Below are 68,576 nucleotides of genomic sequence, written 5' to 3'. Positions count from 1 at the left end.
TTATAATGGAGATAATAATAGTTACACCTCAGGTTTGTTTTGTGATTGAATTAAATGAGGCACATGTGCCTGGTTCTCAGTTCTGTTATTGGTGAGAAATGTTAACAAGTGAAGATGGCTACTGAGCCCTAATGGTAACATCTGGTGGTCCAGTACCATAGCATTGAAGGGTGTAGTTTGAACTCTGAGAACAAACAATTGGTCTCCCCATTTCTCTGCTAGGTATCTGACCTTATCTCCTTAGGACTGAATAACTTTGAATGGCTTGCGTTTGCATAATGACTTTTCTCTTGTTCTGAAACAACTGCTTTGGAGCAAGTTTGGAGGCATCTTTGCTTGGGCTTAGCTAGAGCCCTGTGAGTAAAGGTAGAACTGCCCTCATCTGGTGTTTAAATTCCATCTGGTATTTAAATTAGGACTGTGTGACGCCTCATGTGGAATACTCAAGCATGGCCCTGATCGGTGTGATAGTGGTGTACATCAGGTGACATCAAAAGATGTGCTGAGCTCCTGCACTAACAAGCATCAGAAAACTCTTCTCTTGCCCCCTTTTTTACGTGGGTTGCTTTGGTGATAGGAAGGGCAGATTTTGAGGTGACTGGATGAGATCTGAACCTTGTAGAATCATTGTGAGAGTTCCTTTCTCTGATTCGGGCATGGATATAGACATTGCCTGACTTTCCTGGTGTCCATGATACTATAGAAAAACCTATTGAAATCTGCCCTGAAACTCAGACACCTAAGGGACCATGACTACTGAAGAATTGGGTCCTGATGGCCAGTGGTTTATTATCATCACTGTATTTTCTTAGTTTTAAGATACAATCAATTGTAAAATGCAGTATTGATGTAATCATAGCTTTTCAGGGGAAAAGCTCCATGTCTCATTAATGATACATATTAAATTTTAGACATACCTTGAAATGTGAAAAAAAAAGCACATCCTACAATTGAGGAAATAGAGTGTTGCTTATAATCAAGAATTATGTATTTTAAAACTTTGTTACCTTCCTAGAAAGTTAAAAATAGGAAATTTGGTGAGTCTGTTCTTGTATTCAGTTACTACTAATTTGAAGGACTTAATTTCTTCTTTCTTTTCTCAGAGAATAAACTAATAGGATGTAAAAATGTCTCTGGGAGGTAAGTGTGATGGGAGATGAGGTCATTTGTTCTAATTAGAAATCTGCATATCTGAACATTAAGATACCTACTCAAAACAACAATAGAAGAAAATCCCTGAAATTTGACAGATAGAACTTTCTAAGCTTTTTAAAGAGGCATTTTGTAAAAATTATTTTATTGAGGTCATATTGGTTTATAACATTGTGTAATTTCAGGTATACATTATTATATATCAGTTTCTGTATGGACTGCATTGTGCTCAGCACCAATAGTCTAGTTTTTATCCATCATCATACATATGTGCCCCTTTTACACCTTTTGCCCACTCCTCAACCTGCTTCCCCTCTGGTAACCACTGACCTGTTCTCTTTATCCATGTGTTTGTTTATCTTCCACATATGAGTGAAATCATAAGGTCTTTCTCTATCTGGCTTAACATAATACCCTCAAGGTCCATCCATGTTGTTGCAAATGGGACGATTCTGTCTTTTTTTATAGCTGAGTAGTATTCTAGTGTATATACATACACACCACATCTTCTTTATCCATTCATCAATTGATGGGCACATGGGTTGCTTACACGTCTTGGCTATTGTGAATAATGCTGCAGAGAACATAAGGGTGCACAGATCGTATGGTAGTTCTATTTTTAATTTTTTGAGAAATCTCCATACTGTTTTCTGTAGTAGCTGCACCAGTTTGCATTCCCATCAGCAGTGTATGAGGGTTCCATTTTCTCCACATCCTCTCCAACACTTTATTTCTCGTCTTGTTAATTATAGCCATTCTGACGGATGTGAGGTGCTATTTCAGTGTAGTTTTGATTTGCATTTTCCTGATGATGAGCGATGTTGAACATCTTTCATAAGTCTGTTGGCCATCTGTTTATCTGCTTTGGAAAAACGTCTGTTTTATCCTCTGCCCATTTTTTGATTGGGTTGTTTTTTTGTTGTTGTTGAGATATATGAGTTCTTTATATATTTTGGAAATTAACCTCTTGTGGGATATATTATTTGCAAATATTTTCTCCCAGTTAGTGAGTCGTCTTTTCATTTTGTTCCTGGTTTACTTTGCCTTGAAGAAACTCTTTAGTCTGATGTAGTCCCACTTGTTTATTTTTTCTTTTGTTTACCTTGCCTGAGTAGACATGGTATTTGAAAAAATGCTTCTGAGACCAGTGTCAAAGAGTGCACTACCTATTATTTTCTTGTAGGAGTTTCATGGTTTCAGGTCTTACATTCAAGTCTTTAATCCATTTTGAGTTGATTTTTGTGTATGGTGTAAGATACTGGCCTACTTTCATTCTTTTTCATGTGGCTGCCCAGTTTCCCCAACACCATTTACTGAAGAGACTTTTCCTTTCTCCATTATATCTTCTTGGCCCCTCTGTCAAAGATTAGCTGTCTATAGATGTGTGGTTTTATTTCTGGGCTTTCAATTCAGTTCCATTGATCTGTGTGTCTGTTTTTGCACCAGCACCATGCTGTTTTGATAACTATAGCTTTGTAGTATATTTTGAAGCCAGGAATTGTGATGCCTCCAGCTTTGTTCTTTTTTCCTCAGGATTGCTTTGGCTATTTTGGGTCTTTTGTTGTTCCATATAAATTTTAGGATTCTTTGTTCTATTTCTGTGAAGAATGTCATTGGGATTATGATTGAGGTTGTATTGAATCTATAGATTACTTTAGGTAATATGGACATTTTAACTATGTTTATTCTTCCAATCCATTTCATAATTTCCATTATCTTTCCGTTTCTTTATTTTATTTTTGTGAGGAAGACTGACCCTGAGCTAACATCTGTGCCTATCTTCCTCTACTTTGTATATGGGATGCTGCCACAGTGTGGCTTGATGAGCGGTGTGCCCCTACCCAACTGGGATCTGAACCTGCAAACCCTGGGCTGCCGAAGCACATTGTGTGAACTTAACCACTATGCTACTGGGCCAGCCCCCTATTTTTCCATTTCTTTATGTCTTCTTCTATTTCTTTCAATAATGTTGTATAGTTTTCAGTGTATAGGTCTTTCACCTCCTTGGTTAAATTTATTCCTATATATTTTATTCTGTTTGTTGCAATTGAAAATGGGATTGTATTCTTGACTTCTCTTTCTGTTAGTTCGTTATTAGGGTAAAGAAGTGCAACTGATTTTTGTAAGTTGATTTTGTACCCTGCAATTTTGCTCTAGTTGTTAATTATTTCTAATAGTTTTCCAGTGGATTCTTTTTTTTTTTTTTTCTGCTTTTTCTCCCCCAAATCCCCCCAGTACATAGTTGTGTATTTTTTAGTTGTGGGTCCTTCTAGTTGTGGCACGTGGGACGCCGTCTCACTGTGGCCTGATGAGCAGTGCCATGTCCGCGCCCAATATCTGAACTGGCAAAACCCTGGGCTGCCAAAGTGCAGTGCTCGAACTTAACCACTTGGCCACAGGGCTGGCCCCTCCAGTGGATTCCTTAGGGTTTTCTTTTTTTTAGATTTGCACCTGAGCTAACGTCTGTTGCCAATGTGCCTTTTTTTTTTCTTCTTCTTCTTCTCCTCCCCAAAGCCCCCCCCACCCCCCAGTACATTGTTTTTTCTTTTTGTAGGTCCCTCTAGTTCTGCTATGTGGGATGCCGCCTCAGCATGGCTTGATGAGTGGTGCCATGTCCTCTCCCGGGATCTGAACCAGCGAAACCCTGGGCCGCCAAAGTGGAGCATGTGAACTTAACCACTCGGCCACCGGGCCAGCCCCTTTAGGATTTTCTATATAAAGAATCATGTCATTCACAAACAACGAGAGTTTCACTTCTTCCTTCCTTTTTTTGATACTTTTTATTTCTTTTTCTTGCCTAATTGCTCTGGCCAAAAACTCCAGTACTATGTTGAATAGGAGTGGCAAGAGCGGGCACCCTTGTCTTGTTCCTGTTCTCAGAGGGATGACATTCAGTTTTTCACTGTTGAGTATGATGTTGGCTGTGAGTTTGTCATATATGGTCTTTATTATGTTGAGGTACTTTCCTTCTATACTCATTTCATTGAGAGTTTTTATTGTCAATGGATGTTGGATCTTGTCAAATGCTTTCTCTGCATCTATTGAGATGATCCTGTAATTTTTATTCCTCATTTTGTTAATGTGGTGTGTCACATTGATCGATCTGTGGATGTTGAACCATCCCTGCATCCATAGAATAAATCGCACTTGATCATAGTGTATGAGCCTTTTAATGTATTGCTTTATTTGATTTGCCAATATTTTGTTGAGGATTTTTGCATCTATGTTCATCAGCAATATTGGCTTGTGTTTTCCTTCTTTGTGTTGTCCTTGTCTGGTTTTGGTATTGGGGTAATGTTGGCCTCATAGAATGAGTTAGGAAGTGTTCTGTCTTCTTCAGTTTTTTAGAATAGTTAGAGAAGGATAGGTATGAAATCTTTCAATCTTTGGTAGAATTCTCCAGAGTAGCCATTTGATCCTGGATTTTTGTTTTTTGGGAGGTTTTTGATTACTGTTTCAATCTCTTAACTTGTGGTTGGTCTATTCAGATTCTCTCTATCTTCTTGGTTCAGTTTTGGGATGTTGTATGAGTCCAAGAATTTGTGCATTTTTTATAGGTTGTCCAATTTGTTGTCATATGGTTTTTCATAGCATTCTCTTATAATCCTTTGTATTTCTGTGGTAGCTGTTGTAATATCTCTTCTTTCATTCGTAATTTTATTTATTTGAGCCTTCTCTCTTTTTTTTAGTTTGGCTAAGGGTTTGTCAGTTTTGTTTATTTTCTCAAAGAACCTCAGCTCTTATTTTCATTGATCCTTTCTATTTTTTTAGTCTCTATTTCATTTATTTCTGTTCTAATTTTTATTTTCCTCTTTCTGCTGACTTTGGGCTTTGTTCTTCTTTTTCTAGTTCTGTTAGGTGTAGTTTAAGATTACTTACTTGAGCTTTTTCTTGTTTGTTGAGGTAGGCCTGTATTACTATGAATTTCCCTCTTAGCACCGCTTTTGCTGCATCTCATAAGAGTTGGTATATTGTGTTTTCATTTTCATTTATCTCTGGGTAGTTTTTGATTTCTCCTTTGATTTCTTCATTGATCCAGTGGTGGTTCAGTAGCATGTTGTTTAGTCTCCACATATTTGTGACTTTCCCAGCCTTTTTCTTGTAGTTGATTTCTAGTGTCTTAGCATTGTGATTGGAAGAGATGCTTGATATGATTTCAATCTTCTTAAATTTATTGAGGCTTGCCTTGTTTCCCAAAATATGGTCTGTCTTTGAGAATGTCCCATGTGCACTTGAGAAGAATGTATATTCTGCTTTTTTGGGATGGAATGTTTTATATATATCAAGCCCATCTGGTCTAGTATTTCATTTAAGGCCACTGTTTCCTTGTTGACTTTCTGTCTGAATGATCAATCCATTGATGTAAGTGGGATGTTGAGGTCCCTGACTATTATTGTGTTGCTATCAATTTCTTCCTTTAGGTCTGTTAATAGTTGCTTTATATACCTTGGTGCTTCTGTGTTAGGTGCATATATATTTATAAGTGCTACATCCTCTTGGTGGAATGTCCCTTTTGTCATTATTTACCGCCCTTCTTTGTCCCACATTGTCTTTTGTATTTTGAAGTCCGCGTTGTCTGCTATAAGTATGGCAACACCTTCTTTTCTTTGTTTGCCATTTGCTTGGAGTATCATCTTCCATCTCTTCACGCTGAGCCTATTTTTGTCTTTAGAGCTGAGATGTGTTTTCTGGAGGCAGCAAATTGTTGGGTCTTGTTTTTTATCCATCCAGCCACTCTGTGTCTTTTGATTGGAGAATTCAATCTATTTGCATTTAGAGAGATTATTGATATATGGGGGCTTAATACTCCCATTTTATCTCTTGTTTTCCAGTTGTTCTATATTTCCATTGTTTCTTTTCCCTTGTATTTCTGACTGCCATTTCAGTTTGGTGGTTTTCTCTGATGGTTTTCTCATTATTTATGATTTGTGTCTCTGCTCTTTTTGTTTAGTGGTTACCATGTGGTTTGTATAAAAGATCTCATAGATGTGATAGTCCATTTTCTGATAGCCTCTTATCTCCATTAGCCTAAGGAGGTTCCATCCCTTTCCTCCTCCTCTTCTGAGATATTGTTGTCACAAATTGTTCTTTCCTGTGTTGTGAGTTTGTGACTAAATTGAAGTATTCATAGTTATTTTTGATGCTTTCTGTCCCTTTGTCTTTTATGTTATAATTGTGTTTACTAACCTATTCTGATATAGAGCTGCAATTTTCTGACTCTATTTATCCCCTTGCTCAGGGTAAACCTTTGCTCTTTTGTTTCAGATGGGAGAGCTCCTTTCAACATTTTTTGTAAGGCAGACCTAGTGGTGATGAACTCCCTCAGCTTTTGCTTATCTGGGAAAGCTTTTATTTCTGTGTCGTATCTGAAGGATAGTTTCACTGGATAGAGTATTCTTGGCTGAAAGTTTTTGTCTTTCAATATTTTGAATATATCATCCCATTCTGTCCTAGCTGTAAGGTTTCTGCTGAGAAATCCATTGAAAGCCTCATAGGAGTTCCTTTGTAGGTTATTTTCTTCTGCCTGGCTTCCCTTAATATTTTCTCTTTGTTATTGATTTTTGCCAGTTTTACTATTATATGCCTCGGAGAAGGTCTTTTTGCATTGATGTAATTAGGAGTTTTTTTGGCTTCACATAATTGTAACTCCAGTTCTTTCCCAGTTTTGGGAATTTCTCAGCTACAATTTCTTTGAACAAGCTCTCTTCTCCTTTCACCCTCACTTCTCCCTCTGGAATACCTATAATCCTTATGTTGCTTTTCCTAATTGATTTGGATATTTCTCAAAAAATTTCTTCATTTTTCAAAAACCTTAGTTCTTTCTCCTCTTCCACCTGAAGCATTTCTATATTTCTATCCTCTAAATCACTGCTTCTGTCCTCCATAATGTCAGCTCTATTTTTTATGGATTCTAGATTATGTTTTATCTCATTAATTGTGTTCTTAATATCCAGAATTTTTGTTTGGTGGTTTTTTTTTTTTTTATTTTTAGAGTTTCAGTCTCTTTGGTGAAGTATTATTTCTGCTCATTAGTTTTATTCCTGAGCTCATTGAACTGTCTTTCTGAGTTTTCTTGTAACTTGTTGAGTTTCTTTATGACAAGTATTTTGAATTCTCTGTCATTTAGATTGTAAATTTCTGTGAGTTCAGGATTTATTTCTGGAGACTTGTCATTTTCCTTCTGCTCTAAAGTGTTAGTGTATTTCTTCATGGTGTTAAATGAATTGATCCTTTGCCAGTGCTGCATTTGTGGTATTATCAGGTCACAGATTCCACCGGCCACTGCTTGTGGGGATAGGATCTGCCCTTTCTGATCCCATCCTGTCTGCTGGAAGTTGTGCTGGTAGGGCTTCTCTGCGTTTGCTCATGGTCCACAGCTGCTTGGCAGGTGATGTGTGCATGTGCAGGCAGGGCAGGTCACTCTGGTGTGGGACTGTTGTACTTGGCAGGGGACTGGCCAAACTGGTGCATTAGGTGGGAGAGGAGGGGCACTTTCTTCCACACACCGACTGGCTCTGTGTTTGTGGGTGTCAGCTCAGCTGTGGCGCTTGGTGGAGGCTTCTTTGCAGGCACTGAGCCATGCCACTTGGTCGGGAGCAGTCCCACAGGAGGAGCCCCTGGTGCATGGTGAGTGTTCCTGTGGGCCAGGCTACCACTCTGCAAGTGTTCATGCGCAGGCCGGGCTACCCTGCCTCCTCTTACAGTTGCACTGGCATCTGTGTAAGGACCTGCAACCCAGATCACTGCGACTGGACAGGGGGAGGGGTCCATTCACCTAGTTCCACTGTTTCCTGGGGATCCAGTCCTCCTACCTTCAGATGTATGGCTGTGTGGATCCTATTGTGCTGTGTAGGGAATCCTCTGTTGGTTAGTGAATGTCCGTTTAGTTGTGACTCAGGGGAGAGACAAAGGGAACAACTCACTCCACTATGATGCTGATGTCACTCCTAGATCCAAAGGGACATCTTTCTTAAATAATTACAGCTAAATTTCATTCTGCTGCTTGCTTATATTACAAAATTTAATGAACTACAAAGTCATTCTGAGGTCCTGAATGATCAGATTTCAGGTTTATTCATAAATTTTGTCTGATATTTAGACTAATTTGTTTCTCCAGTATGCCTTAATCTTTTCATCCTATTCTTTTCTTTCTGTTTGGAATATTTCCTTCCATAGTCTTATGGAGCCTTCAGGCCTTGGCCTAAGTCCCCTTCTCTTCTGGGAATTCTTGCAGTGAGTCCCTGATACCAACCAATACCCTTCCCTCTGAAACCCTTGGCATTCTGCACCAGATTTGAGGCACTTTTCATGTATTATTCTGTGATTATATTCACAGATTCTATTTCCCCATAAGATTTCAATTTTTTAATGTCAGCACCCATTTTATACACTATTATGTGTCTCATGCATTGTAGGTACTTAATAAAAATTTGATGAAAGCATGGAATTTTCTAGATGTTTCACGTGTTGGGTGCATTACTTTGCTAGGGCTGCCGTAACAAAATATCTTAGACTGAGTGGCTTATACAACAATGATTTATTTTCTCTCAGTTCTGGAGGCTGGAAGTCCAAGATAAAGTGTTGGCAGGTTTGATTCTTCCTAACCTCTGTCCATAGCTTGCAGATGGCTGCCTTCTCACCATATCTTCACATGGTCTTTCTTCTGTGCGTGTGCATCACTGGTGTCTCTTTGTGTCCAAATTTCCTTCTTATAAGGATACCAGTCAGACTGGATTAGGGCCCATCCTAATGGCCTCATTTTACCTCAGTCTCCTTTTTAAAGGCTCTATTTCCAAATATAGTCCTATTCTGAGGTACTGGGGGTTAGGGCTTCAATATATAGATTTTTGGGGACATAATTCAGACCATAACAGAAGGCATGCCTAAGATATGGAAAGGATTTGCTCTGTTCTCTTTCTTATAGGTACTGAAAAAAGGAAGATGGACCTAAACAATATTGGAAGGAATTTAGAGTCAATAGGAGGACTATCCTAACATTGAGGGTTTAAATGTTGGGATGTGCTGTGTAAACAAGATTGGCAGCCTGATCTGGGAGTCTTTACACTTACAACAATTCAGCTTTCAAGGTTATTTTAAGGAAAACACTTAAGTTGATGTCTGGCCCCTTCGAAGCAATCTATAAAATACTAGACATCTGGAAGAAGTCTGACTAATTTTTAAACATAAAATCACAGCCTACAGAAGGTCCTGGTCTGATGCCACTTCCTTCGTGATGTCCTTGTTGGTGTCTCCAGTAGAGCAGTATATCTCTTGCCAGTGAAATAAAAATTGTGCGTGTTTGTGTCTTTTCATTTATACTTCTAAGGTACTTAAATCATGCCCTGTAATAGAACGACTTTTTGTACTTGTTTCCCCTGTACAGATTAGAAGCTTGTTGACGTCAGGGGCCTGTGGACATTATTATGTGTGTTTACTGGCTCCTCGAGCTGTGCCCTGCACACGGTGACAACCAACAGCAGCACGTATGACCTCATTCCTCCTCCCACAACCCTGGGAAGCAGGTGGCCAGGTGGGCACGTTTCTTCACCCTCTGAGTAGTAGCTGCTCATAAGTACAGACTGAGTGAAGGGAAGTGCCATTTAATATACCACTTTATGTCTCAAAACCCTAACTGCTACGTGAGTAAGAAGCTAATATGCTTAGAGCTGCCTACGTAAGGAAAGCTTGCTCAAAATGCAAAGGAAAATCTAATTTCATTTATTTGATTTGATTTTAATTTGAACATTAGGACATGGGTTAAATTACTTGAGGTTCAGCTAAGAAGGTCATTGCAATAATGTGAAGATAAGATCTCTACTATTTGATTTCAGGTGATTTAGTATAAATGTTAACTCAGCAAGACTGAGGGAAAAAAGCAGCAAAAGTGAGCAAGCAGCTCTTAAAGCTCTGAGAGATGAGTTTTATCCCTGGACATTATCTGGACAGTCACAAGATTCTTACATTGTTTAGTTGCTTAACACCCCTGCAGACTAGAAGTGTAACATCCAGTGTTCTCTTAGAAACTAAGCCTGAATAGATGGCCCAGTTTCTTTATCTGCAAATGTGGAGGTGAGGAGTGGGAGGAAACTAGAGATAGTCTAAACATTCTCCATGTTTAAGGAGGACAAAGGAAACTAAGGGCCCTGCCTATTAACTTTACAAATAATACATGAGCCAGGTAAATCAAAGAAAATGAAGAGCAACTCTAATCCTACCACCCAGAGGTAACCACTCACAACTTCTGTGTATGTTCTTACAGATAGAGTCTTGTCTAAATAGCTATACAGACAGATACACCTTAAAATTTCCCCCACAAAAAATGGAATTATAGATTCATACTATTTTGTAATCCTCTTTTTTTATAAACATACTGTGAACATCACTTTATATGTACAACAATAATAATATTCTTCAGTATGGATGTACCATATTTTAAAAAAAATCAGTCTCCTATGGTTGGACATCTAAGTTGTTTGCATTTTTTCCCTATTGTAAATGACCCTATGATGAACATGCTAAATCTTTTATTTCCTTAGGATAAATTCCTATACATACAAATACTGGTTCTATAGCTCTTATTAGAACTTCTTCCTCCTGACAGGAGTCGCATGAGTTGGTCTCTGAATTTCTTTCCCAGAACAGCAACTGAAGTGGTTGTGGGAGATAAAACACTGAATTGATACAATTTCGTTGCACTCTGCCAGGATGGAACATCTCCCAAATGCATTTCATACTTAAAACTCCCCTTTGAGTAGTGATGATGGATTGTTAAATTGAACACTGTTGAATCGTTGCTTCAGCAGCATCATTCCTGCCCTCCCCACTGTGCCTGCTATGGGATTTGGGAGAGGGATGACTGACATCCTCTCTAGCTCTCCGGGTAGAACTTTTTATTGGGCATAATTCTATCCCCTTTATCTGTGATTGATTTCAGCTACACTTGTGATGTTGGTCTAATCACAACAAGGCTCAGGACTTGTCCTGTGATCACTGAAGAACCATTCGTTGTCCCTCTGAATGAGGAAGTATGTAGCTCCAGTTGCTGTTGTCAGTCTTCCAGTAACCACATGGGAAGACAGCCTTATGAGGCACACCATGAGCAGGGTTCCTGGTGACACCAAGTTGCTGGATCTAGCGTGCCCTGAAGTTGGCGTTACTGCTGGACTTGTAACATACATGAGCCAGTAGAGTCATGCATTGCTTAATGATGGGGATACATTCTGAGAAACGTGCAGTAAGGCGATTTCATTGTTGCACGAACATCATAGAGTGTACTTACACAAACCTATATGGTATAGCCGACTACACACCTAGGCTATATGGTACTAATCTTATGGGACCACTGTTGTATATGTGGTCCATCGTTATGTGGCACATAACTGTACATTCTAGTTATTACTTGTGCTGCTTTGAGTTGGGGTTTTTTTGTTGCCTAATGAATGCAAACGTAGTAGGGCAGAGAAGTTCTAACACCAACCATCTACATTTATTTCTCTTTCCAGCAAATTCAATTTGCTTATTTTGTATGTTTCACCTATTTTATGACTTCAAAATAGATCTTTCAAAATAACAGCCTTTCACATGGCCTAGATTAGTCACATCCCACACACTACATCTTCCATCCCTGGACACAGGGATTCCCACCTTTGCTCAGGCCCTGACCTTTCCCCTTCAAACCTACCTTTCCAGCTGCCTGTTTGCCATCACAGATAGATTTGCACACCACCCCTCCACCTGAAGGTAGTCCTCACTGAACTCCTTTGCTCTGATCTACTTTCCCTCCCTTCCCCCTCATACTTCCTTCATACCCCGACCCCTAATCCAACAATAACCAGTTCTGTATCCCCTGAGTCTGTGCACCCAAATATCCCAACCCTTGCTTTCATTCCTCTAATCTAATAAACAATCAGCTCTTGTTATTCTCCTTCAGAAATGTCTCTGGAATTGCCCGCCCCAGCCCAACTAGTCTTCCTGGCATCTTTACATCTCCAGTTCTTCCTTTTTAACCCCTCATCACCCTGTCACAGGAATTAAGGTCCTGAATAACCAATGAACCAGCGTGAGGCTGTCAAAAACATCCCCCGCCCCACTCCCAATCTCTGTTGGCAGCTGCCTGGCCTTTCAAAATCCAACCCCATACCATACCATGTGGAAAGAAGGCCTCAGTATGAACTTGCCTAAGGGGTATAGTGATCAAAGAAACAGCCTCGCTACCAAAAAGTTATTTCAAAAAAACTAGTTCTTCCATTTTTCTTTTTCAAGCATTAGAGAGAGGGTGCACAGAGCATGGAAATTCTTTTTAAAGTCTATTTTCTCTTTCGTTTCCCTCCCCATGCCCCTCTCATTTTCCCTACATTTATATCTCCTGCTCTTGCCTCCTTGAAAAGCACTGATGCCTGATCTCTGGGCATTCCCCTTTTCTCTTGATTCTGTGCCCTAGAAGCACAAGTAAACCAATTTGACTAAGCAGTGTTTTTCTTAGAGAATGGGGAAGGCAAAGAAATGGAGTGAGTAAAGCTAAAATCTCCTTTATGGGGCAGTGGGAGAAAGCAAAGGCCGGTAACGCTGTGTGTTAATAACCTCTTGTCCTATGGCTGCTTTTGATCATTTCCACTAACAATCCCTGCCCCCCACTCCCACCAACACACACGAGGTGCCACGGCCACATAAAAGTATTTGCTGTTTCCTGGCCACATCTGGAACCTATGCTGTTTCCTGTGCTGTAATACCTTCTGGGAAATTCATACGTTTCTGTGAAGGCTTCATAATGTGCATGTCCTGTAGCACTGTGTGTGTATACCTCTATTAACAGTCCTTTTCATGTGTTGTATGAGGGTTCATATTCAGGATAAGTTTCAGGAAAATGGGCATTCAATTTCCAGATGAATGTTAGGTGTATACAAGTTGGACTCCCACCATCCAGATTATCCATTATTGCCAGCCCAGAACAAAAACACCTGAAAATGCATTTCATGAATAACAAAGGCAAGTCCATTCTCACTTCAGAAATGCTGCCTTCGGAAGAATTTGGAGGACATGTTACATTGTCTGCAGCAAAGGCACGGGAAAAACCCCATCTCTGAGAGAGAGCAGGGTAAGCATGAAAGTCTAGAGTTAAGAACAGTGCCTGGCACAAAATAGTGCCTGGAATATTTGTTGCTGGATGAATGAGTCTACCTCTGTCAGCTACTTCCCAGGGGCGAGGTCCAGATGGTAGAAGGTCCAGAAGTCCAGAAGAAGATAGGGACTGTTGAAAGTGGAAGATCACGCCGCCTCTTTCGCCTTTGAACAAGTAGAAGTGTAAGGCAGATGGCTTTCTACCATAGATTTTAAGTTCAAGCATCACAGGATGATACTGGCACATTCTCTTAACCCAGGTCATAACTTGTGGGAACCTTCGAGCATATTGACACATTTAAATGTGTCCTGTTTAAAGAAGCATCAGACGGGTTCTGATTTACATGTCCGCCAGGCTGACCAGTGAGCCTTTTAGGGCAGAACCCATGCTCCGTGCATATGTGTAGTCCCAGATTCTTTCACACACTAGGTGCTCAAAGAGGTATGGGATAGATGTTGGGTGAGCCCACAGTCCTCATTTGTTATGGTGGGGCTACTACTACCAATAAGTTGTGAGGCTTAAATGGGATAAATAATCGATATATTTGCCTGTGTCAGAGGTTTTAGCGCAGGGCCCTCCCACCTTGGCTGCAAATTGGAATCCCCTACAGTTTTAATAAATACTGGGTCCCATTCCGTATTAATTCTCTTTTACTTGGTCTGGGGTGCTGTCCAGGCAGGAGGTTTAAACAATTCTCTCCAGGTGATTCTACTGAGCAACCAGGACTGAGAACTACCGGTTTAGAGGCTGTCAAACGGGGCTCCCGCTGATCAGGACCTCCAGTTGGCATTCTTTTCCGTCTCCCCTTCGTCTCTGAGGCCTCACCCCTAGACCTATGACTGTCCATTCACCCATATCAGAGAATTTCCGGGAAAACGGAAAAGCACTGTGGGCACGCACACACACCTGTATACACGCCTTTCCTGCAGACTGGCGAGCGGTCTTAGAGACGTGGACCTGCCCTCGCCCACCCTCCTCCAGCCCGCGTGCCAGCCCCCGCATCCGGGTCCAACCCGCAAGACTCCGCATCCCAGACCCCACATCCAGATCCAGCCCGCGCGCCCCTTCGCGCAGCCTCCTTCCTCTCGCGAGGAAGTGCGGGCGCCGGAAGTGCCCGGAGCGCGCGGCGGCGGCGGCGGCGGTGAGGCTGCGCAGACCGTAGGTGCGCGGCCGGCAGAGGGAGGGAGCGAGGCTTCCCTGGCTGCGTCGGCTGTCGCGGGGCGTCCCGCAGGTACCGCTGCGGTGGGGGCTCTCCGGAGAGGGCTGGGGGCGAGGGCGGGCCGGTGGCCTCTGTCGGCCTCCGACTGGGGTGTCGTTGCAGGGCCGCCCCCATGTTGCGCTTTCCGACCTGTTTCCCGTCCTTCCGGGTGGTGGGAGAGAAGCAGCTGCCGCAGGAGATCATTTTCCTGGTCTGGTCACCCAAGAGGGATCTCATTGCCTTGGCCAACACTGCGGGCGAGGTGAGTGAGCCGGCGTGGAGCCTGAGGGCAGCCAGCGCGTCACAGACTGCCCTGGCCTCAGTTTCCCCTTCTGTGGACTTGCCGGGCCAGCTGTCTACCCCGCCCCTCCCTTCCAGGCCATCTATAAACTATAAGTGAAAGTATAGAGGACCACATACGGGAAAAATAACTTATATGCCCATTTGCCTTATTGTATGGCGAAAACAACAGTTTTCACATAGCTTAACGTGATCATACAATCCTGCATCCCCAAGTCTTTTTAGTCACTTATTTGTTAAATGGGCTTTTTAAAAGCCCACGGTGTGTCACTCATGAGCTAGACATAGTAGTAGGTCCACAGACACTGTCCCAAGTTTGCCTACAGTTTAGTGGCAGGAGAAAGATGAGTTATTGTCAAACTTTAGCTGCAAATGTGCACGCATGTAGCTGCCACAGAGGGTATGTTTAAGAATCTTTATTCTGTTGTCCATATTTTATACTGTGTGTTGGATAGCCACATCCCATTAAAAATCCCTTTAAATTAAACAGGGAGTGAAGCTTTCCTGAATTGCTGATGGGATGTGCATGAGTGTTGTCAGCATTTCTAGTTCAGGCTGTATCACACTTCATCAAGTATAACCCGGTTGTGCCCAACTTTCTGCTTAGAGTTATTTGTTCCTGACAGCAGTTTTGTAAGGAAACCTTCACCTGTGCATCTTTCCTCCTTTGGCCTTTTGGTGGGTTGCCTGATTGTTAACTGGCCAGGTGAGACTTGTGTTGGGTGCAGCCAAACTTGGAAACGAGGTGATTAGGAAAACTGGGCAACCAGAGAAACTTAGCCGCTTGCAAAGCTGCATCGCCGTGTTCCCTGCCATGACCCCGTCCCCAGGTTATTGATGTCCACTTTCTCAGGCCCTCCATCAGATCATCTAATCTCCCTCCTCTGCCAGGGTGCTTTGGAGTCTGTCATGGCTCTAGAGAGGGGTGCAGATAGTACAGCCACAGCAACAGGAGGGAAGGGAGAGAATAGGGGCATCACTGTGATCCGTTAGATGTGATAGTGGGCACTTGTTAGTTCCATTTTCTCAGTGAAGAAGGAGCACTTCGTAGGAGTGAGGATGGAGAAGAAAATATTGGAAGTTTGAGGAGAAAGGAGAGGTATGAGAAAGCTGACGAGGCAGGTGGACTGGGGAAACCTAGTAAGATTGCTGGTTAGTGTTAAGAGCCACCCAAGTTTAGTGTGTTGTAGTTTGAGGGAAACCAGTGAGCGTGACTGTATGTGTCTTTGCTATTCTGTTCAGCTCTGTGGGTGCAGGCATGGTTGGGTTTAAGCAGGGTTGTTTTGGAAGTATGATAAAGCAAGAGAGATACAAGAGAGTTAAGTTATATGGAACAGGAGTTATTGCAATGATGAACCCTGGAGTCTAACCTTATTAAGGAGGCAAATGAGGGCACGGGTGGGGTGAAAAACAACGAATAGATGGTAGAATCAATAGGTTGTAAGGCTTGGTGAGGTTGAAGAATTGGAGTTGAGTATTAGTAGGGATGAGCTGGAAAGATCGAGGTGGTGGATGGAAAGCAGGAGGTTTGAAACGGGTTATGGTAGCGTTGTAGTTGATGAAAATCGCAAGGTCAAGGGCGTGACCCTGGGAGTGACTGAAGTCAGGTAGAAGATGTGATCATTGGAGGAGAGCTATTTTAGAACTAAAAAGCCAGGATTTTGTAGTTGTTGAAATCACAAAGAATGATGATGAATAGTATGGGAAACAATGAGTGAGCCAGGAGTTCAAATCTTCAAGGAATGAGGGGAATGGCCTAGGGGTCTGTAGATGACTCCAGTTAAAAGGAATAGCGGGTGGTATGGTCTGGTTGCATGTGATTCAAATTTAGAGGATTTTAGAGAAGAAAAATCATCCAGCAATGGCATGGAGCATCGAGGAGGAAACCTACTTCATCTCAGCCCAGCGCTAGTACAGGGGATGTGGGCTGCACAACAGCCACCGCCTGAGACTGCCGCAGGGAAGCAGTGTCCTTGGTGAGAAGCACAGTTCAGAGAAGAGAATGAAGGTGTAGGGGATCCTGACGATACCTGACTGAATTCTGGAGCACAGAGGAAGGGCTTCAGGCGTAAGGAGTGGCAGAGGTGGGCTCAGGAAAGAGCACTGAGTCTCAGGGATGAGCGATTCCTTGGGCATCCCGGCTTCCCTATGGTGATTGATGTAACCAGGAGTGAAGGACGCTGTGCGGGCAGAGAGTGGTGGTAAAGCTGTGAGTGTGGGGAACTAGGGTGTGGCGGGATCTTCAGGAGCACGTGCAATTTTGAGTCCTTTTCTCCCTTATTTTCAGTGGTGATAATAGAGGACGGAGTAGGAGCAGTCTTAGTTTTGAAGGACAAAGGGCTTCATCTTAACTTTGCAAGGTGGGAATTTACCTGTGTAGAAATGGGGATTTAGATCGGCTAAGTGACTTGTCCAAGATCCACGGCCAGTAAGTGACACAGCTGAAGCTAGATGCCAAGTTGTCTGATTCCAAGTTTAGTGTTATTTGACTATATTACAGCTACCTTTCTAGTGCTGTGTTCTTTCTTTTTGTCATCTTCTTGGACAGACTTCTCAATAGGTAAGTTTCCTGTTGACATAAAAGATAGGAAAATGTGTAGGGTACAGGGTTAAATTAGACCTTCTTGTTTCACCATTTCTTTGAAAATATCTTAAGTTCATGCAGACACAGAATGAATTCTTCTAATTTCTTCTGATAGCTAAGTATTATACTCAAGAGATGATAGTTTAAAAATCTGTAGTGGAGATACAGGTTTATTTTATTTTCGGGAATGGATTTTTATTTTCTGCCATTATATCTGTTTTGTCTTAGGTTTTACTTCATCGACTTGCAAGTTTTCATCGAGTTTGGAGTTTTCCACCGAATGAAAATACAGGAAAGGAAGTGACGTGTCTGGCTTGGAGACCAGATGGCAAACGTAATGATAGTATTATAAAAAATACTGTTTTGTTTTTCACAAAAATATTCTGTAAGGAAAGCTTATTTCCAGAATTTATTACTCCTGTTATATACTGGAATTCTAAGTACCAGTTTGGGGAGCTTTGCTTTTTAGAATGCTTTGAAGTGTTTTCGTAGAACTCATATTAATTCTAGCATCTTGTTTCTAGGTATAGATATCTCTAAAATGAAATCTGACTTCTTGGCAAAGACAACTCTAAAATGAAATCTAAGGGAAATGCAAAATACTTTGGTTTTGTTCTTTCAGCTGTCTTGTCCTGCACCATTAGTCCCAGGCTTCACCTGCCACTCCCCAGTCAGTTCAATGCCGTCATGGCCTTTTTCTCACGAAAATGTAATTTAGCATTAAATGTGTAGTTCATAAATATTCTCTTTGCATGTATGTTTGCCTCACCGGAAGGACTGTCAGCTCTGGCCCTGTTCCTTCCATTTCTTTATGATCTTTCTCCTGCTGGTGCCCTTTATGTTGTAGCTTGTTACCTTGTAACTTGTTAGGGGTCTGGTGTCTGAACTCTCCTCTTCCATGTGTTGTTTACGATGACAGTTGTTATTTGAGCTGTTGTACACATATGGTCAGTACATTAAAATACTGTAAATCGTACAGCTTCAAGTTCATCTGTATCATTGGTGTTTTAAGAAAAAAAGCGGAATTGTTTTTGTAAAATGGTTTGTACTCCTCATTGCTTAATTTTTTCCTAGATAAATATGACTAAGTATGTAAAAATGCCCTGAAAGTTTATCACTTACAGATAGCTATTCCTGTCTGTACTCATTTTGTTCTGCTCCTGTTTTATCTTTTATTTTTTGACAAGAGTATGTGTAAAATTAGAGGACTTTTGTAAGTAAACATTTTGAGATCTTGAACTATTCATCCCCAAACAGCAGGATGTCACAAAGAAGTCAGGAAAGTCAGTGTGTGTTAAAATGTATTTAAGTAGATGATACTTTTATCGTTAAAAAATACGTCTCCTGTTTTTGGACAGTAAAATAAGGTTTCATTAGGTAATTATTTCCAGATTGCTTTAAGTTGTTGTGGAGAGGAGGGGGCCAGGGCTGCCTCACAGCTAGCAAAGTTGCATGTCTTGGTGTACAGTGAAACTCACAGACCTCTATTTAGAAATTCTTAAATTTGATATGTTAGGAGATGTTAATAACTTATGTAGAGAAACGGTACGCGATAATTCAGCCACAGTCAAAGAAGACGATTCATCAGTGTTTGATGGCCTTGTTTCTCACTAAGGGTTGGAAACAAACAAGGGGGAAAAAAACCTTTCCAGAACAAGGCAGATGGAATCACTTCTTACCTTTTAGGCATGTTTACGGGACCAGTATCTCTCGGTGATACGATATTGATGTCTGTCTGTTGAGACCTGTTCTGTTTTCTGCTTGGCAGTGGGGTTCCAGTCTAGAGGCTGTGAAATGTAGGGTGTTAAGTACTGTACACGAGAGAGCAGGTCACTTGTGAGAGTCTGAGCGCTTCAAAATAAGCGTAGATGATAGCGTAACTATGTGCAAGGAATCTTTTTAGTTTTTAAAACATTACTTGAAGGATTTTTAGTTCAAATAGTTCCTATGATTTCAGTGTATTTAAAATAAAAAAACTGAGCAAGGCGTGAAATACCCATTTACTGCTTTCAGATGTTTCTCTAATTTATTCTGATTATTTCTTCTTACCTTCTTTTAGTTTTGGCCTTTGCTCTTGCTGATACCAAAAAAATTGTTTTGTGTGATGTGGAAAAACCTGAAAGCTTGCACTCCTTTTCTGTGGAGGCTCCAGTTTCTTGTATGCATTGGATGGAAGTGACTGTGGAAAGCAGGTAGAGTAATAAAGAAGAACTCCTGTAGTCACAATGGGACATTCGTGAAATTATCATTTTTCATAATGGAAACTTAGGAGTATCTGAATGTTGAGTATGTGAGCATTGCATTTACCTTTTTGTTTTAAGTTTATCAAGGTGAAATTTTTTAATGCTTTGTTATAGTTTTTTTTCGCTCTGAAAAAATGTGTTTTCTTATTGAAATAATAATGCCTGAATGGCAAAGATTTTTCTTTTCTCTTTAGTTACTTTTAGTAGTTTATGTTAATGACTTATACTTTCAAATAATTAATTAAGATTACTGATTAGGAAATTGAAGTTCTGTTTTCCTTTTTGCTATATATTTCATCTGGAGCTTTGTTTTTTTGTGTCTTAGTAAGTATTCTTAGAGGATGAAAAATGCTAAATTGAGTATTCTGTTTTGATGCTGACCGGATTCTTTCTGTGTCCACGGTCTCAGTGGGTTTCTTGTTACATGAAAATAATTTTACCTTTGTCTACATAGTCAAGTAATAGACCAGGTTTGTAGTAAAGATGGCCTAAGGGATCCATGGGTTTAGCTAATACTGAAAAAAAAATTGTTTCTTTTTTGAGGAAATGTGATAATTTTCTCGCCATTAGCTTTTTCTTTCTAATGAAATTTTAAGTTAATAGCAAATGAGTTTGTAAATGCTGAATATTATTTGACAGCTTTCCGTAGGGGGGCCTGGAAAGAACTGGATAGCAAGGATCTAGCCTGGGGTTTGGAATTCACTGTAGACTAAACAGTGATTAACCCTTCATGGAGTAATCACAGATTGCAGACAATCACGTGAATTTATAGGTCGGCAAGCAGAGTGTACCGTGTGATTTCCGTGCCAGTCCAGTTACCTGCTAAGTGTATTCCTGACACTCTTTCTCCTGACAGTTTAGACACGTTAGGTGGAGATTCCAGAGTCTCTCAGGACAGCTGCTATGTGTTAAAGTGGGAAAAAATGCTTGTTGAGTCACTACCTTTTCACTTGCTCATTCATTTATTTCCAACCTTATTTGGAGGTAGAATTAAGAAAGAAAAAGGGATAAATAAGACTTTTTCGACACGCATGATGTAGTCTTGTATACTTGCCGGGTTGTCAAATCTCCATATGTGTGTAAGTCATAGAACCCATAATTAAATGATATAATAATTGCAGTGTTCTTTACAAGTACTCTTGATACTCATATGTTTAGTGTTGGTTTTTAGATGAGAGTTAAGAAATCATAAATTCTCAGTATCTAAATAATTCATATGCTGAGGAAATTATTTCTTAATATTTGTTCCTCTAAAAGTAAAGTGGGTAGGCTGATTTTTTTGCAGAAATAAAGCCCTTTATAAAGGAAGAATTTACTACTTTTCTGTTTCTCATTTGTGATTGTTACAGTGACTGTTTTACACTGGTAAAATATGTGTGGCATTTGTTTACTTGGTAATGCATAATATATAAAACTCGGCAGAAAAAATTAGCATTTTTTTTTTTTACTGGAAAGAGAAGTAAAGTTGGTGTTTTTATAATGCTTGTTTTTTTTCTTTTTAGTGTTCTAACATCCTTTTATAATGCCGAGGATGAATCAAATCTTCTCTTACCTAAATTACCTACATTGCCAAAAAAGTAAGTATCAGAATTTAATTTCACTGGGATTTATCTTGTGGATTTCTCTTTCCTTTATTTTTAACACTGTGACAATTTTCTTGTGCATTTTAAAAAATGTGTTTCTATTAAGAGTATTTTTTTACCCTAATCTCCGTTTTTCTAGTTATAGCAACACCTCAAAAATATTTAGGTAAGTTATGCTTTTTTTGTTTTCAAGTAAGACAATCTTTTGTTATTTAAAAGAGTTGAAAGATAACTCGATTTATTTTTACATTTCAGTGAAGAAAATTCTGATGAAATTATTAAGCTTTTGGGAGACGTCAGGTAAATCTTGCAGATATCTTAAATAACAAGTCTAATTTCTTAAAATTAATATTTGAGGCAATTTGCAGAGTTTTAAGGTCAGTTCCTTTATTTGTCATATTATTTCCTTGCTGACAAATTAATATCTGGTATTAACATGTTTTTATTTTGTGGTCTTTGATTTTGTCAAGTTTTAATAATATTATAATGTACCTTTGTTTACTTTAATAAGTAAAGGAGGATAGAAGTACTAATTTCAGAAATTTAAATTTAAGTATTCAAGTTCTTTAAACCCGTTTAATACATTTAGTATCTGAGCCATGATAAAACTGATGGCGCTTGGTATTAGCTGTGAAAAGAATTGTTTTGTTATTGAGAGTATATAAATACAGTCATTGTTAAAATAGTATAGTTTTATTTTACTGTGAACTGCTTTTATTTTAGGCTAGAGAAAATTTATGTTGTTCCTTTGGGGAAAAAAAAAGTAAGCCCAATGTGATTGGCTGTTGCGCTTTGGGGAGTTTGTTTGGTGTTTCAGCTCCTCACGGGGAAGCCGTAGCACGCAGATGATGTGAGAGCAGAGCAGCTTCTCTCTTGGTTTGAGAACTCCTCTTCTCTGTTGTCCTCAAGTTGTTGAATTACTTTTAATTAGGCTTAATATTCTCGTCCTTGGAGGAGGCTCTGGATTTATTGAGCTTTATGCTTATGGAATGTTCAAAATTGCTCGAGTCACAGGGGTAAGTCTTTTCTTGAAAATTTTTTGTATCATTTCCCTTAGAATATAGCAGCTAACTGATTTATGGAAAAAGAATAAAACACTGGTTTTTTTCCTCAGGTTCAGTTATTGGAATTATTTGTTCTTAAGTGTTGAGGATAATTTTGTTAGTAAGATAAAATAATCCATGAAGATTAGTGGAATTAAAGTTTTTTTCTCCTTCACCAAAAGATTGCAATGATACTCTTGATTATGATTTAATGTTTGTCTAGCCTGTGGTAGATGGGAGCTCTGGTTTGTCAGTGAAATGTGATTAAAGTTATCAGACGCAGTCTTATGCTCAGTACTGAGTCTACGGTGCTTGTTCAGTCAGTCTTCTTCATAGCTTTTTCATCTTCTTCTTACCATTCCCTAAACGGGTAAAAAATACCGTAGACTGTGTGGAATATGTTGGTTCTCCAATGCTTGGTTTGGGACCCATGATGGGGGTGAGGGGTGTGTGTGTGTGTTTTTCTGTCCTTGTGACGAGGTGGATGCCTACCTTCATCTGCTACGTGGTGTATGTAGCTAGGTGTGTGTGTTTCTACTTCTCAGAGCTCTGATTTCTGCTTCGTGTATTATCCTAGGCATATGCCACCTAGCAATAATACTAAACAGACTGGGGGGATTTGCCTGTTTTACAGATTGTTGGTACTTGTCTTGCATTGTGTTTATCAAGTGATTTGAAATCATTATCAGTGGTCACAGAGGTTTCTGCCACTGGTGCTTCAGAAGTTTCATACTTTCAGGTGAGTACTGAAGCCTATAGCAGTAGAGAGTAAATATATTTTTTAAAGGTTTTATAGCTTTTTATTATATATATCACTGGATTCTAGTGGTCCTGGAAACAAAACAAAGCCAAAAAATTGACTTGGAGCTTTTAATTCTTATATACAGAATCTTAGTATAGTCAATACCTTGTTATTGTTCCCATGGCCCAGTATAGTTTTTCATAAAAACAGTAGATAGTCTATTAATGACCACATTAATTGAGAATAAAAGCTAATATTTATTACTCCTTTAATATGTGCCAAATACTGAGCGATTCCATGTAATTAATTCATTTGAATCCTCACAGCAACCTAATAGGTCAGTACAGTTATCATCCCCATTTTATAGATCAGTAAATGGGCACACAGAGAAACTGTGGAACTTGCTCAGTGTCACAGAAGTGGAAAGTGATGCTGGGCAGTCTGGCTCCAGAGTCGGTTCTCTTAACCAGTGCATTGCTTCTTGTGTAAGATGGTCACTTAATGTTGGGAAAAACCTTTTTTATTGTGTTGTTTGTATAGTAGATTGTGGAAACTCTTTGGCCTCCTATATTTAGATTGTAGCCTTGCCTTCAAGAAAATCTTCCCCAAATTTTCATCTCAAATAACCCAGCCACTTAGCCTAAGTATGCGTGAACTCTCAAACAAAAGTAGAACAAAAAAGATGCAAGATGCAATGTGTTATAGTGCTTTCCAGTGTTCATTGTTGCATTCAGAGCATCAGAGAACTCTTGACTTCCTGATTCTCTGGAACGCTTGTTCATCTTTGCTTTTCATCTTAAGGTTCTGTGAAAATGTGATTTCCAGGATTGCATTTGGTGCTGTAATAAAATGACTCATTATTTCTTTGAAGTGTATAATAGGTATTTTTTAACAGCAGCTTTGTTGAGATGTAATTCACATACGATTGTAATAGATATTTAATTTGTATTTATCAATAGCCTGTAATTCCTTTAAAAATTTTTACATGTTTGTGATCATTTTTTAAATTCCTCATAATAGTGTTAGGAAATAGATTCTTATGTTTATTCCAGCTATGTAGAGGGGATTTGCCAACCTAGAGAGAGTGATCTGTGAGCAGTTAAACACAGCAGATTAGAAAATGCTGAGGTTATGTTCTGTTCATCTCCAGGCTGTTAACACTCAAAGGGAGCGGAACTCTTGATAGTCTTGCTGATATGTAGCTAGAGCTTGACTCTTCTCAATTACAGGGTTTTTTTTTTTGAGTGGGAGGGACTGATTTATCTTTAAAAGAAGTAAGTGCATCTGATTATGACTAACTTTATTATTTTGTTTTTACAGCTTGAAACCAATCTATTGTACTCTTTCCTACCTGAAGTAACTCGAATGGCCAGAAAGTTTACTCACATTTCGGCTCTTTTACAGGTATTTATTTGTAGCTTGTTTAATGTGAATATTTACTATAGATTTCTAACGCTCTGTAAATAAAAAAAATGAAAATTTTATTTTATAAAACTATCTATCTGTGGTAGAGGTGTCTAGTCTGATAATCTTATGTATCCATTAAAGCAAGAAAAATAAATTTAATTGAAAATCTACTCCCACCCATCTCTATTTCTTTGAAAGAAAAAAGTGGTTTAAATTTTTAAAAATATTCTCACAAACAAGATAACATTTTGGAATTTTAAAAGTTTTATTGCAAGTAAAGTATTATGGAAAACAGTCATCGTATCAGTTAGCTTTTGTGCATAATAAACTCGCCCCAAATTAGCTCATGATTCAGTAGGGGCTGTGTTTTAGTCTACAATTCAGGCTGGGCTCAGCTGTAAGGTTCTGTTGATCTGGGCCAGGTTCAGCTAATATTGGCTGGGCTTGGCCATACGTTGGTGGTCAGCAGCTGATCTAAATGTCCCTTAGCTCTCATGGCTTTCTCTAGGCTTTACGTTCCTCATCTCCCAGCAGGCTAGCCCAGGCTTGTTCAGGAAGTGGTGGCAGCGGCAGGGGTGTTGAGTGGAAGTGTGCAAAAAAGCCTTTTGAGGCCTTGTACTGACAGTGTCACTTCTGCTGCGTTGTGTTGGTCATAGCAAGACACGAGGCCCGCCCAGATTCAAGGACTGGAGAAATCAACTCTCTGTCTGGATAGAGGAGCTGCAAAGAATCATGGCCTTTATTTTCAGTCACTGATTTACTTGATGTCAAAGATTTCTGGAAATCAGTGTCTTATTTAAGGATCCTGTTTGAAAATCAAATAGCTGACCAAACCAGCATTTTAACACTTAGTATACATAAAACATATCTTACAAGTAAAAAGCTAGAGGATATCTGTTTTGCCAGATAAAAACTTAAGAATGTTTGATAGTTAAGGGATTATCAGGTGTTAGCTATGGTCTTCTCTCTCTTAGGCTTAACTGAGTTAAAAGTGAATTCTGGATTTCTTTTGAGACAATTGACAGTAAGAAGTACATATTATTTAGTTAGCATATTGATTTAAATCTTTTTTACTATTTTAATATTTTCTTCTTGTTAATAGTATATAAATTTATCACTGACATGTATGTGTGAAGCATGGGAAGAAATACTAATGCAGATGGATTCTCGTCTCACCAAGTTTGTGCAGGTAATGTAACTGGCGTTTCCCATGGAAGGAGTTAAAGAAGGCATATCCTTATTTATATTATGAGGTATTTGAGAACAATCGATCTGATTCATAAAAGGCTAAGATCATGATTTCTTTCAAATGTGTTGGTCTAACCTCAAACCGCTTGCTCAGAGGGAAAGGAGTCTCTTCCCACTGGTGCAGCTTAGGTGGAGACAGGGCTGTGAAGTGGAACAGGTGGGGCTTGGGGAGTACGGGCAGGTGTTAGAAGAGCTGACTGGCTGTTTTCCAGTAACTGATATTCAGATAATCAGTTTACATATGGATGTGAAGGAAGGGTAAGGAAAAGAAAAGGAGTTGTGCTCCTGTAATTTTGAATAAATATGCTTGTGATTTAAAAAATACATATCATGATTTTATCATTTTGTCTAGGAAAAGAACACAACTACATCAGTGCAAGATGAGTTCATGCACTTGCTGTTGTGGGGCAAAGCAAGGTGGTAAACTCCTCTTAAGTACTCTTGCTTTTCATTATTTTTTTAAAGTAGTTTTTTTATTTCAGAAGTAATTCCTATTGTAAAAAAAAAAAGGAAAATTCTGGTGCACAAGAACAAAAAAAAATAGTATATATCTTTCCAGGCTTTTCTTTGCACGTACTTTTTTATGTAAATGTGATTATTTTGTGTGAGTATACTATATATAGTGTATGTATTTTTTAAATGTATAAAAATTTTAAAAATTGTACATAGCCAAATCAGTCTTTTTTATAGTATTTTCCTTAGCATTACTCTTAAAATGACCTTTCCCATCTTAAGAGTATTTAAAGATTGATCTGTATTTTCTTCTAGAGTTTTTTTTATGGTTTGTTTTATTCCATTTACATGTTCCAGATGTGCTTTATTTGATTATATGCTGTGGAAAACTAACTTCTTTTTTCCTAAATGTTTAGATAATTGAGTGTAACTTATCGAGTATTACACTTTCTCCTTACTGATAGGAAATGCCATTTTAGCATATAGTACATTCTCATCTATACTTCAGTCTGTTTCTGGACTTTGTTTCCTTTTCTGTCTGTTCCTTTGTGAGTACAACAGAGTCTTAATTTTTGTTGGGCTATTTCTTTTTGTTTATTTTTCTTTAAAAATCTTGTTTATACTTTGACATTTAAAAGTTTTAAGTGATGCATTCAGATTTGAATACAAAAGACTAAAAATACTTCTTTTTCATTGTAGTGCTGAGCTTCAGACCCTCTTAATGAACCAGTTAACAGTGAAGGTGCAGTTAAAGTATCTTTGTATTTAAATGGCTGTGAACACATTCTTAATTTTTTTTTAGAATTGTGTATAGTATCTTATTTGTATGCTAAATGTATTGTCTTCTCTTATTTAGGGCTTAAAAAAACTTGGCCAGTCTATAGAGTCATCGTATTCCAGTATACAAAAACTGGTTATAAGTCACTTACAGAGGTAAGAAGGTGATGCAGAATTTTTTGGTATTGCATCTACACGTACTTGGCATCGGTCTGTTTTCTGCAACCTTCTCTTCATCATCTGGCATTCTCTTTTTGAGCCTTTTCTAGCTAAAATTGTTGCTTTGGCATCTGAGGGAAATCTTGGAGTGCCCATGGTTTAGAGTCAGTAATGATATAATTCTGCCTTCTGAACAAATTTCCCAACATCTTTTCTCCAGGCTAGGCCCTGTCTGGGCTTTTTTCTCAACCAGAAAACCATGAGGTATATTTTAAATAGGGCATATACCCTTTTTTGAGCAGTGAAATTAAGTATATTTTTATATTCTATCGTTTACAAAGCACATTATGTATTTTTGCATTTACCACCTCAGCAAGATGTTGGTTATGATTATCCTCATTTTACACAAGAAGAAACTGAAGTTCAGAATGGTCATGTGGCTGGCCCAGAGTTACTAAGTGTCAGAACCAAGACTTTGTCCCAATCTTCATCTCATGCTGTTTCTAGCCACAGCTGCCTCGGTGAAGCAGTTTGCAGGCGGATGCTCAGTGTGTGACTTAAATTTTGATAAGTCCCTGTATGCTGAGTCCCTGAAGCAAGCTGCATCACCGCTCCCTCGGATTGCTGCCATACCCTCTGGCCTGGTCTCCTCCAGTCCGCACTGTGCCCCCCGGATGTCTTCTCCACAGGCCATCTGATCATGTTGCTCTTGCTTGAGAACTTGCAGTGCCTTCCCATTGCTCTTAGCACCAAGACCTTTGCATAGCCTTTAGCACACCTGCCTTTCTGCTTCACGCACCCTGGTGGCCTTCCCAAATGTGACAGTTTTTCTCCTACCCAGGGCGTTTGTACATCCCTTTTGCCTTCTGGAACACTCCCACCCTGCTCTTCACTTAGACTCTTCAGCTCAGATATCACTTGTTCAGAGACGCCTTCCCTAATCCCCATTAGATTAGATGAGATTCTTCTGTTATAGCTGCACTCTGCATTTCCTTCAAGGCATTTGTGATGGTTGAAATGATACGCTGTCTCATTGTGTGGTTATGACTATCCCCGCATTAGCTTCGGTGCCACGAGGACCCTTGCGTTTAGTTCACCATGTGTGCCCAGTATCTAGCACAGGGCCTGACCTAAAGTTGGAGCTTAATAAATATTTCTTGAATGTTGAATATTGAATATATAGCTGTTGGGTGAACAGGATGATCATATGACTGTCTTAAAAGGGCCAAGACTAACTGTGGAACGTAATTTGATCTTACAGAATTTAATCTTGTGGTCATGTACTCATCTCAGTAGTTGTGACAACCAAATGATCTACAGTTTTTAGAGATAATTTTGAGAAGTAATTATTTGTCATACAAAGAAAAAATTACTTTCAGTTTTTATTTCTGAAAATTTAGAAATGTTCAGGCAGAGTAGTAGCTGCCTGCCACCTTGATGATGGCCACCATACTAATTTATTTCTGCTCGGTTTTGCTAGTGGCTCAGAGTCTTTATTATACCATTTGAGTGAACTGAAAGGAATGGCTTCATGGAAGCAAAAATATGAACCTCTTGGACTAGATGCTGCAGGAATTGAAGGTAGTAATTTAATTTCTTAATAGAATACCTTAAACACACTTTACTTATTTAACAAATGATATTTAATTATTTCCCTTTAGATGCCATTACGGCTGTGGGTTCTTTCATACTCAAGGCAAATGAACTTCTTCAGTAAGTACTGGGGATGCCTGGAATCATTAACCTGAGATTATTTTACTTTTTAAACTTTATTCATGTATTTATTTATTTAGTGAGGACGATTGTTGCTGAACTAACATCTGTGCCAATCTTCCTCCATTTTATGTGGCTTTTACTTATAAATAAGAACCTAGCAAATTGTCATGATTTTCTTAAAATGAGTTTTTGTTTTTATGAAAATTATACCTTTACTTGATTAAAACAAGCCGGTAGCAGAGCAATTTGATAAAGCATATTTTCCTGTCCCATCTATCCTCACTCTTAAGTCCTCTCTCCAGAGGGAATCCTTTTAACTCTTGTAACTGTTTCTGTTTTCAGTTCTTCTATAAATCACCTGCATATTTTCTAAATTGTATGATTATACTGCATTTCTTTCATTTACCAAGTTTTAGAAATTATTCTTTGTTTGAGTTTGTTTTGTTTTCCTAGACTTTATCTGCTTTCTTTTTTCTTGCATTGTCTGTCGTTTTTAGCACATCCTTAGGTTCTTTCCCTGTCTTGAGGGTAGTAGCATATCCTTGGGTTCCCTCTGTTCCTGATGCCTGCTTCGTTAGTCTTCCATCCCTCTGCCTCAGTCTGGATGTTGGGTTTCAGCTCTCCCGCCAGCTGCCACACAGGCATTTTCTTCATAGCTTTCATGAATTAGATTCAGACTTCCAGCGTCTCCTCTGTTTTTGGTTCATTTACTCTTTCTGATGGAAAATACCCTCCGGTAACTTCCTGAGAAAGCAGATATGTAAAGATAAACTTTCTGCATCCTTTTGTATCTTTTCTCCAACCTTCACTTTTAATTGATGGTTTTGAGGGAGTATAGGATTCTGAAAAGGAAATCGTTTTCTCATAGAGCTTTGAAAGGATCACTCCATTGTATTCTGGCCTTTGAGATTTAGGAATGAGAAGTGCAGGTATTATTTGCTTAGAGTAATTATCTTATAGATGTGAGCTTAAAGAGACTTTTAAGAATGATACCCATTTCTGTATTCAGAAACAGTTTCATCAAAATGAAGATGACTTCCACTTATACATTTGTGTAAAGCTCAAGGAAGTTCAATTTTTGAGATCTCAGTTATTGTAAGGATAAAAAGTCAACTACTGGGGCCGGCCTGGTGGTGTGGTGGTGTAGTGGTTACGTTTGCACGCTCCACTTCAGCGGCCCTGGGTTTGTAGGTTTGGGTACCGGGCACCGACCTGGCACTGCTCATCAAGCTACCCTGTGGTGGCATCCTGCATAAATTAGAGGAAGATGGGCACAGATATTAGCTCAGGGACAATCTTCCTGAAAAAAAAATCGATTACCAAAGATAATGTCCATTGAGATCAGCGGTAGTGACATAGTACAAATTTATATTATTGATTTTCTGTTAGGATTGATTTTTTTCCTTCTTACTGACCAGTATTCTTTTTTTTTAAAGATTGGCACCTGAGCTAACAACTGTTGCCAATCATTTGTTTTTTTTCCTTCTCCCCAAAGCCCCCAGTACATAGTTGTATATCGTAGTTGTGAGTGCCTCTGGTTGTGCTATGTGGGATGCCTCCTCAACATGGCTTAACAAGTGGTGCCATGTCCTTGCCCAGCATCCGAACCAGGGAAACCCCGGGCCGCCGCAGCGGAGTTAAACACGGGGCCGGCCCCTAACCAGTATTTTTTTTAAAAACTGAGAATAATGGGGGCTGGCTCCGTGGCCGAGTGGTTAAGTTCACGTGCTCCGCTGCAGGCGGCCCAGTGTTTCGTTGGTTCGAATCCTGGGCGCGGACATGGCACTGCTCATCAGACCACGCTGAGGCAGCGTCCCACATGCCACAACTAGAAGAACCCACAACGAAGAATGCACAACTATGTACCGGGGGGCTTTGGGGAGAAAAAAGGAAAAAAATAAAAATCTTAAAAACAAAAACAAAACAAAACAAAAAACTGAGAATAATGCTGAAAACTGTATTTTTCTGATTTCTTTGCAAAGTTGGAGAAAGATTTCATACTTTACTGAATGCTAGGAAAGACCGTTACACAGTTTGTGGCAAGGCTATTAGAACCGGTTAGAATCTGAGTTATTTGCTTTATTTTTGAAAAGAATCAGGATTTGCTCTTCTGAAATTTTATTTTTAGGTATGTGTTTGATTTGTAAAATCTGCTGTTTTAAAGGTTTAAATGTCTTCCAGAAAAGGGTAAAATAGAACAATAAGTATTATTATATGCCATGACAATTGAACAATGATATATGAACCCCGTGTAATAATTTCATTTGTGATTTCTTTTATTTTTATCTTTTTAGAGTTATAGATAGTAGTATGAAAAATTTCAAAGCATTTTTTCGGTGGCTCTATGTGGGTAAGTTAAATTGAATGAAGCATTCTTGTTATTTTTAACACTTTTTAAAAAATTGTGGGAGTATCAATTTAGAATATTTCACTTACTCTAGTAAAATTTCAAATACCTGTAAGAGTAGAGAGAATAGTGTAAATGATGAACCCCCTTCTACCTTTCACCCGGTTTCAGCAGTTTTCAACACGTGGCCAATCTTATTTCTTCTAATACCCACCCATCCCCACCTGCCCACAGATGTAATTTGCAGCATGGGTTGTCTCTATCGCTCACTGGTAATTAACCCTTTCTTACCTTGTCTCTTTAGATTGCAATAACATTTTTAAATCCCTGCTGTGTGTTAGGCACTGTTAGATGTGAGATTAAAAAAAATAAAGAGAAAAATAAGACACAGCCTCTGTCCTTGAGTAGCATATCTCCTATTTTATACTTTGGTCTTCTGTGTCTGCATCTCTGCTGTCCATTATGGTAGACACTAGCCACATGTGGCTGTTTAAAGCAGTTGAAGTTATATATTTAGTTCCTTAGTCATGTTAGCCACAGTTGAAATGCTCCATAGCCATACGTAGATAGTGGCTACCATGTGGGACAGCAGAGAAGTAGAAAATCTCCATTATCATTTCTATTGGACAGTGATGCCCTAGCTAAACAGAATTTAGACCACTTGTGGCCTTCCTTTGTATCTCCACAGTATCTTTGCATTTTAGGTAATTAATTAACCAATATTTATTAACTTGATATTAAATGTTTTAATGCTCACTCTTTAGTGTATGCATATTTTGTTTAGGTCCGTTTATACTGCTATTTTTGTCATCTCTCTTAATATCTTTGAAATAATACAGTGTACATTTCTCTCCAACGTATGCAAAATTTAGTTGTAAATGGAATTTATCCTATATTGAAATTCTAAACAGTAAAATAGAAGGTAAATTGCCTGTAATGTGCTAACATCCGTTAAACAAATGCCCAAATCCTAACTTGATTTCTTAAAAACAGACTTCGTATTTGTCGATCTAATGTAATTGCTTTTGATTGAAAAAGTGAATCTGATCTGCAGATGTTGACATTTAAAATTGTTAGATTTTTCTTGAAACCATATCAATACTAGCCAGAATGGGGAGCCAGAGTGTTTATTAGGCCAGCCTGTTTAATATCAGAGTTGTTAATTAGAATAAATTATAATATTAGAACTGAATGAGACCTTAGAAATAATTTTCTTTTACAGAAGTTTGGTCTCACTTATAATAAGTTATTGAAGTAGTTTAGGCAGTTTATATTTTTATTTAATGTCCTAACTGTAATAGGAAGCCAGATCAGAAGAAAAATGAAGTACTGTTCAGTCCTCATCACCAGAGCAGGACGTTGTAGAAAGCACCCTGCGTTGGAGAACTGGAGCCCTAGATGTAGTCCTGGCTCTGCCACTAGTTAGCTGAGTAACCTTAGTTTGCCCTTTTGTAAAATGTAATCTCCGGGAAGGCAGGGACCTCTTATCCTGCTGTATCCCTAGTACCTGTAGTGCGCTCAAGAAGTAATTTTTTGATGGATAAATGAATGAATGATGGAACTAGGTTATGATTGGTTTTTCAGATAATTTAGAAGTTTGCATTAATTAAAAATTTCTAAAATCATCTGTATTTGCAAAAGCACATTCACCATGCTTTTTCCTGACCAAGAAGTATGTTCAAACACTATGCAAAAGCACATGCAGCATACTTCTTGACTTAGATGGACATAATACAAAAAACACAGTACTGATGAAGACAACTCTATGAAAGGACAGAAAGAGTCAACCACAGATATTAGATTATAAAGAAACTATAAATGTATGCAGTCACACATCGCTTAACGGTGGGGATACGTTCTGAGAAATGCGTAATTAGGCGATTTTGTTGTTGTGTGAACATTGTAGAGTGTGATTACACAAACCTAGATGATATAGCCTACTACACACCTAGGCTAATCTTATGGGACCACTGTTGTCTCTGTGGTCTGTCATTGACGGAAATGTCATTTTGCAGTGCATGACTATATATGTGTAAGTGTGTGTATACATACATAAATCTTAGAACAAATGTCTTCATGCAGCAGAAAAGCCCAAGGGAAAGAAACACATTTGTTTGATATTCTAAGGCTTTTGGAGGAAAGGATTGCTTGCAGATTTTAAGAGAAGAAACATCACTGGGTTAGAAGGGAGAATTCTTGCACATGTAGTCTCAGCACAGGGCAGCACTTAGGTTTGTCTGTCTGGAGTGGCAGTGGACTGAGTTGAAGGAGAAAATGAGAAATAATAGTTTAGGATGGTTAGACCGACCATTTTGAACCTGGAAATAGAAATCAAATTTAAATTCTTCACCCTTTAGTTTTTAGAAGGAAAATAAGTTTTCCTTGGTGAAAAGAAGCTGTTGAAAATTGAGGCTTTAGTCCAGTGAAACACATTTAGTTTTTGAAATGCATCTATGATTAAAATTATGTTTGTAAGTTTTTTTTTAAAGGTAGTTTTTAAATTTATATTTCCAGCAATGTTGAGAATGACAGAAGACCATGTGCTTCCCGAGCTGAATAAGGTAGTACATAGTAGCATCTTTTCCTGATGTGTTAATATTGCCCTGGTTGAGCTCAGCTTTGCTGGTCATCTTGGTACTCATACAGTTACTGGTTAATGGGATGTCAGGCTGTAGACACAGGACAGATTTTAGTAAGCTGCCCTTTTTTTTCTTTTTAAAGAAATGTGCATGTTTTATATACTTTTTCATCTCACAGAATACCTTTATTATAGCTAGCTAAATTTGTGATTTTCATGTTTATATAAGACTTAATAATCTATATAACACAGGGTGTTTGTATTCCTTACTTTAACTTCCTTAAATCTTAAATGCATTTTTATTTTCCTTGAATATGTAGTACTTAGATATTAGTACCTGTGTTGATGTCTGGTAAGCGCCAGTTTCTTTCTGACTAAGGATTGTGACAAGTAGCAATGGAATCTCCTTCCAGGAAGATCTTACAGAATAGGGCAAAATTCCCACTCGATTCCTACAGCTCACGCATCCTCCCCCAGCCCAAACTGTCAGGTTCGGATAGATTAGGTAATTTTGAGCCTGGAAAAATAGAGAGCATTAAAATTAGCCTGGGTGGACTAGGTGAGTAAGGGATCGCACCTCTTACACAAGATACATCCTTTGTGCTATGGATGATTGGCTTGGGTGCCAGGGAAGTTCATGTGAGCTGTTTCTCTGACAGCACTCTTAGCTTTGTTTTGGGAGATAAAATATGTTAATTGTTGGGTGGGACCTCAATGTGTAAGTTTTTCAGGGCTGACAAACTGGGGTCCGGTGAAGGTAGGGCCATTGCAAGTAGCAGAGGCCAACACTGAAGCCAGCAGCCCTTAACTCAGGTTGAGGTGATTTATCTGGGCTACAGTCCTCCACTCCCAAAGGAGGGGCTCTGCAAACTTAGTCTTAGCACTCGGCATAAAATAAGCAACAAACAACCCTAGGCCATAAGAAGGTCTGTAGCTGTCGAATTCAGTAATTGGAAAACGGGTTTAAAACGTTTAAGTTTGTGCTTCTCAGAGCCTTAGGATTTCATATTTTCAGAATTGCGTAATCTGGATTTCTATTGATAATTTCATTGAAGGAACTTTGCCTGTTTGTCCCATGGCTTTTAGTAGATAGTAAAAAAAAAAGTCGCATATATTATTACATAGTATTTCTTTTATTGGGAAGCTTTCTTTTATCTTGATTTGGTTTTTTTGCTCCTTTTTGGTTTTGATAGATGACTCAAAAAGATATCACATTTGTTGCTGAATTTCTTACTGAACATTTCAATGAGGTAGGAAATTTGTATTTTTATAATGCTGGCTTTTTAAAAAAATAATTGCAATAAACCTGAGTAAATGTTAAGAAGTAATCAAATTTAATCCAATTTAATTAAAGTCCTTAGCAGTTATGCTTTTTGAACTATTAATTAATGGCAGTACTTAGGTATTAAACAGAAAGCCTATAAATTGGACTTTTATTTGTATGTGTGTCTTACAGTCCATAGAAAAAAAAGAGTAACTGCCACGATCAGCTCTCCTAAAAAGTAAAGTTTTTGTTTTAAATATAACATCTTTTTCTTTTTCTTTTGTAAGTTGACTTAAGTATTAAACTGTATTTTTTTCTAGGCTCCAGACCTTTATAATCGAAAAGGAAAATACTTTAACGTTGAAAAAGTTGGTCAGGTATGAGCTTTGGGTTGAACTTAGTTATTGACTTACTTTTATTTTTAAAAGCTGATTTTAAAACTTTAATAAATAGTGTTAATCTTTATTATCCAAAGTTTATGGAAAGTAATATAATGTCAAGTTTTATAGTAGCCCTGCCCTTTTAGTACAATAACCAAAGAGTAGCAGTTTTTAAACTTTTTGGTCTCAGAACATTTTTTACATTTGTAAAATTATTGAGGGCCCCAAAGAGCTTTTCTGTTGCATCTATCACTGGTAGATATTATTAAGTATTAGAAATTAAACAGAATAAAAAAATATTTATTTTTAATGAAAAATAACTGTATTTCACGAAACGAAATTTAGTGAGGAGTAGCATTGTTTTATATTTTTGCAGATCTTTTTAATGTCTGGCCTAATAGAAGACGGCCAGATTCTCATATCTGCTTCTGCATTCAATCTGTTGTGATGTTGTTTTAGTCAATGTGTATAAGGAAAGTCTGACCTCACACAGGTGTGTAGTTAGAAAGGGAAAAGTATTTGAATAGCTTTTTAGATAATTGTGGATATTTTTTGGTTTTACCCCAAATTCTGACAAGTGTTAGTATCTTACAGTATCCAAAAGTCAGATTTCAGTAGTATCACCAATCTCATCAGACAGCCTTTAAGTACTGTGAAGCTGTCAAGCACACAGTGGCAGGTACAGGTTTTCCAAAATTTTAATTCTTGTTTGAATGTTTAAGTTTTATCATTGGCAACAAAGACTGTCATTTGTTTTGCTTAAAATGACAGGCTCACTTCATTTTTCAAGAAAATATCTGCCAAATACCAAAGAATGAATAATCATAGTTTGTCTGCCAGTCATTCTTTGCATTAAAAATGAAATTGTGTTAACAACAAGGTAGTGCCTGGCTTAACTTACAACTACAGTTTCATAAATGCTTTTCCTCATGGTAGCCATCATGCTTTGGTATGCAGCAAAAGTGCTTTTTATATACTTCTGAATTCCATCATACAGAATATTAAAAAAGACTTGTATTCAAGGGTTGAAATTTGATAAAATTAATAATTTTAAATTTTATTAACATTAGAGATTGGTGAAACTGAGTAGGTGGCCAAAAGGAAGACAGTGGTTCCTAGTGTGGTTTGGGGCCACACCTTTGACTCTTGGTGACGGTGCCAGCAGTGTTCCCTGCATGTGCTTTTGGCCATCCGTACAGCTGGCATTACAGTGACAAGGGCAAATAACCTCTTGGTATTATTATAAAAATAGTATTGACCTCCTGGATCCCTGAAAGCATCTTGGGGGCTCTGAGAGGTCTGTGAACCTCACTTTGAGAACTACGGCCGTAGAGTAGGTTGACAGTTTATACTTCTCAAATTAATTTATAAACTTACATAGATAAGTTTAAAATATGCTTCATGAAAATGCAACGTGAAATTTAAACTCAGTTTATGGTCTCTGCATCTACAGCATTCTAATCTTTTAGTAGTTTGCAGTTTGTTTAGTTGCTTGGCATTTAGCAATTTTTGGTCGCCTCGCTTAGAATAATAGTGCACTTTCAGAGGACTTGGCAGTAAAATAAAATAACTTATTAAATAGAATAATCTTAAATATAAACAATTTTTGGAGCCTAATTCTTTGGTTTACTAAGTTTAAATTTTTAATTCTGTATTTCTAGTACTTAAAAGATGAAGATGATGATCTTGTGTCACCCCCTAACACAGAGGGAAACCAGTGGTATGACTTCCTTCAAAACAGCAGCCACCTTAAAGGTATTTCATGAGCCGAGTAGATTTGGGCCATGTGTTTTTTATCTGAGACCAGTATACCAGCTAACAGTTTTGCTGAACAATTGCTGAATACTTACCTAATAGTCCTTTAGATTTATCTTTTGTGGCTGTTTTGATTAGAGAAACAGCAGAATAACAAATAGTGTTATGATGCTATCGTGATCAAAAACATTCTTAGATTAACTGTGATATAGTAAGATTGCTTATTCTTAAGTATTATATTGTCTGTTTTCCACCCTATAAAAAATAGGATATTGGGAAGAAAAGTGTAGAGCCTACTGGTCAGAGAAGTCTGTTTGCCCATCTTAGTCTGTTAATTCCTAAAAGTATAATAATGCGTCATAGTATTCTCCTGAGGTTGTAGTTTTTTTGTTTACTTGTTATGCCTTTCATTCTCTAGGATCCTAGATGTTGATATAGTAAAATTTTATTTATCCAGCATTATTAGGGATGCAACACAAAATAGCAATCATTAAATATGTCAGAACTTTACCATTTTAGAGGACTATGTATATGTTTATTTTCTTTTAAATTTTTTCCTTCTCCTCCCCATAAGCCACACAGTACATAATTGTATATTTTAGTTGTGGGTTCTTCAAGGCGGCATGTGGGATGCTGCCTCAGCATGGCTTGATGAGCAGTGGTAGGTGTGCGCCCAGCATTCGGACCAGCGAAACCCTGGGCTGCTGAAGCAGAGTGCACGAACTTAACCACTCAGCCACGGGGCCGGCCCAAAGACAATATTTTTAAAGAAAGAATTTCTTTGCTTTCTCAAAGAGTAATCTGACCGCAGTGTAGCTCTTTCCTAGATCCTTAAGGCAATAGCGACGTACACGTATCACCTCCTTTAATCTACACAAGAACCTTTGGAATGGGTGCTTGTTATCCTTATTTTACTAACAAGGAAACTGAAGGTTAGAGAAGCTCTAAGATCATGCATGCGAGCAAGTGATAGAGCTTGGCTTCTGCTAACTTCAGAGCCTGAGTTTTTAGTTGGACTCAGTCGTAATCTCTGCCACTTTATTTGGTTGCTGCTTATCTGAATGAGTGCGTGGGGAAGGGAGAGAATTCTCTGAGGCCCAGAACTTTGCTTATTGCTCTTTTGTTTTAACCTTAGAAGCCCAATTTCTTTGTCAGAGCAGGACGTATCTTGTATTGCTTGAGAGTCTTATGATCACTAGAGAGATGCATTGGTGTAAGGTAGCTATTGAATTGAGGGAGAGTGAAGGTACAGCTGACTGAACTCATTTGCTGTATTTAAGCAGGATGCCCAAGGAGTAAGGAAGGATGCCTGGGATGTGCTGATGGCAGTGTGCCAGCAGTGGTGGCACCTGGACCCTGTCACTGTACTGTGCGAATACCAGTTGTGGGAACTTTGTTGGGCTAAAAGTAGATCCTACCTTTGTTTTCCCCCACATCTTCTGTGGCTGAACGGAAAGGCCGAATCTTAGCTATAAGCCTCACGTTGAACCAACCATACACTTAAGATTAACTCCATCTCTTAAATGCTTGATGTTTTGCTAGTATGTGAGTTTGGACAAGCCCATTAATCTCCCAGTTTCTTAGTCTAGTAGAAAGTAATACTAACTGTCATTATGGAATTATTAAGAAAACTTGAATGAAACTTCTTTCTAGCACTTTGCAAAAATCACGTGCTAACTACTTGATACATGTGCTCGCTTAGGGTGCCTGACAGAGTCAGTGTTGAATAATAGGTCAGAGCCGGTGCCCGGGTAGCTGCCCTGCCTTGGTTGGAATCTTGCTCTGCAACTTCCTGGTGGGGTGGCTGAGGGCAAATGGTCTAACTTCTGTGCCTCAGTTTTCTCATCTGTAAAATGACGATGATAGCAGTGCCTCCCTCAGAAAGCTGTTGTGAAGGTTAAATAAACTACTGTAGATAAAGCGCTTAGAATGGTCCTGGCACATAGCGCACAGGCAGCCAGTATGCTGGCATCTGAGCTGTTTTTACTCAGAACACTTCTGATACCAAAATGAGAAGGGTTTTTCTCCTGAGACCAATTCTGACACCAAGTGGGTGTCCTACAGTTCGATTCTGATGCCAACTACCTAGAGTTAGCACCAGACTGCACAGGTTTCGGGGCCTAGTCCCACAGGACTGCCCCCACGTCACTGCTCAGTTACAAGTGTCAGGTCCCCAGGTTACCCACATTTCTGTGCCCCTTGGCTACAAAGGTGTGGGTTCCCACAATTCTCCCCCTTCAGATTTGATAATTTGCTAAAATGGCTCACAAACTCAGAGAAACACTTGCCTTAGGTTTACTGATTTATTGTAAAGAATACACCTTAGGAAGAGCCAAGTGGAGGAGATGTACGGGGCCGGATAGTGGGAGGGGTGCAGAGCTTCCAGGCTCTCTCCAGCACACCCCCTCCCAGCACCTTGGTGTGTTCACTGACCGGAGGCCCTCTGAACCCTCTCATTTAGGGATTTTTTTTAATGGAGTGTTCATTATTTCTGCACAGTTGATTAAATCATTGACCATTGGTGATTGAACTCAACTCCACTTTCTCTCCCTTCCCTGGAGGTTGAGGGATGGGGCTGACAGTTTGAAGCTTCTAATCAAAGGCTTGGTTTTTGTGGCAACCAGCCTCCATCCTGGAGCCTGCCAAGAGTCACCGCATTAAAAGCAAAGATGCTCCTGTCACCCTCATCAGTCAGGAAATTCCAAGGGTTTAAGAGCTCTGTGCCAGGAACAGGGGACAAAGATCAAGTATCTTTCTGTGATAGCACAGCATCTGTCATCTGTTGGGAACTTAAAATGTTAACATGACTAAAATTCCTTTTATTCAGCGTGGCTGGGATGTGAGATGCTGTAAGTGAGGGAGGCCTTCAGAGCGCAGAGGAAGAGGGTGGGCTTGGGAATCAGACTTGAGCTTGATTCACAGGGCTAGGTCCTCGGTCGTTTTCACACTGGGCAATTGCCTAAATTTCCTAAGCCTCATTTTTTTTTCATATGTAACATGGAGAGGATGAACCTTACTTTGTACACCTGTTGTAAGCAATAGAAGTAACAGATAGAAAAAGAACCTGGGGCCGACCCCGTGGCTGAGTGGTTAAGTTCGCATGCTCTGCTTCGGCGGCCCAGGGTTTCGCTGGTTCGGATCCTGGGAGTGGACATGACGCCATTCATCAGGTCACGCTGAGGCAGCATCCCACGTAGCACAACCAGAGACACAACTAGAATATACAACTATGTACTGGGGGGGTGCTTTGGGGAGAAGAAGAAGAAGGAAAAAAAAGGAAGATTGGCAACAGTTGTTAGTTCCGGTGTCAATTTTTTAAAAAGAGAACCTAACGTATGTGGTGTCAATAAATGCTAGATTATATGTTACTTTCTACTGATAAAGTAGCCTTTTCAAAAGTAAAGCGCTTATTTTCATAACACTAGTTTCTTGTCTCCTGTTTTTGTTTTTAGTATCATACTCTTCCAAAAACAAATACTGGATTTTTGTTGTCACTCATTATGGCAAAGAGTAGAGAAGAATGAACTTTGTTTCATTATATGTCTTTTGGTTCCCTAATCATCCCTTTCTTCTTATAGCCAACAGAAGCATACTGTTGGGTTTTGGTGGGAAAGATAGAATATAGACTAATAAGCTGCAGGGACTCCGTTTGTAGTAAGTGTGGTTGTTTTTAGTGGGCTGGCAGTGGGGAAGTTAAAAGGAGAAGGCCACTATCATTTCTAGTGAGGTTGTGTGAAGACGTAATGAAGTGACCAGGGAGAATTCCATCATCAAATGAGCTGTGCAGCTGGTTCTAACAGTAGATTATTTTCTCCTAATCATCTGGTTTGTTACAGCTTTTTTTGGTTTTGTTTCTGTTTTTGTTTGAAACCAGAAAGTCCTTTGCTGTTTCCTTATTATCCTCGAAAATCATTGCACTTTGTGAAAAGGCGGATGGAGAACATTATTGATCAGTGTTTGCAAAAGCCAGCAGTAAGTTTAAAAGAAATTCATGTCTTTGTGTAGAAGCAAGATATATACAATATGTGGCTCACTTATGTAAGTGATCTTAGTGATGAACCATACGAAGCCTGTGAACACGCTGATAGTCAACTGTTTTTGACTAACAAAAATGGCAGTTTCATATGATTCACCCTAGTTTCTTGCATGCAGTAAATTATAATTGAATACAAGATTATTGGAAGTGTTGGCATCTTTAGTATTTTATTTGTCTCCAGAGCAAACTTAATATAAATGGTCTTAGTCACAGAGCTCATGTGTCTCTTGTTTATGAGTGAAGGCGTGAGACAGGGGACGTGGTTCTTAACCTGCCATGTGCTTGTCTCCAAGGTCTTTTTCAGATCCGAATTTTCTCTTTTCCTTACTATTATGACTGACATTAAAGTTTCTTGTGTGAAAGGTTTGGTGATAGAGATTATTTTTTACTTGACTTGAACAGTGTCCGTCTGTCAGTCACTTTCTGTAGAGTATTTATCTGTGTGTATGTAAATGCTCGAATAATATTTTTAAATCTTACTTTATTTAGGATGTAATTGGAAAATCGATGAATCAAGCGATCTGTATTCCATTGTATAGAGATGCTAGAAGGTAATTCTGTTTACCTTTTGGGTAGTATAATTCAGCAGCCAATTTAAATTTTTCTTACCTTTTTTTCTTTTCTTTTAGCGAGGAATCTACACGTAGATTGTTCAAATTTCCTTTTCTGTAAGTGTGTGTTTCTCTCCTGTCTCCTGTGAACAATACAGTTGTATTCTATGCATCTGTAGCTAAGTATCATGTTTTGACATTCATTTTTTTTCTTTAGGTGGAATAATAAAACTTTAAATCTACACTATCTTCTTTTTACTATTTTAGAAGATTCACTTTATAAAATGTGCATCTTAAGGAGACATACTGATATTTCCCAGTAAGTATTAATCTGAAGTTTGAATAAGAGATAAGATTTTATTATTTTTAATAATAAAACATGCAGCTTTTCTTCCCTACATTTCAGGTTTTAGTTAAGCTACCTTATGACTTTAGGCTTGTCGTTTAACTGTTCTTGGTCTTAGCTTTCATGTCATTAAGATGAAAATGCCAGATCAGGAAGCTATATGATCCCTTCTACTTCTAGATTATTTAATTTTGTATTGGTATCTAACTGTTACATGTAGGATTTTTTTTAGGGTTAGGAAAAATATAAGATCAGAGCACTCAGGATTGTGTTTCATAAACCTTTAGAAGTTCAAAGCTGTATTTTGGGTTCCTTATAGAAAGGATTTTTACCTCAGGTTAAGTATGACTTTCATTAAACAAGAGGCCTCACCTATAGAGAATTCTTTTAGATCCCAAAGTTCTGAAGGATAATTCATATTCAAAAGGCCATTAGTATCTTAAATGGGATTTATTTATTTTTGGTAAGGAAGATTGTCCCTGAGCTAATATCCATGCCAGTCGTCCTCTGTTTTGTATACGGGATGCCACCACAGGTTGGCTTGATGAGTGGTGTGTAGATCTGCGCCCAGGATTGGAACCAGTGAACCCTGGGCCGCCGAGGCATAGCGTGTGAACCCACCCACTGTACCACCAGGCTGGCCCCTTAAAAGATTTTAAACCTGAATTTGAAGGAAATTTTTTGATACCGATGTAGCCAAAGAGAAATAATTTAGTTGTTCCCAATGTCCTTAATTTTCTAAGGTATCTAGCTACTTTGGTGATTATAAGATTTTTAAACCAACTTGTCATTTTGATGTTAGGTTTATCTATCTAGGTATTTAAATTAGCTGTCAGTACTGTGGAGTGAGCGTAATGGTATTTTGGTCTGGGATTTGTTGTTTAGATAAATGCACTAACCCTGACAATCGTGTTCTTTCAAGCATTTAGATTATTGGCTATCCAGGTTGTTCCACAGTCTCTTTTTTCCCCTTCTTTCTTCAAGATCTGTAAGTAATGGACTAATGGCTATTAAATTTGGGAGCTTCACATATGCCACAACCGAAAAAGTGAGAAGAAGGTAAATCTTGACTCTTGTTTAGATGAGATGTGTATATATATATATGATATGTGTATATGTTAATAAATGCAAATTACGGGAATATGGTGAGCTCAGTTACAGTGATGATACACCTAGGACCTCCTCACTTGCAATATAGGGGGTTACACATTTTATACTTAGAGAATGATTTGACTTAGAGTTGACTGGAACCTGATTGCCCTGCAGCAGGAATTTATGTAGCGTACTTTCCTGTAATTAACACTTCTGAGCTTCCGGTCTGTTAAGAGAGTAATGTGGTTCCACAGGGCAGATGGTTAAAGTTCTTGCTATGACCAACAAAAATAGGAGGTTGCATCGTTCTGACTGCTCTGGGATTTTCTTTGTATACAAAAGGTCAGTCATACCTAAGTCATCCCTGAGGCTTTGCAGAGGGAAGAGCTGACACTAATCACAGGCTGATCTTTTTCTTACTCTCTTTTCCTTATGTAAAAGTTTTTTATGATGATGTCTTTGAAGTTATTGTGTCTTCATATGTAAATCTTACTTTTCAGTCCAGTTAACTCTGTTTACTCAACATATATATATAAGATGTCATTCATGGAATTTCCTTTGGCTCAAGGCCTGACCATTGTTGTCAGGAATGTTCTGGAACTGTGAACCAACCTCACAGATTTTTCTTTTTTCATGATTACCTGTTTTTAGGGCCTAGTTACATTTTTGAATAATCAGTCCAACAGGTAGCTGTGATTTTAGTGCAAAATATATTTTAAACATTATTGTATAGAATGTCACTTGATTTTTTTATCATCAGTTTTTTTGCTTGATACCAGTATAATGTTATGCATGCAATATTTTCTCAGTAGTTAGGATCATCTCTGAAATAACACAGCTTATTTCAATTCTAGCACCTACAGTTGTTTAGATGCACAGTTTTATGATGATGAAACTGTAACAGTAGTTCTTAAAGACACTGTAGGACGTGAAGGAAGAGATCGACTCTTGGTCCAGTTGCCATTGTCTTTAGTATATAACAGTGAAGATTCTACAGAATATCAGTTCACTGGGACTTACTCTGCAAGGTAACTAACTCATTAGTAAGATCATCTTTCTGATAGAACAGTTAAATGTTTTTTAATGTGTATCATACATTTTAGTTCTTTAGGTATCCTAGATAAATGGTTAATAGGGATAATCGTAAAGTCAGCTGACCAGAAATACTCCTATTTTTTTATTTAAAAAATACTGGCTTCAACAGCTCTTCTGTCCCTTTGCTTTACTAGTAAATCAAGAAGTATTTGCTGGAACAAGGTGGGGAATTATTTGGAGTGGAGAAGGGGGCTTCTGTTAGTTCTGTTTTCAAGGGTAGCATTAACCCCAGTTTGTAATAGAATTCATTATTTTAGATTGCCCCTACTGTATTCCTTCTGGAATTAGGACCTCAGAAGCTATGTGGAGGGAACACGTCCAGTTCCAAGAGATGGCTTTAGTTGACTGAGATTTAAATAAGCAGATCCCTTCTCTAATTTAAACGTGTGTCCATTTGCTTTCCTTGAAAGGGAATCAAGAACCTTACTAAGATGATATTCTGCCTGTTTGGAATTACAGTTATTTTCAGAGAATATAGTATCACAGCTTTTTTATACAGTGGCTGGTAGAATTCTACTGGAAATGGGAGTATTGGTAGAAATTGAACCCGTGATTGACTCTGATACCACCCTTAGTAAACCAGGGAGAGGATCCCTTTTTCATTCCTGGGTTGGTTTTTCCCCTCTCTAGGCTGGATGAGCAGTGCAGTGCTATTCCCACACGTACCATGCATTTTGAGAAGCATTGGAGATTACTGGAAAGTATGAAAGCACAGTATGTTGCTGGGAATGGTTTTCGGAAAGTGTCCTGTGTGGTAGGTATCTACAGATTGTCTACTGACTAAGAGTAACAAGGAGAAGTGACTTCGGATCTATAAGGTCCTTTTAGTGCAAACATTATGTGGTTTTTGTTTTTTATTGATTATGAGCATGCAGTGTCCTCAGCTGTTTAGTTCTCTTGTCCTGAGAGCTTACTAAGTAAGTAATAACAATTCTAGATTTTAATCATCGTGAAATTGTCACTGTTGTATGTGGCAATCCTTTTACATAAAATGCAGGCTAAGCTTAGTGATTTTGTTGTAGATTGATGGGAAAATACCTTTCCTATAAAACCATTCTTTGTTCTGATTTCTAATTCTTTATATATAGTGTATAAACCATTTACTTTAAAATTCTTTATTTGGCCTTTTCTTCTGTAGTTAAGCTCAAATCTCCGTCATGTGAGAGTATTTGAAATGGACATAGATGATGAGTGGGAGCTCGATGAGTCTTCCGATGAAGAGGAGGAGGCTGGTACTAAGCCTGTGAGGATAAAGGAAGAGGCGCTGTCCGAATCAGAGGCAGAGAACCAGCCAGCCGGTGCTGTGTTAGCTCCGGAGATAGTCATTAAAGTGGAAAAACTTGACCCTGAGCTGGACTCTTAAGCTAGCTTGCTGTTGTTTTGTATGTTCTCATTATGTCAGAAAGGACATAAGAGTGTCTTGGACCACTTCTGATTTTCTTTGTATAACAAAGAAATAAACAGTAAATTTTATTTTTCTTATTCTGCTTCATCTCCTAGTGGTATAGTCACAATGATAGACTTTCTTTTTACTGATATTTCTTTTTAATACTGTGTGCAGAACTAGTGTTTAAAGAAAACATAAATTGAATGTGAAGAAGATTTCAGTCTTTTTTGTCAAAATGTAGGTATCAGGAATCATTCCTGTATCAAGAAGAAATTGCATTTAAATAGTCATCGTCACTGGAAGTTTTGATGCAGTTAGTATTTTAAAAACATAGGCAACACTTATTCCTATTTTTCTATCTTCCCCTTCTAGTTCGTTTTACGTCTCCAGAATGTTTTCAAAATTATGTTTTCAAAATAAACTTTACTGATTTACTGTAATGCTACTTAAACCAAAAGACGGATACTTCTTTATGATCTAAATAGCAAAAACGCTGCTTGACACGTACATGATTATCTTTTCTCATCTTGTTACTGTTTTTGAGCTCTGAATTCTTTGAATCAGCAGTGTTTAGAAGTGTCTTTTTCCTCTGTTGAGAATTGGTCATGGACATATGGTGGCTGGCTGGCTGTGTGGTTGACTCCTTGGGGACATGAGAAATATGGATCAACTAAACATAATGTTAGTGCAAATGAGCTACTCTTGATTCCTAATGCTCCTTCCTAGAGTAGAATGGTATTCGCCTGTGACTTTCAAAGAGTTTCCATTTTATATATGAATTCTAACATCAGTTCACTGATAAATGAAAGAATCACTTTTTAAAGCTTTAAATATCTTGAGGCAGGAAGATAAACTATAATCTGGTGAGTGGGTAACTGCAGGGTCGCTGTGTCGTCGGCCTGTTTCTTTAATAGGGAGCTGTTACACTTGATTTTAGGTACAACTCTTTAGATATGCCAGGTGCCTCAGTTGGTCTGATCTTTGTGTGTTTTGAAGGGAAAACTGAAGAGAAGACACTGTTGCGTGTATGAGCTTGGTGTTTAGAACTGTGATCTTCAGAACACTGACCGTGCTAGCCTGCAGCCTTGCACATAACAGGCCTTAAACACGATTAATATATAATTTACATAAACGTTTATCGATGGTTGGTCAGTGTTCATGGCAAAGTGCAGTATGTCTTGAGTTAGCTTTTCTGAGCAAGAAAGTTGAACTGCCAGGTGACATTTCGGAGAAATTATAGATTGTAGGTATGTAGGGCATTTGAGAGTAAATTCATGGCACAAATTTCCTGCATGATATTTAAATAAACTTGATGGATTTGGGGGACAAATAATTACAGCTTGTTCTTAGAATGAATTACAGTTTCACAATATTCAGCCAGTTCTTTTAGACAGTAATCTGTCCCATGTGACTTCATTGAATTTATAAAGATTTCTTGATATGTGCTTGTTTGCTTTCTGCTGTTCCAGCATGGGATACATCGAGCCTGAGACTCCAGCCTCTGCCCTGATCTTGAACCAGGGATCAGGAGTGCTTCTCTTGATGTGCTGGGAGTCAGTCCCGGTTTATAGGAGGATGGTTGTTTCATTAATGCTTATAATATATATGATATATCAAATATTTAGGAACTGGTTTTGTCTTACGTCAAAGTGAAAAAGTTTAAACTGATATCTGAATCTCTTTTTAAGTTTTAATAAGTATAGAGCAAATAATTTTCTGTTTATCTTTGTATTTTTAGATATATTTCCATACCATTAGAAACTTTGCTTTTAATATTTAGAACCAATTTGATCATTATACATTATCACTTTATTTCTAGCATATTTAGCAGTAGTTGCTGAATTAGGGTTTTGGCTTTAGTGAACAACAAGGAGAGCGTGGGGATGTAGGACCCTGGGCAGTGGCGCTCCCCAGTTCCTGACTGGGTGTTTGTAGAGTGTTGTGAGACACCTGCTAAAGATTACGGCTTATTACAATATTCTGTGCTGCTCTTTTCTGGGATAAATTTGTTGGTTTTTTAGAAATTTGAATAGTCAGGGGTTTTTTCCAGACTTAATAGGACTGTGACAATAGTCTCCCTAATTCTCTGCCTTTCTAGTTTGTTTTTTTCTTGATTTTTTTCTAAAATAAAATTTTACACTCAGCAAAATGCTAAAACATTTTGTCGTCTTTATTTAGAGCATTTGAATATAAATGTGAAGAAAACCATTGTGCTATGTAGCCTTGAGTTTATGACGCCGTAACTAGGGGAGTCCACATATCCAAGTTAATCCAAATATTTTCTTATTCTTGAGGAAGTCTAGCAAGCAGACATGTGCTAAATACTTATTTCTAGAGGATGCTATAACTGAAATCATGGGTTGCATGATTTCAACAGGGGCAAATCAGTTTCTTTGGCACCTCTCGAAGTTGTGACCATTATCTGTAGACTCTTTGCATTTATTAGAGTCTACGTTTGACTGTCCAGCATACCGGTTTTAGTTCTCAGTGAGCAGAGGGAGGTGGTTCTTAAGATTACACTGACGAAAACCTTATAATGTGAGAGCAAGGAGTGTATTGGAGTTAGAGCAGAAAATAGTATTTGAACTCTTATGAGGAATATTCAGTTCAGAAAGTCTCAATTGTTAAAGGGTTAGTTTGAAGAAATGAATTGTTAATATGGTAGGTAGTCAGTGTTTTCTACTTTCTGAGCAAACTAGAAGAGGATTTCCCATGAAGCTCACACCACCACATCAAAATTGCCTGGGGCAGTGATTAAAAATGCAAATTTGTGGGTGCCACTCAAGCCCCCTCAGTCAGAATGTGAAGGTAAGGGGCCCAGACCTGCATTTTTAACCAGCTGACCTGATGGTCTTATGCCCACTGAGGGTGAGAACCATTATTTTCTGTGGAAGCTAATGTTTAGTAATTAGGTATTTATCATTTGTAGTTGTAAGTTTAAAAGCTGCTCTCTTAGATGCATTGAAAATTGATGTATTCTTTTCTTTAAAAATGACCCTAACTAGTGGTTAATTTCACATGCAAGATGCACAGTCTTCTGTAAATCTGTCTAAGTGATGGTGGGCATAATTGTACCTCAACTCTCCTTGTGCACTGCGCCATGTAGAAATGAGTCCCTCAAGGCCACATTTCAGCATTCCGAAGGTCACGTTCAGCTGAGGGGTAGATGCTGAGTTGGGTCGGTATGGGCCATGCGGGTTGGTAATGGGCCATTACAGCTTATAAATGTCACCTTTCCTCGGGTATTTGTAGTCCAACTGAACTCCCAGTGCCCCAGGACACGAAGTGTACTGTGTGGTTACCACTGTACGGATGATAAATCTGTCCCACAGCATGATTGAATGACACTTGTGCCAACTTGATAGATATTTTAAACCTTAAAACGAGGAGACAGGTTTGTAGTCCATGCCTCCTGCCATCCAACTGCAGTGTTCCCACATGGCCCCAACCAGACTGGAAACTTTGGGGATGGTTTTTATTCACCTGTATTCCTGATTCCTCTTGTGGAGTGGACATTGTTATTATTCTAAGTTATATTTTTTCCACTGTTCAGACAGTAGAACTGGTGTTTAGGAGCCCAACTAGATGAGTAGCCAGCTGCTGTAAGCTGTGCGATCAATTGTCAGCATTTGATATGACACTGCAGAACTTTCTAACACTGATAACAAGTGACTTCCCTTTTTCCTTTCCACCACTGATTTTGTCCTGCCCAATTGTTGCAGGAAAAGGTGTGAAGGATTAAAAAAATATATGGTATGGTTTGCTTTCTTGGGATGCAAAGTCAAGATCTAGTGGCGGAGTGTGGATAGCGAAGGGCTGAGACCCTTGTGGGCCCTGCAAGATGCAGAGCCCTTCTCTTCCAGTGAGAGGGGAGCCACCAGAGGCGCCTGGGTGAGTGGTTTCAGGAAGCCCAGGCGAGGGAGCAGTCGGCCGTGTCCAGTGCTGCCGAGAAGTGGAGAAGGAGGGACGGAGAATTGGCTGTTCTCTCTGGAAAATGGGAAGTCAATGGCGACTGCATTTTGAGTAAACTTCAGTCTCCTAGCGTGTTCTCTAAGGCGCTGTGGGCTCTGCCCTGGCTCCTCCTCAGCGTTGTCCCAGGGCTTTCCCTACTCATGTTGCCTTTCCTGCCAATTCCTGAGGAACCGAGTTCTTTCCTCTTCCAGAGCTTTGGGACATGCCCTTTGCCAGGAGTGTCCTTTCCCAACCTTCACGAGGTTAATTCTCACTTACCCTTGATTTCTTAGCTAAATGTCTCTTCCTCAGAGGAGCCTGCTGTGATGTTGGAGTCTCTCTCACTGACCCTTCCCTTTGTATCAGTTGTCGCAATTTGTAGTTAGACATTAATTTGGTGCCTGTTATTTTACTGTCTAAATTAGATTATAAGCACTGTGATGTCAGAGATCTTGTCCGTTTTGCTTAACTCCCTAATACCCAGTACCTGCCACGTGGTGGGTGCTTAATAATATACAGCGATTGGATTACCAAATCTCTTAGCATACAGTAAGGTGGTTTGAAATATAAATGGTAAATTATCCTGAAATTTTAACATTGCAGTGTATTAAATCTGTTCACAAATGGGTTGTATTCCAAAATTTGCAAACTGGCTATTTGACACTGATTACATTTCTTCATAGAAAAACTGTCATTTGTTGGTCCACCTGTGCCTACTGAAAATAACCCTTAGAAATCTTCTGTGAGCTCACCTCCACCCAAATATTGACGGCCTTAGACCTCGATTTCCAAATCAGGACTCCTAGTTTTCAGCCTCCACATAATTTTTAAGGCCTTTGTTTTTGCGAATTTAAGATAGAAATGATGTATTAAAAAGATGATTTTTAGTTTGAAAAAAGTTCAGTGGTGACAAGAAGTGTTCCAGAGGAGTGCTGGTGGCGGGAGCCCTGTGGGAGCGACTGAGGAACAGACGTGAGGTGAGGAAGTGGAGACCACAAATGGAGGCAACGTTTGAAGAGTTTCACTGCAAGAATGGTGCCTGGGGGACATGGATGCTATGAGGGGACTTTTTAAACAAAGATTGATGCTATCGAGGCCTATTTATTTATCTGTATCTGTTTATTTATCTGTGATGCACTGGAGGAGGAGAAGCTGACCATTCTAGAGAAAGATGGAACGTGTGTGAGTGAAGTCCTCCAGAAGCAGGAAGGGCCGAGCCCGGTGACCGCAGGGAGGGCAACCTTAGCTTGGAGCGTGGTGTTTGTTTCATCCTAACAGGCGTGGGTGGACATGCTGGTGGGTGGGGAAATGTACAATTTTCCTCGTGAAACAGGCGTGAAGGTGTCAGCAAGAGTGAAGAGAGGTGTGACACGGTCACTCAGAATGAGAAAGTGAATTTGCTGAGGAAGCGTTAGCATTGAGGTTCCCACAGGAGATGTGTGGTATACATCGAATGTGAGTCCGATTAATGGAATCCTTTTCTCCCACTGCTCAGCTGTGGGGGTGGATTCGGGGAGCATTGGGTTTCATCTGGGTGGGGGTTTTGTCAAACCGTTACAACAGGCCAGGGGGGTGGGAAGTTAGTGAAAGAGTGGCAGGGTCAGTGGATCAGAAGGTGGAGAATCATGGGGTTCAGAAGCGGAGGGGTGGAAAGACAGAGGCGACGGCCAGAGGGCCGTTAGCAGTGGATAGTACGGAGGTGGTGAGTTGATGACAAGTATAACTGTGGTGGTGGTGGCTGCTGTAGGGGAAGGAGAAAACCACTGGAGCTAAGTAGGTCAGGACTGAGTGGCCAGGGGTTTTGGATGGCTCGTCCGTGTAAGTTGCCAAAAAAGATGACAGCAGTAATGGGGGAGAAAGTAACAGTGAGTTGGGTGCTGGGGTCCCCAGTGAGTGAGGAGGAGTGGCCACCTGATGAGATGACAGCAGTGAGGGGAACAGAGGAGACAGGAAGGCTGCATGTGCTTCCAAGGCCCCCGGGCTTTGAAAGGCCCATAGGAGGATCAGTGATATACTTAAGTTCACTAAGTCAGTCATGAGGCTGGGGTTCAAACCCAGGCGGGCTGTGCGGGCCAGGCTCCTTAGCCCCACACCGACTGCTGGAGAGGAGCTCGAAACAGTTACTCTTGCTTGTAAAGGACACAGTGCAGAACAGAACTACTAAGCCAATCGCGAGCATGGGTGGTGGTTTTAATTCATGGGTCAGCCGTAGGTTAGTGCTTCTTACTTCTGGGAGGTAAGATTAAAGGTTGTAATAGAGGTGGAGGTCGGTTCTGATTTGGTTTCGAAGCTGGCCTCAGCTGCTCTCCCCGCTGGCTGTGGAAAGCGGGTATTTCTGGTTGCTGTCCTGCCTAACCTTGCCTTTAGTACGCTGCTGATTGTGGAAACAGTTGTGTGTGGCAGGGTGAGGAGGCGGCCCATGGTGCCTGCTGAAGTCAGGGCCCCAGAGGAGCACACACTGACCCGTTAGTCTTTCCCTGCGCCACAGTGCAGTTGAGGCCTCCCCAGCTCGGGCTCAGGCTGTGCCCAGTGCTGAGCCTCTCCTGGGTCATCCGAAGCGTTCCTCAGGGGGCACTGGCCAGTCCAGGGCTCTGGCTGTTTGGGAACCAGACAGTCCCCAGGCCTCTAGGAGATGGCACTGGGCTTCACCTGGCTACTTAGACCCAGGAAGCTAGACCCAGCTGGACCTGGGAACCTCTGGATCTGCCAAGTTGCACCAGAAAATCCCAAGTGCTGGGGCCACAGACATTCTGGGCCCAGGCCAGACGTGCAGCTGGTTGTGATCAAAGGGTCTCTTCCTGCAGCTGCTGCTGCCCACCCCCTTCTCCTGTTGATGTTTGGCTCTCCAAGGTTCTGTACAGAAGTCTGTCGTGGAAGCGGAATAATGTGGGAGAGACTGCAAGGTGCTTGATGTACATTATCTCATAATTTTCTGAACAGCTCTGCAACGAAGGAATTGCTATCCTTATTTTGCAGAAAAGAGAAAATGTTCAGAGAAGTTCTCTGTGCCCTAATCACACAGCTAGTAGGTGGTAGGACCTACTAGCAAGTAGAGCCTACTGTCAAGTAGCTAGTAGGATGCAAAATGGATGGTCTGATCCCAGATCACAGTAAGTGCTAATGACGATTGAGTACTAGTAAGAGCCAGGCACCATTCCAAGCATGTCCCAGTACAATCCTCCAAGGTAAGTAGTAGTATTAGCATCATCCCCATTTCACAGATGAAGAAACTGAGGCACAGGCAAGTTTTCTAACTTGTCCATGGGAATTACACGGTGGTGGGGGTGGGAGAGGGATGTGAAGCCAGGCAGTCTGGTGCAGGACCCTTGCTTTTAGCCACTGCACGTGCTGTCTTTCTGGGGTCTGTGTTGTTCCAAGACACTGCCCTCCCTCCCCGCCCCCAGCTGCCTTGCCTGTGGCCGTGCTCCCTGAGCGCAGTGTCCCTTCAGTGGTGTGACCACCCTAATGTCCGGGTGGCACGGACTGACAATGGTGACGGCTCACAGTCGTGATAAGCTTCATTCTTCCCAGAGCTCCTTCATTCATGATTACCCTCGGCTCCATAAGGAAACAGGTTGAGAGAAGGAGCGATGTTTTTTTTTCCTGCAGGCATAGGCGTGGTATGTGGTAGAGCTGGGTCCTGAACCCCAAGTTCTGACCCCCAAGACTAGTGTGGTTTCCTCCAAGACAGCACTGCCCACAGCCAGTAACGCACGTGCCTCTTTCTTCGCCACCTGAGGAGGTTCTCGTGTGTGTGTTCGGGTCCCAGAGAGACAGAGCCACGTTCCTTCCCCAGAAAAGATAGAGGGGAAGCTGCCCGCTGGATTTGGGCTGTGAATGTTCTCTGTCCCATTTCCCAATTCATCAAGATTACTTTGCATTTTGTGGGTCACAGATTTCAGCGGGTAAAGGCTCTCACGGACAGTGGAACGTGGGTGAGCTTGGGGAGAGGCAGAGAGAGGATCCTCAGAGAAACCATTCTCGGCATGGGCCGAGCAGAGGGCACATTTGCAATTTGCAGGAGGCAAACTTCAAAACAGAATACTCTGTTGTGAACACAGAGAGACCGTGACTCCATGAAATACAGACCAGGAAAACACATTTGGCCCATTATTAGTGGGCTAGGAACTATGATAATGCAGTGTCAAGAAAATAAGTTAGGTGTTGAGTTATTACACAAAATAGCTCCGAGCATCACATGCCAATTATCCTATTTGCTCCTCCAACATGGACAAGGGACTTGATGAGGTGAGAAAGTCTTAGGAGGGAGCAGGAAATGGAATAACCTAGTTTCCATTGGAGAAATGGAAGTTGAAGGAACAAATTTGTAAATTGGCTCAGCAATTTAGTTAAAACATGAGCCTTGGCTCTCTCAAATTTGCAACCTAGGACTTATCACTCCCCTTAGTTCTGAAATTAGTTAGTGCAATGGCCTGTTTACGTGTAATTAACTGTAACGCGAATTTACAACTAGTCTTGCTCTGGGCTGGGCAATGGGCATGTGATACATACCACCTGGTCCAGCCCATTTCCGGAAGCTGGCGGGGTGGATGACCGTTTGCTGCCAGAAGGGAGTTGAGAGGATGACACTACACACAGAATCACTGGAAAAGAAAACAGACAGGATGTTTCACGGGTTGAAGCACAACAGGAGGGAGGGGGTGGCGCTGCTCTGGGGGGACGTGTGAGAAATGCGTCCACCTAATTTAGAAGACTGAAGGTTAGCTGTTCCTTGCCTTCCCTCCATCGGTCCCAGAGACCAATTCAAATGCTTTTTCCAAGCTTCCCTTCACTCCTCCAGGCCCCACCGCACCAGCCCCAGGCTGCTGTCATCTCTGTTCTCACCATAACCTTTGTGTTTACTGATTGCTAACCACTGGCAAGGACCTGGACTAAATGCACTACAGGTATTAATTTGTTCAGCTGCCTCCACCCCATCACCCATAAGAAAGGAAGCATTATTGCCTTTGTCCAGAGGAGGATGGAGAGGCCCAGAGAGGTTAGGTAACCTGCCCAAGTTCACACAGCTAGTGAGGAATGGGGACCAAGTTCTTAGTCATACACTGCACATCTCTGACATCAATCACCTGCTCCCTTTACTTATGGATAGCATCTATTCCTCTTCTGGTGTGTGAACCTGGGGGTGCCTGGATGTAAGTCATCACTGAAGATCTGTGCCTTTTAAGAAGCCCTGCCCCTGAAATCGATGGAGACCGGGCACCCTGAATCCTGTTTGGGAAGCCATAGCGCCCCCTGGTGCCTGAGAAGTCTAACTTTAGCCCCCAGCTGGCCCACGCCAAGGCTCCCAGCCCTCAGGGCCAGGTCTGCAGAGCTGAGCCGCCCAAGGTAGGAGGCAGCTGTTCCCCACAGCTGCGGCCACGGAGGTTTCTGAGGGTGCTCTATGGGAATGCCTCAAGCCACGAAGCCCAGGCACGACATGGGCTTTCTGGCTGATGCTGGGTGGCCAGGCGCTTCTCTGCCAGGCCCAGCAGTCCCAGAAAGACATCCCAGGGAGGAAGACCGTGTGGGAGGGTGCCCCTCAGGAGTCGTTCTTCAGGAGAGTTCCTGAGTCTTCTTGGCTGGCTGGTTGGAAGCTCCTGCAGAGGGCAGCAGTTCGCTTGTTTATGTGGATACACACAGGGCCTTGTGCTCTGAAGGGCCCAGGCTCGGTGCAGTGCTCTGTGGAAATAAATGAAAACCAACCAAGTGAGAACAAGCAAAGGGTGTGTATTCTGAGCTGGCTACAGCAAGGGAGGCGGTCGCCGCGTTTTGGCAGAGATTCAAAGGCAGGCAGGGGGGCTGGGAAAGCTTCATAGCGCAGAAAAGGGAAGACTTCAGATGTGTCCTGACTGGAGGCCGTTGGCTCGGGAAGCTGGAGGCGGGCCAACTAGAAGAGGGGCATCCTCTGTGATTGGTTAGGGGTGCATATTGGGCTGTCTCTGGTTGGTCCTGAGTTGGAAGCAGGGACAAAAACTAGGGAAGCTGTCAGTTATTGATCATGTCCTGGCCATTTGGGGCTGACTGTTACAAGGATTATTGATGGCGTCCTGGATTGTCACTAGAGATGACAGTCTGACTTCCTACGAGAATGACTTGTGTAAAAGCCTGGCTTCCTGGCTTGGTTATTGTGGATAAGGAGCTGGTTTCCTGGGCACGTTGCTGCAGGCTGTGGGTCGGAGTTCTGTTTTTATATCTGGTTTGGCTTTTGACCCTATGTGTATGCAGTCTTATACTCTGCTGTTGCTGTCTTGAAATTCTGGACAAGAGGCCTCATATTTTCCTTTCACACTGGGCCATGCAGATGACATAGCCATTCCTGGGTTCCTCTTTGGACTCATGACCAAGGAAGCCTTCATGTGGTTCTGAGTGGAGCCTGACCTGGCTGTAGTTTTCAGACTTTTACTTAGAAGGGGATACCGTGCTGTCACCAAGGGCCTCCTCTGGGAACCCTAGTTGATGAGCCTGTTTCCTTCTCAAGCTGGCACCCCCTCTGTTGTGTTTTTTCCGTCTTGGTATGGCCAAGGTCTTCTGGGCAGTGTGGGTAATCAGTGAGCACAGGCCAAAAGAAACTTCTACTTTGTGTTAAATTTCACTAATTCAGATCCTGTTAGTTTTAAATAGAGAAGTTTTGGTCTATTTTTGAAAAAAATATTTGCTAAGCAAATGACTGTGCTAAAAGCTTGCAGAGAGGAAGGTGATATTTAATCTGTCAAGAGCAAAATTTTCAAGGACCTAATCAGCATTGTGTTATACAAAACCAATGAATTGCCTTCTAAGTATAAAATCAAATTTCAGTGCGTTTTTTGCTGCTCATGTGTTGGAGGACGTGGCCACTGGTTGACCCTCAAGTTGGACCCGGGCTCCTCACCCCCTCCCCTGTCCTTGGAACGTACGTTCCACCCACCATTCCCACAGTGGGAGCTGTATCAAGGACGCAGCCTTGAGAGAGTAAGGTGGTGTTGAGGCCACCTGGATGGCACACGAGACTGGACCCAGTTAAGGCCTCTACATACACTTTTCAGATTCTGGCAGGCAGATGTGGAGATCTTCCTGTCTTACAGCCGCTCAAGACAAGCCCCGTAAGCCAGCTCCCCTGCTTCTTAAACTGCCCCTCCCAATCTAGACTGGTCTGCCTCCTTCCTCAGTCTCTTCTTGCCCTTCGTGTCTGGGGACCAGTTTCAAATTTCACCCGGGGAACTCCCGAGGTGGCGAACCAACATCCTCAAAGTGGCTCCTCCCGCCCCCACTTGTAGGCTTGTCAAGGCGCCCCAAAATGCTCGTAAGCAAGAAAATGGAACATTTGCACAGTGATTTGCTCATTGTGGCTTGTCCACCTCGCCCCGAGGGGCTGGGGCCCTTTTGAGCTGTCCTTGCTGCTCCATCGCAGATTCCCTGGAGCACACCCAGCCCACATGGTGCGTCCCTACAGCACTCGCTCCCTCCCTTCCCTTGTGGGGACCAGTCCCTCCGACCTGCCGTCTCCCCTCCCTGCACATGGCTGCCTCCTCGGAGCAGTCCCTCATCCCCCTCCCCGAGTCCCAACAAAAAGCTCTGGGGCAGACGGAGCCAGCTCCCAGGCCACACTGCCACTTAGTAGCTGTGAGACCTTCACCAGGCTGCTGAACGTCGGGCAGCCTCATCTTCCTCATCTGTGCTACGGGATAGTGAGCCTGCCCCGCATGGGGTCCAGGCCAGCGCTAGAGAAGATAACGCGCACGTGAGGGGTTAGCGCTGCTGGCCCAGATCCACACTCCATAAACCTAGCCATGGTTACCCCCCCGCGCTGCTGGGTTTAACTCCATAACTTCATCACCATCACCTCACTGCTTTGGTTAAATTTTTCTTTCTGGTCAAAGAAAATTTCCCCCTTTAAGTATCACCTCAGACATCAGCTCTGGCTTTGATGGCCCTCCAAACGCAAAGGGTGATCATTTGTCTCCACTGAGGGTACTGAGAATATGACACAGGGGCTGTTGGCCACTGCCAAGGAGGTCTTTTCTAAACCTTTGGTAAAACAGTAATATGGGCTGGCGTACGAGTGTGGCCTCCCAAGGTGGCTGTTGGCAAGGGGGAAGAGCTCATTTGCATGAAGGTTGTTTTGGAAGAAGTCCTTCTGCTCTCCAGCCATGCCTCCACCGCAGAGTGGTGGGGAGGGTGCTGGACACAGTCAATGGTGATTAATAACCAACAGCCTCGGGCACCGCCGCCCCACTCCACTCCTGGGTTACCCCCTGCTCTGCCCTGTGCCATGCTCAGTTTGAAGACTGTTGCATCTGGCTGGTACCTGCATAAGTGACTCACAGGACAGTGCCATCATGACGCTTTTGCAAACACCCGGTGGTCACTTTGGTTCTGAGTGGTTGGAGAAACACAATAAGTGCTCACTAAAAGCCTTCCCGGGCCATGTGCCCCATTGCCCTGGTTTCTTGGTGACCTTGATCCCACCTGTCCTGCCTTCAGTACTTTGCACTTTTCACAAAAGTCTCCGGGGAGCCCGAGAAACACTTGAATTACAGACCGGAAAACAGCCTTGAGATGCACTTTTTTTTTTAAAGATTACGTTTTTTCCTTTTTCTCCCCAAAGTCCCCCGGTACACAGCTGTATATTCTTAGTTATGGGTCCTTCTAGTTGTGGCATGTGGGACGCTGCCTTAGCGTGGTTCAATGAGCAGTGCCATGTCCGTGCCCAGGATCCGAACTGGCGAAACCCTGGGCCACCGAAGCAGAGCGCATGAACTTAACCACTCGGCCACGGGGCTGGCCCCAAGATGCACTTCTTTTGATTGAACGAAACCCAAGAGTTTTTGACCCAAGCATCATTCAAACACAAGTCCCAGGTTTCTTATAATCAGTAGGGAGAGGACCCTAGGAAATGTGTTATACAAAACGAGATGGAACTTTTGACCTGCTCCAGCTGGCCCTGGAGCTGTCACAGCTGGAACCCTGCATCCCCTTCATCATCACCCCAGAGTTCACTTCACCTCTGTTTTCTGGATCCTGTATCTTTCTCTTTCTAAGTCAAAACTCCTGTTTGCGGGGAGCATATTTTCCAGAAGCTTCCTGAGAAAGGGTACATGGGAGTAAACTTTCTGAGACATCTTATCTCTGAGAATGTCTTTGTTCTGTTTTAACATCTATTGATAGTATGGTCCGGTGCACATTTCGAGGTTAGAAATCCTCTCCCTCAGAATTTTGAAGGTGTTGCTCCTTTCTCTTCTAGCTCCCTGTGTTGCCATGACCTGTCCTTCGTCTGTGGGGACCTGGCTCTTGGTTTTGTTCCTGTTTTATCCTCTGGATGCATTTAGGATCATCCCTTTTCCCCCAGTATTCTGGGATTTCACGATGATATGTCTTCACGTGAGACTGTTTTCATTCCCTTGCTGGGCTCTTAAGGGACTTTTGTCCAGGAAGTCATGTCCACACTTTACAAGTAATAACAAAATATACAATACTCTTTGCTGTATATTCTGTATGGACAATTGATTCTCATAGAATGCTTTCATTTTTGTTATTGTGGAACTCTTATAGTGTAACCAAACTTTAGTTGCAATTCAAGAATGATTTGGCAAAATCAGACTATGAATAAATAGCTGTTTATTACCCAGTTCAGCAAAGGAGGTGCTCATGTCCTTAATGAATGAATGTACTTCTGATACGAATGTTATTTAAATTTTCATTTATGTTAAGGAGTTAAGACAAAAGTCAGACAACAAAGACGTTGGACCTCACAGATACAGTAGGCGTAAATAACCTCGAAAACATGGATAATAGTAACATGTTGTAAAAATGTAAATTTTACGTGTAGTAAAATTTTGTAAATTAGGAATAAATTTTGAGTATTCATTATATTTGCTTTTAATACAATTTACTTAATTGTATGTTTATATAATTTTAAATAGTGGTTGTGTTTAGCAACCAGCCTGAAAAATTCCTGAAAATTTAAAAAGCGGCTCCCACAAGCCCAAACAAGACAGCTCCAGCTAACCTTATGTCCTTCAGGTTTGGGGCTGTGTGTTTAGTCTCTTTCTCTCAATGTTATCTTTGTGAGATTCATCTGTATTGTGGTGTCACAACAATGTTATTAACACTGCCTTCTCATAGTCCATTGAATGATTATACCACAATTTATTTATCTATTCTGTTGATGGGCATGGAGTTGCTTTCAGTTTGGGGCTATTAGGAGTAAAATTGCTATGACATTCTTGTACATATATTTTGGTTAACATAAGTCAGCATTTCTGTTGGCGTATACCTAGGAGTGGGTCATAAGGTGCATGCCAACAGTTTTTCAAAATGGTTGTACCACTTCACACTCCCACCAGCAGTGTATGAGTGTTCCAGTAGCACCATCTCTTTGCCAAGACTTGGTATTGCGTGTCCCTGTCATTTTAGCCATTCTGTTTGGTGTGTAGTGGTATCACATTGTGATTTCACTTTCATTTTCATATGACTTATGAAATTGCACAAATTTTCATATTTTATTGGCTATTTATAAATCTCCTTTTGTGAAGAATCTCTTCTAAGGTTTTGCCTGGGGAGGAAGGACAGAGATGGACCAAGGTAGAGCAAGGAGAGCTTTGGGGGCCACCATTTTTTTGAAAACTTTTGGTATCTGCAAGGATTGACTCCAGGGTCAGTGGGAAACAATATCTTGTTATGCTCAATTAGCACTTTTGTTTTGGTGAGGAAGATTGGCTCTGAGCTAACATCTGTTGCCAGTCTCCCTCTTTTTGCCTGAGGAAGATTGTCACTGAGCTCACATCTGTGCCAATCTTCCCCTATTTTGTATGTGAGATGCTGCCACAGCATGGCTTGATGAACAGTGTGTAGGTCTATGCCCAGGATCTGAACCCCTGAACCCAAGGCCACTGAAGCAGAGCATGCAAACTTAACCAATACCCCACCAGGCTGGCTCCAACACCTTGTTTTCTGAGATGTCTATAGCTGCAGAATTTCTTTGAATGGCATGGTGCCTGCCAGGAGGCTCTCTCTTCCTTTCAAGTGAGCTGGAATACGTAAGGAATGTGATAGCTCATTAGGGAATGTGTCCCAGCCTGACTCATGGAGAGGCTGGTGTTTGTCCTAGGCCATTGGAATTCCTAGCTCCAGCTGCCATTTGTAGCAGAGCTTGACTCTACAATACCCTATAAGCCGTTGACCATAGCACTATTGAACCTATATGAATCAGCCCCTCAGGGCCCAAGTCATGTCAGGTTAGAGGCAGCATAATCCTCTCCACTTATACTGAGTCTCATTTAAGTTTCTTTCCCACCTTGCAGTGTTTATAAAAAAGGATGAAATTCAACACCTCTCTTCTTCTTCTCTGTATTTCAAATTAACCAGATAATTCCCCCCTTTCAAGGTCTGCTGCAGTGTAGATGGAAAAGCTTCCAGTGCTGCATCTAACTAGCTGTGTGGTTTTGAGTAAATCACTTTATCTTTCTGCCACTCAACCTCCTCACCCATAAAATGGGTATATCCACTGATCAGATAATTGATGCAAAAGCAAACCGTGAACCTTAGGTAACTGGACAAATGTAAATTATTATTTATATTAAAGTTTGGACTTGATATATTTGGTCATGCAAACCTATGAGAGGGCACTTTAGCAAGGTGTAGGTCTTGGGGGCCCGAGGCCAGGAACAATGTGGGGAAGAAGTAAGAGCGACATACAGTAGACTCTGGAAATCCATGGCCAAATTTCAACTCCTGGCTGGCTTGCAGCAAAAGCAGGAGGCTGCGGATCTGAGTTGGTGAAGCGGCCAGTGTAGAAATTCATCCAACCACTGGAGGGAGGCATACATTTGGTTGGGTATCAGATTGGTCTCTACGATGTTTACCTAAACCCCTCATGCTGCCTGCAGCTTTATTTCATACTTGTAGGTCTGAAAGAAGTGCTAGACCCGATTTTACCTCGCTTATCTTCTTCTTCAACATCACCACCAGCATCAGCTTCATCCTGGTCTTTGTCCAACTGTCCACAGTCTTGTAATCTCTTTGCCCTCTTTTAGGAGTGAAAAAATTCTCTTTAAAAATCACACTTTCCAATGAGGAATACAATTTTCTAGCAATCCAGAGACTCATGTCTGCCAACCAGCGCATCTTTTCTCTGTAGTAAAGTTATACGAGATGCCAACTTTTGAACTGTAAGTTGGCTGGTCCACCCACGCCAACCAGAAGGACAGACTCGCTTGGAGGCGAGCTGTGTGGGCCAGGCTCTGAGGGAGCTTCTGCTGTCACATTTGATTTCTGCAGAAGGAGAACACCAAGACTATGGTGAGGGTCCGGCTTGAGAAAGAATCTGTTTATTTTTGGAGTTTCTGATAAGGCCAAAAACAGGAAAGAGGAAAAAAAAAAAAAAAAGATTGAACGTTCAACAAATCCATTTCACTGATACTAATGTTACCAGCTTCTCTGGGAAATGCCAACCTGGGCAGCTCTGAAGCAGTAAGAAAGCACCAGGCACACATTTTCTCTCGACTGGAGGAGGAGGAGAAGGCGGAAGTCATCCCAAGTTTCTTGTAGAGGGGAGAGGTTGACCCCGGGGTCAGCCAAGTCAGCCCCTCTCCTCTCCTGGTGGTGCCCGTTCCCGCCTCTGCTCGGCCCCCCCATGGGACCCTGCTGGGAAGCTGGTGAGATGCTGGGCTGGCGCCACTCCCTGTACTTTCTGGCCTGCCGCCTGGGCGGAAGTGCTTGGGGGTCAGGAGCAGCTCCAGAGAGTCCTGGAAAATTAGGAACTTTATACCTTTCCTTGTATATACTTGGGTATTTTCCTGAGAAATAATTAGCGTGTATTTTGTAATTTTAAGAGTAGTATTAAGAAAATCTAAACTCAGGAGATTTGGTTGGTTTCCACTAATTCTTTCCCCAATTTGACCAACACTCCCTGGGTATATGGGTACCAGGCCCTGTGCCAGCCCCCCCAGATACAAGATGAAGGAGACCCTGGCTTGCCCTTGAGTGGCTTGAGGAGGACACAGATAGACAAGTATCTAAATGAGATACGAGGTGTGGGGCCGGGGCAGGGGAGGTACCAGACAAAGAGCAAGAGGGCAGGCGGCCTCTGGGAGCCTGGGAAGGCTTTATGGGGAGGCTGTGCTCGAGCTGAATCTGGAAATATGAGTAAGTCGTCCCTACACAGACGAGTAGGGAAGGGCATTCCAGACAAACAGAATAGCCTGTGTGATGGCTTGGAGGTGTCAACAATTGAGTCACCCACAAGTGTTGAGTATGGTTGGAGTGTTCTCAGAGAGATGGACAAGAAATCTGGCCTGAAAAGTGGTCAGAGGTCAGATCACGGAGAGACTATGTGCCATGCTAAGGAGTTAGGATGTCATTTATTCATTCAACAAACATTTATTGAGCACCTCCTATGTGCTCTCATCATTGTGGGCACTGACAGTATATATTGATCAACAGTCAATCCTTGCCCTTATGGTCTTACCTTCTAATGATGGGGGAGGGATGGACAGTAATCCAGGAAACAAGTAAATGAGCAAGATAATTTCAGGGAATGGCACCAACTTATAAAGAAATGTGAAGCAGGTTAAGGAGCTGAAGAGGAGGAAGGGAGAGGAAAGAAGTTGCTATTTTAGGTTAGGCAGGGCATTCCAGAAGAGATCTGAAGGAGGTGAGAGAGGGGCCAGGGGAATATCTGGGACAGAGAAGAGCATCTGCAGGTGTGTGCAGGGGAGAGGCGAGGAGGGCAGGCAGAGGCGGTAGGGGGCCGGATCATAGGCCCCTGGGGGAGATGGCAGGGCCTGTGGGTTTTATCTGAAATGAGCGCGGACACCATGAGGACGTTAGGCAGAGGAAGAACATGGGCTGATTTCCGTCTTCAAAGAACCCCTCCTGCTGCTGTGTTACGAATGAACCGTGGGGGAGAGAGCACAGAACGAGGCCGATGTGCGAGGGGGCTCCTGATGGGGCAGGGGTGGCAGTGGGGGAGTGGAGAGAGGGGGTCAGATGCTGTGTACCTTATCCCTCAGCTCAGTGGTTCTCAAAGTGGGGTCCCCGGAGCATCACCTGAGAACTTGTGAAAAATGCAAATTCTCAGGCTCCCCCCAGCACTGCTGAGTCAAGAGATTCCGGGGGGAGGGCGGGGTGCCCAGCAATCTGTGGTTTAAAACACCCTTCAGGTGACTCTGGGGCAAGTTAGAGAGACACTGACCATTACGATGGTGGCGAGTCCTGAGGAGTTTTGAGCAAGAGGCTGGACTGGATCTGATGTTGCCCTTGGGAAGATGGGTCTGGTGGCTCTGTGGGGGGAGGAGAGGAGTCTCCAACCAGCAAGAGGTGACGAGGATGCCATGAGGGCCAGTGTGACTGGGGATGACACAGAGGAGGAGAGAGGCAATAAGGTAGGAAACAGCTAACATTGGCTGAGTGTCAGTTATATGCTGGGCACTGAGCTGTTTCACTTGGATTATCCCGTTTAATCCTTGCAGTCGCCCTCAAGGCAGCTTTTGTTATTATTCCCACGTAACAGATGAGAAAACCGAGGCTTATTGAAATTAAAAAAAAAAGCACTACATGCACAGCTTTGTGGATGCAATTCCACTGAATGGTATGCTTGAAAATGGCTAAAATAGCAAATTTTATGCAATTGAAAGATTTTTTTTTTAAAGATTTTATTTTTTTTCTTTTTCTCCCCAAAGTCCCCTGGCACATAGTTGTATATTCTCAGTTGTGGGTCCTTCTAGTTGTGGCATGTGGGATGCCACCCCAGTGTGTCTCAATGAGTGGTGCCACTTTTAAAAAAAGGTTTTAAAGGGGGGCTGGCCCCGTGGCTGAGTGGTTATGTCCGCACACTCCGCTGCAGACGGCCCAGTGTTTCGTCAGTTCGAATCCTCGGCGCAGTCATGGCACTGCTCATCAAGCCACGCTGAGGCGACATCCCACATGGCACAACCAGAAGGACCCGCAACTAAGAATATGCAGCTATGTACTGGGGGGCTTTGGGGAGAAAAAGGAAAAAAAATAAAATCTTAAAAAAAAAAAAGGTTTTAAAGAAAACCCCCCACAACAAATAACAACCCCATACGTTTTCATCTGTAGACAGCCAGAATTCAAACGCAGCCAGAACAAACTTAGCCTGAGCTCCCCAGCACGGTGGTTTGTGTAAGAGGCGGACTTGACACAGCACGAGGTTGGAGGGTGGGTCATCTAAAGAGTGTTCATGTCAGTTTATTAATTTGGGGCGTTGTATTAATATACACCACAGTCCAGTTTCCCAGGTCAAAAAGTTTATGGCTCATCTTTGCTGCTTTCCTTAGACTGATCCACTGTCTCCTATCTGGATTATACTTTTGAAATAGTGCCTGGGTTTCCTGCCCTACGCCCTGTCCACAGTGCCACCATCTGGCTACTGCAGACCAGAACTCCAGCAGCCTCCTCATGGGCTCTCCAGGCTCCCTCCCAGCTCCTCTGCAAACCATACATATTGTCTTACAATCCTGGGATCATAGTGGACCTCTTTACTCAGAAGCTTAGAGCTCAACTTGGTTCCCCAAGTCTGATGATCCCCAAGCCCTGCAGATACCAGAGTGATTCTTCTAACCAACACCCTGATGGGCTCTTCTCAAAACTCTCCAACTCTCCCTTTCTCGCTCAGAATGAAAGACAAAGCCCTGTGTGACCAGCCCCCGAGTGATTCTGCCTGCGCATTCCGCTGCTACACTTTCTCCTCTTCCTCCCCTTTGATCACTCAGCTCTGGTCTCATCAGCCTCTGTGCTGAACTAGAAGTTGCCAGGCACATCGCTCCCCCAGGTCTTTGCCCTCGCTGTGCCCTCTGCCTGGAACACTCTCCCGCAGACTCTCTGGATGGCTCCTCCTTCTTGACTCTGCTCAATTTGACACCTTATTTAAAACTCAGTTCCTTCCCCAGGCACCCTGGTCTCCCTCGCCCTGCGCTGTTCGCCCCCCAGGCACCCATCACCTTTGCACATTGTGATATTTTGAATCCAAGTCTGACTCCCTCTCCAGTGAGGACAAGGGCGTTTGTTGTTTTCTTCACAGATGTATCCCAATCCCCTGGCACATAGTAGGTGCTCAACAAACCTCTGTAGAATAATGGAGTGAATGAATGAATGACTGGCTACTTTCCCAATTTCCCAAGGAAAATCTGGGCTTGTATAATTTCCTTCTTACCTCTGCTGCATTTTGATTCTCAGTGAATCTTTAAGCTGCTTGGGGCAGAAGTGGAGGCCGCCGGACCACGGGTTTGCACCTGACCTTGGGTGGGGATGACGCCACTGCCTCTTGCCAGGCTGAGGGACAGAAGGAAGAAATGACGTTTCTGCGCCTGGCAGCTCTGCCCCGCCCCCTCAGCCTCCCTCGGGTTCTGACCCTTCCCAGGGGCTGAGCAGAGGAGAGAGGGGCCAAGGCAGAGTGAGAGGAGGAGCCCAGGGAGGGGGCTCAGCATTGGTTTGCATGTCTCTGTAGGGACTGGGGCAGGAGGACCAGGACTGGTCAGGAGAGATGCTTTTCTGTCTCCCGTCTTTCACTTCTCTGCCTCTGGCCGCGTTTTCAAACCCAACCCAGCGGGGAAGGGCCCAGTAGGAAGAGCTGAATGGAACCTTTCATTTTGCTGCCTATTTAGTAAAGCTGGGCTCTCGGGGCGCCCTTTCGAACCCGGCCAGGCGGTCTGGACTCCTGCATCACCTTGTCCCGCGCGGTGCTGGCCGCTCCCGAGCTGCCGGGAGCTCCTTTGCCCAGGAGGAAGTTTGTGCCGATTCCTGGTCTGGGCCTCGCGAAGATGCGAATGCGGGCGACGGTGCTCCCAGCTGGCCTCTCTGCAGCCTGTCTTCACAGAGCTGACATTTCCAGAAGTTGCAACACTGCGCCCCCCAAGCTTTAGTGGAAATCCTAAAGGCTCCGAAAACCAGAAGTTGTTTGTTGTTATTTTGGTAACTAACCTGAATTTGGTGGCAAACTTCACCTGAACTGAGGCTGTTAACAATTCTTCTTTTGGTCCTCTGAGTGTGAAGATTAGTATGTCTTGCTGCAGAAATATGAATATGTCTAATTGTGTCCTGCTATGTTAATATATTTAATTGTTGTGTGCTGTCCCAGATCCCCCGGGGGTGTCACGGACCATACCATACTGCACTGTGTGAGCATTCTTAAATTGGAAGCTTCTGAATTTCCACCCACAGCTGCCCCAGGGTTTGGATAAAGGTCATGCATCTATGTGTGTCCTATGATAGGGAGATAGCGGGAAGTAATCTCTCTGAGTCAGACAGCCTGGCTTCAGCTAGCAAATCCTGGCTGCTGGTCTTGGCAAGCCTCTTAACCTCCTGGGCCCTCTGTTTCTTAGTCTGTAAGGTGGTGGCCATGACAGTGCTCTCCCAGCACTGTGACAAGTCTGCCCCTGGCTATCTCACCACCTGCATTTCCCATCACTTGCTTGCAGGCCCCTCTTCTTGGACTCATTCTCCCCCGGATGTCTCCAGGCCTGGCTCCCACCCCATGTTCAATGTCCACTGTGCTCAGGAGTCACCTCCCCAGAGAGGCCTCCTGATCCTATCAGTGAGGCATTGGTCTCCCCCGGCCCCAGTCACGCCTTCTCCCACTCTGCTTTTCTGCCCAGCGCGTGTCTCCACCTGCAAGGATACTCTGTGACTATTTATCTCCTTGTAAATCGCCTGTCTCCCCCACTGGAATGTCAGCGCCAGGGCGGGGTTTCTTTGCTGATTCTCGGCTGCCTGGCCAGCAGCCCGGTGGGTGCTCAGTGTGGAGTGCAGCAGGGGGGCAGCATCCTTGGCAAAGGTGCCCTCGTGGAGCCCAGAGGGGAAGGACAGCAGGACCAGGACAGATCGCCCGCCTTCCCGCACTCTCAGGCCTCTGTCTTGTCTTCCCTGAAGGCCACATGCAGCTGCTGAGTCCTCGTTTTATTCTTAGCGGGGGTTGGAGGAGGCCGAGGAGGGCTGCGTGTGTGGGAGTGGGGGCCAAGGGAAAGGAAAGACAAGTTCGGTTTTTCTTGTGAGGACCCAAGGCCAAGCTGGTTAGGTGTTTCCTTAAACGCCTTTTTAGTGTGGGTTTCGGGAAATGACTAGGAGGGGCATTTCCAGAGCCCTCTCTGCCCGCACTGTGACATTCTTGCCACCCTGGAGTGGGTGTTTGGTTTTGGAAACGCAGGCAACAACCCCCAGAAACCTCGTTGTGGGGAGACATGCTGAGGGCTCTGAATGGCAGCCAGGCCCTGTGGGGGTGACAGTTACTGGAAAAAGCCTTTGACTCTGTAGGTTTGTCCTCAGGCTTCCCGGGACATGGGAGTGGGGAGAGTCACGGGCTGAGGAAGGGAATGTTGTCCTTAGTTCTTCTGCAGTGCTTGAAGCCTCTCCAGCGATTAAGCAGGAGGCAGGAGTCGTTAAGTGTCCTTAGGGGCAGGCCGGTGGCTCTTCAAACAGCCTGAAGCAAACACCGGGTTTACGACGAGGGTTCTCCGGGATTCCAGGCAGCGGGCGAGGACCACGAGGGTCTCTCAGAGCCGGGAAGGCAGGGTTCTAGGAGGTTCAAAGTATTTAGGGACATGCGGGCCAAGTGAGTTAATTAAAGGGGTGGTGTGAGATGTTGAGCCCCAGAGTCCCAGAATGAAATTCATGAAATCTAAGAGACCTTGAAAATTTACGCATGATTCCAGCAAGCAGAAGAGCATAGCAAGTCATATAGCGAGCAGCCATCACCGGCCACCCAGGTTTATAAAATTCACCATTTTGCCATTCAGGTTTTTACAAAAGAAACAAAAGTGTTAAAGACACCATTGGAGTCCTTTTGTACCCCTCCCCATATTCCTTTCCTTTCCTCCCTCCCTTTGAATTGGGTTATTATTCCCAGGCATGTTTTTATATTATTAATGCAAATATTGGCTCCATAAATAAATCTATTATTGTATGTGTTGTTAAAGTTTACACATCATATACAATATAAAGTTTTGATATAATAATATATGATGTACATATATGTACACATTATAAACTGTTGTGTCACTACACATAGCCTTCTGCAACCTACCTTTTTTCGTTGTTCAGTATTATGCTTTGAAGATTTGCCCATGTTGTCGTTCCATC

At 41.7% G+C, this 68,576-nt stretch overlaps 1 protein-coding gene and 1 long non-coding RNA gene across 4 annotated transcripts; one reads left to right on the top strand and one right to left on the bottom strand.

The window, feature by feature from the left end:
• Positions 1-14,376: 14,376 nt before the first annotated feature.
• ANAPC4 (anaphase promoting complex subunit 4) lies at positions 14,377-45,994 on the top strand. Of its 2 annotated transcripts, none has more exons than XM_046656800.1 (29): positions 14,377-14,432; positions 14,592-14,730; positions 17,581-17,686; positions 19,412-19,544; positions 21,098-21,172; positions 21,318-21,344; positions 21,434-21,478; positions 22,110-22,194; positions 22,856-22,960; positions 24,284-24,367; positions 25,473-25,559; positions 25,971-26,035; positions 26,771-26,813; positions 26,928-27,004; positions 28,488-28,588; positions 28,669-28,720; positions 31,018-31,073; positions 33,585-33,631; positions 34,842-34,898; positions 35,233-35,289; positions 36,954-37,047; positions 40,922-41,019; positions 41,573-41,634; positions 41,713-41,751; positions 41,852-41,953; positions 42,965-43,039; positions 43,927-44,100; positions 44,798-44,921; positions 45,306-45,994. In XM_046656800.1, exons 2-29 carry the CDS (start codon positions 14,602-14,604, stop codon positions 45,528-45,530), a joined length of 2,424 nt encoding a protein of 807 aa, XP_046512756.1. In that variant the 5' UTR covers positions 14,377-14,432; positions 14,592-14,601; the 3' UTR covers positions 45,531-45,994. The 2 variants fall into 2 exon arrangements, with proteins under 2 accessions (XP_046512756.1, XP_046512757.1); XM_046656801.1 differs by having other exon boundaries at positions 14,385-14,501.
• Positions 45,995-64,548: 18,554 nt separating this feature from the next.
• LOC124237487 (uncharacterized) lies at positions 64,549-67,299 on the bottom strand. 2 transcript variants are annotated; one of them, XR_006888014.1, is made up of 5 exons: positions 67,007-67,299; positions 66,169-66,372; positions 65,656-65,774; positions 65,444-65,567; positions 64,549-64,670 (listed from the first exon to the last, which is right to left on the bottom strand). It is a non-coding gene; the product is annotated as an uncharacterized LOC124237487 (long non-coding RNA). The 2 variants fall into 2 exon arrangements; XR_006888013.1 differs by having other exon boundaries at positions 66,169-67,299.
• Between the last annotated feature and the right edge of the window lie 1,277 nt (positions 67,300-68,576).

Source organism: Equus quagga, chromosome 3, assembly GCF_021613505.1.
Source record: "Equus quagga isolate Etosha38 chromosome 3, UCLA_HA_Equagga_1.0, whole genome shotgun sequence".
In the NCBI taxonomy this organism is placed as follows: domain Eukaryota; kingdom Metazoa; phylum Chordata; class Mammalia; order Perissodactyla; family Equidae; genus Equus; species Equus quagga.
This window is presented reverse-complemented; position numbering and strand designations above follow the sequence as displayed.

Excerpts from the sequence above, each read along its gene's own strand:
- ANAPC4 (XM_046656800.1), top strand. The coding sequence starts at position 14,602 with ATGTTGCGCTTTCCGACCTGTTTCCCGTCCTTCCGGGTGGTGGGAGAG. Across the intron at positions 26,036-26,770 it reads CTGTTGTGGGGCAAAGCAAG|TGCTGAGCTTCAGACCCTCT; the intron begins GTGGTAAACTCC and ends TTTTCATTGTAG. Across the intron at positions 37,048-40,921 it reads AAACAGCAGCCACCTTAAAG|AAAGTCCTTTGCTGTTTCCT; the intron begins GTATTTCATGAG and ends GTTTGAAACCAG.